Source organism: Oncorhynchus gorbuscha, linkage group LG05 (genome assembly GCF_021184085.1).
Source record: "Oncorhynchus gorbuscha isolate QuinsamMale2020 ecotype Even-year linkage group LG05, OgorEven_v1.0, whole genome shotgun sequence".
Classification (NCBI taxonomy): domain Eukaryota; kingdom Metazoa; phylum Chordata; class Actinopteri; order Salmoniformes; family Salmonidae; genus Oncorhynchus; species Oncorhynchus gorbuscha.
In genome coordinates this window covers 56,466,733-56,538,821 of record NC_060177.1, presented here as the reverse complement: position 1 = coordinate 56,538,821, position 72,089 = coordinate 56,466,733, and the positions used below count along the sequence as shown (strand labels likewise).

General features: G+C 41.8%; 4 protein-coding genes and 1 pseudogene across 4 annotated transcripts in view; 4 read left to right on the top strand and 1 right to left on the bottom strand.

Moving 5' to 3' along the window:
- Positions 1–5,615, top strand: part of LOC124034903 (uncharacterized protein C9orf85 homolog) — a 5,829-nt gene extending 214 nt beyond the window's left edge. The window contains exons 2-5 of the mRNA XM_046348303.1: positions 1–48; positions 202–308; positions 2,102–2,215; positions 5,202–5,615. The exon at positions 1–48 is cut by the window's left edge and continues 59 nt beyond it. Of these exons, the coding sequence (XP_046204259.1) occupies positions 1–48; positions 202–308; positions 2,102–2,215; positions 5,202–5,421 (489 nt within the window). The 3' untranslated portion in view covers positions 5,422–5,615. The remainder of the gene's footprint in view (positions 49–201; positions 309–2,101; positions 2,216–5,201) is intronic.
- Positions 5,616–21,594: 15,979 nt separating this feature from the next.
- On the top strand, positions 21,595–38,522 carry LOC124036105 (annotated as a pseudogene).
- Positions 38,523–38,662: 140 nt separating this feature from the next.
- si:ch211-214j8.12 (uncharacterized protein LOC100000539 homolog) lies at positions 38,663–46,030 on the top strand. The gene is given in 7 exon segments (XM_046350249.1): positions 38,663–41,851; positions 42,080–42,196; positions 42,709–43,039; positions 43,184–43,350; positions 44,101–45,166; positions 45,169–45,253; positions 45,495–46,030. Coding segments are annotated over 5 exon segments (1,935 nt in total). The 5' UTR covers positions 38,663–41,851; positions 42,080–42,196; positions 42,709–42,804; the 3' UTR covers positions 45,877–46,030.
- A 3,848-nt stretch (positions 46,031–49,878) lies between these two features.
- LOC124036102 (AN1-type zinc finger protein 5-like) lies at positions 49,879–53,339 on the bottom strand. The gene is made up of 5 exons (XM_046350248.1): positions 53,142–53,339; positions 52,600–52,702; positions 52,409–52,494; positions 52,017–52,136; positions 49,879–51,603 (listed from the first exon to the last, which is right to left on the bottom strand). The coding sequence occupies exons 1-5, from the start codon at positions 53,302–53,304 to the stop codon at positions 51,455–51,457; spliced, it is 621 nt and encodes a 206-aa protein (XP_046206204.1). The 5' UTR covers positions 53,305–53,339; the 3' UTR covers positions 49,879–51,454.
- Positions 53,340–67,070: 13,731 nt separating this feature from the next.
- LOC124036101 (guanine deaminase-like) overlaps positions 67,071–72,089 on the top strand; it is a 10,795-nt gene continuing 5,776 nt past the window's right edge. Inside the window, exons 1-4 of the mRNA XM_046350247.1 lie at positions 67,071–67,346; positions 67,433–67,604; positions 68,282–68,369; positions 70,699–70,804. Coding sequence (XP_046206203.1) covers positions 67,443–67,604; positions 68,282–68,369; positions 70,699–70,804 — 356 coding nt within the window. The 5' untranslated portion in view covers positions 67,071–67,346; positions 67,433–67,442. The remainder of the gene's footprint in view (positions 67,347–67,432; positions 67,605–68,281; positions 68,370–70,698; positions 70,805–72,089) is intronic.

Below are 72,089 nucleotides of genomic sequence, written 5' to 3'. Positions count from 1 at the left end.
ACGACTGCTTACAAGAACGACAAATATGGAGCAAGTGTTCAAGTAAAGGTAGGGTCTTATGACTGGCTGGCTAACGTACATTTGGAGCCACTCTGACAAGTCAGCTACAGTATGTTCACCATTTGTATGGATACTGCTGGGCTAATTGTAGCTCTACTGTTTTAATTTTCTCTGTGTGTATATCGGATGTTGTTATTGCAGATAGCAAACTCGAAGGTCCACGACGGGTTATGTCAACGCTGCAAGGAAGTTATTGAGTGGAAAGTCAAATACAACAAATACAAATCCCTTTCCCAACCTCGAACATGGTGAGTACAAGCACGAGTACACTCGTGGACACCTAACATTTCTTTCCATTCAAAATCCTATTTTCCTTCAACCTATTCCAACTTTAACCTGTATGGGGGGAAAGTATATGGTTTTTTTCAAACATCTTATGTTATTGTGGATGTATACTTGCCTTCCCATCAGTACTTACCCGTTTGTGATGATGTTAAATTGTGTTTCTTTCTTTTGGTTTTGAGAAGAAACACACCAGTACGTACACCAGACATACATCCCAGCTCAAAGTTATACAAGTACCAAAAAAATGGCAAACAAATTAGACAGCAAGGATCTTGATCCAGGATTGGATTCTCTGCTATTACCAAACGTAACTTGGTTTTGCATTTAGCACAACTTCAACAGTATAAGCTATCTAGCTGACAAACATTTAGTTGTGAATTCCATATTGTAACTAGATCCCCTGGCTGCACAAGTCTCGTCGTTGTGTGCTTGTAAACAAACACCACGTGACTGAGGACTACCGGTAAGCATCATAATTTAAACATTCTCAAAGTTGAAATGAAGAACGATCTTTATCTCCTAACATCTTGCACAAGTTGACTTTAGATATTTACTTTAAAAAGTAGCTACAAATATACAGGTCTATAAAACATTACAAGAAATAGTTTAAACGGTATTGAAAAACCATCCCGTGGCTATTTCCAAATACACCGGTATATGGTAGACAGTCCAAGCCTGTTACCGGTCGTCCCCGCCTCGCTAGCACCGCTAAGGCGACACCGTATGCTAGGTAGATTTCTTGTATGTTGGCCCCACCTGCTGTGTAACAGTCATCCTTAAGACTAGCTGGCTAAGCTAACAAACAGCCCTTGCCGTCGTTAACAGAACTGCGGAAAAGCAATGCCGATATTCTGGGGTGTAGGACACCGCCTACCGGTGTACGGTTCTTCTTTTGGGTTTATGGCGGCTGGCATCCAACGTTATTGTGCATTGTTGTCACCTACTGTACTGGTGGAGTGTCCCCGCCTCCTGTCTGTCCTAATTTAAGAATCGACCAATATAGGTATAAAGGGGTTCCTGCAATGATGGCCGCAATTGCACCCTTCACGATATCTCGGGGTCTGACTGTTTTTGTTCTCAGCTGTTAGCAGGCAACATTTAAAAAACTTTTAAACTAGCGATTCAAAACGGATGATTAACTTATTTTTGTTCGAGTCATTACTGAATTAATGTAACAAATAAAACTTGAGACCTAGTAAACAATTAATTTCGACCCAGCGTTTATTTAAAACTCATTTTTTTCCTGAAATGTGTTCCGTAGACTTGGCAATTTAATTTAAGTTTTACAGTGTATATAATTTTGGTACTTACAAATTTAAATGGCTTTTCCACATCCATTGAATTGGCACTGGCTTCATCCATATGCACACATCGTGCCATTGTTGATAAGTTGACTTACTTAATGTTGGGATATTGATTTTTGTCAATGCACTCCCATTACTCAAAACCCTGAAAGGAGGAGTGCTAAGATGTTGTTGGCACATTGGCTTTAAATGCTCTTACTGGCCAGAGACGTCAACTATCCGGTGTATATACATCATTGCGGTTGAAACCTTGCAAGGAGACTTTTGAAAATGCACAACCAACATGTAAAAACTAATATATATGTATATAAAAAATTGCAACATACGTATTAATAATTGACACAAGTAGGAGCGCTACATCATTCGTGAGGGACATGTTTTTCTCTATACTTGTTTTAAATGTGGAAGACCGAGGAAGCTTGTTGGATATTCCGTGTTTTTGTGTGTTTTAGTGTGAAATGTTCTCAGAAGACGGTGAAGGATGCATATCACGTCATTTGTAAAACCTGTGCCCTGAAGCTGGAGCTTTGTGCCAAGTGTGGGAAGAAAGAGGACATCGTAATTCCGTGAGTGTTCCTACTTCCTACGCTATGCTGTGTGTGAGTCTAAAGCCCACACACAATGGGCTAAGCTGGCAGAGATGTTGCTTGGGAACTGTGTTGTCTGTTTCGGGGTGGTGTTCAGAATGCAGCTTGTCAATCAAAGTCCAGAAAACATTCCTATAAGATAATCACAGCGTTTCAAAGACTGCTATCTACTGGAGGGAAACAAATATTGAGTGGCTGCGGATCCAACTTTTCTGGACCTTCCCGAGCACTTAAGGTCCCGACGCTTCAGTGCATTTGCGGGATTCTATACTTTACGCACAGTCTCTGCTCTTAGCTACTCTTATAAAACAAGTTACTCTGGCATATGGTGCTCATTTAATAAAGTTAGATCAAAGTGCAAGATAACAACATAATGATAGTATTCTAAATAGCAGAACTGAATATAATAGTATTCTACTGTAAGACGAAAACACCACCTAGTTTTGGGGATTTAAGGAATATTGTGCAAATGGTTGCATTTTTGTCTCATGTGGCCAAACCTCAACGGTGCGCTACTAGGCAAAATTCACTCACTGTACATCATTCAAAATAAGACTGTATAAATTCCTCAAGAAAATCTAAATTCACATCCCAGTGAAACTTACTGAGATCAAATGGTTTGTATGCAGATGCTGTATAGACGTTTCACCGGTAAAACTTGAGAGAATTGTCATTCATGATTGACAGTGAGAAATATGAAGTGAGGGAGACAACACTTTTTTTTTTACATAACGTAGAGGTAAATAACTGCATGCGCAGAATGTGATCCGCACATGTGCAGAAGCTTCGGGACCTTTCGCGCTCCGGAAGAATGGTACAGAAAAGTCATATCCGCAGCCAAAAACAAATCATCCAAATGTACCTTGTTCATTGTAGACTGGGGTTGGGCAACGTCACCCTGTGTCTTATTGTGATTATTTACCCATAAAGCATTGTGATTTACAGTGCTTTCGGAAAGTATTCAGACCCCTTCCCTTTTTACACATTTTGTTACATTACAGCCTTATTCTAAAATGTAATAAATAAAAAATCCCTCAATTTACACCCAATACCCCATAATGACAGCAAATTTATAAAATATAAAACATGAATACCTTATTTACATAAGTATTCAGATCTTTTGCTTTGAGACTCAATTGAGCTCAGGTGCATCCTGTTTTCATTGATCATCATTGATATTTCTACAACTTGGAGTCCACCTGTGGTAAATTCAATTGATAGGACATGATTTGGAAAGGCAAAGTGAGCAATCGGGGGGGGGAATGTCCTTGGTCAGGGAGGTGACCAAGAACCTGACAGTCACACTGACCGAGCTCCAGTGTTCCTCTGTGGAGATCGAGAACCTAACACGACGACAACCAGCTCTGCAGCACTAACAATCAGGACATTATGGTAGGGTGGCCAGACGGAAGCCACTCTTCAGTAAAAGGCACATGACAGCCCGCTTGGAGTTTGGCAAAAGGCAACTAAAGACTCTGACCATGAGAAACAAGATTTCTGGTCTGATAAAACCAAGATTGAAATCTTTGGTCTGAATGCCAAGCGCCACGTCTGAAGAAGACCTGGCACCATCGCTACGGTAAAGCATGGTGGTGGCAGCATCATGCTGTGATCTTTTTCAGCAGCAGAGATTGGGAGACTAGTCAGGATCGAGGGAAAGATGAACAGAGCAAAGTACAGAGAGATCCTTGATGAAAACCTGCTCCAAAGCGCTCAGGGCCTGAGACTGGGCGAACGTTCACCTTCCAACAGGACATCGACCCTAAGCACACAGCCAAGACAACACAGCAGTGGTTTCCGGACAAGTCTCTGAATGTCCTTGAGTTGCCCAGCCATAGCCAGGACTTGAACCCGATCAAAAATCTCTTTAGAAACCTTAAAATATCTGTGCAGCGATGCTGCCCGTCCAACCTGACAGTGCTTGAGAGGATCTGCAGAGAAAAATTCGAAAAACTCCCCAAATACAGGTGTGCCAAGCTTGTAGTGTCATACTCAAGAAGACTCGAGGCTGTAATCGCTGCCAAAGGTGCTTCAACAATGTATTGAGTAAAGGGTCTGAATACTTATGTAAATGTGAGATTTCTGGGGTTAAAAATAAATACAAATTTGCCATTTCAAAACCTGTCATTATGGGTTATTGTGTCCATTTTATTATCCTTTAAACTACTACTAGTTTGATGGTTGTAGCCATCAATTGTCCCATTAACAATCACCCATATTAGCAAACTTATTTCATTTCAAATTTCTCTAGTTTAGGCTACTTATCGTATTGAACGATATCCGAAAAATGACTGTGATAAGTGGTCGGTATCGATCATTTCCGGTTTATCGTCCCAGCGCTACCACACACCTCTCCAAAGTGTGCACAGTGAACGTCTTGTCGCACGAGGTGCTCAAGTTCAGAATAGCCGTCCGTCAAAACCCATACAGACCTGTGAAGTGCCGAGCCAGAGCTCTGACTTCATGTATAGCATGTTACTGTACAGGCACGGCGTTCAAATTTAGGCACTTATTGTCAAAATCTGCCATTTTCAACCTCAATACAGGTATGTAATGGATTTTAAACAATGTTCTTTATATTACACCCCAAATACTGTTAATTGACCCCGGGGTCAGTTGTAACATTACTCTCCATGTGTTTGATACAAAATCATGCATTCTCTGATTGCTTTAAAATACATTTTGTAGCAGATACTTGTAAATACCGGTGTATTTACAAGTTTGTATCTCATTTTGAACTCTCGCTATTAAAAAGCTTGGAGTAACTATCAAAAAGGTAAAAAGTGTTACAACTATCCAGTCCTCCCTACTTCGATTTCAATCGGCTTAAGTCTCTGAAGAACCTACAAAAACCTAGGTCGACATTCCAGAAGTGTGTTGTTGGGCACTAGTAGTTTCAGGCTGTAAAAATCAAAGGGTTCCATTTGTCATTTTCTTTGGTTTTTAATTCAAATTCCTCCCAAAGGGTTAACACACAGAAGCAGGGAGAGGAAGAGGAGGAATACACCAATCAAAAGATGACCGGACGTACTCGGAGGAAGGAGGACTTCAATAAGCTTGATGATGACTTTGGTGACTTGGGCAGTGATGATGATGATGACTTTGCCAGTGACTCGGGTCCTGAGAAGGCAGGAAGCGGCAAGGCCCTTGTCCCTAATGTGGCACATGTTACTTTCAAAGACTAAAGACTGCTAAACCAGGATGATCCTAAATGTACCTCCTGTCCATTTTATTAATATACTTATCCTCTGATTATACATACTTTTGCTAAGAAGACTCATCACTAGATTTATTCACTCTAAAATACAATAGCCTACTTGTGTTGGTACGTTAAATGGACAAACCCCACTTTCAATAAACTGTTTTGTAGTAAATCCTATGAGAGCGCAATTTTTGTCATGCTTTGATGGGTTTAAAGAAGCATTATCTTGTTTTGTTTGTGAAGGAATAATCACAAGCACTACTGGATTGAAGTCATTATTGTGCCCCAGCAGCTGTTTTTGAACTTTTCCAGATACAGAAATACACACGTATGTACACATACGCCAAAAGATACATTTTGAGAAAATAGTGATTACTTTGATTTATTCTGACAATGTATTTTGACTAATATGCATTATTTCAGCTGAATGCTTTCCTCTGTAGGCCATAGTGGAACATCTTCTCTGTTTTCTCCTTTTTAGAGCTACAAGTGGACCATAGTCTTTATGGTGAGTCGCACTAACTCGTTACCACACTATTAACATAATTAATTGATGATCTCAGTGGGTTTTATTTAGTGCCTTTGGTAATGACCACATGCCAGTTTTGTTCTGCTTATTCAAACACATGATCTAAAGTCCAATGACCTTAGTGCTCCTCCTGACTTAAAGGAATAGTTTACCCAAATAACAAAACAAAATGTGTTTCCTTACTTTGAAGGCGTAGTCTGTCCTCATGCATAGATTGCTTAAAGATACTACAATGATGAGTCTGTAGATGCTGCCTCAAATGTCCAGAGTGCACACTTTGCTACTTTCGAAAAATGTCTTAATTATTTAGATGCAGATATCAAAAGTATGCCAAACATATAGGGCTCCCGAGTGGAGCAGCGGTCTAAGGCTCTGAATCTCAGTGCTAGAGGCATCACTACAGACCCTGGTTCGATTCCAGGCTGTGTCAAACCCGGCCGTGATTGGGAGTCCCATAAGGTGGCGCACAATTGGCCCAGCATCGTCTGGGTTAGGCCGTCATTGTAAATAAGAATTTGCTCTTAACTGACTTGCCAAGTTAAATTGAATAAAAAATCTACCTTTTTTCTATTAATTGAATTTCAAGAAGATCCTAAACATAATAAACTTTGGGCCAAACTCGCATGGAATGCCCCGAGATTAAGACGAGTGTATCAATCATATTTCCTTTCTGCGTGAGGTGATCTCGTCTTTCTATCAACTGGAACGTCTGTAGTTTGGGGCTGAAGCTGCGCCTGTTTGAAATTGTCTGGATTACGACATAGAAGTTGCTTAATACAATTGTCTTCTGGTTTATTTCATTTGAAGATGTTAGCTAATTTACTTAGCCTATTGGGACATTATATAAAGCACTATTAATCATTCGTATCCTAACAATCTCTTGATAGTTTTAACCATATTTTGAAGCAATACATTAGGCCTATTTTAAAAATATATTTTTTTTACAAACGAGTAAAACAACGTTAGAGTTTAGGTTATGATATGGTTAGTCATATGAACTTGTGATATCCTTCTGAAACTAAGTGTCTACCATTGTGGTGTTTTTGAAATTGAGGAGTAGGCCTTTAATAAAAATGTTTTACCATTTTCAACGGGGTATTCAGTATTTTTTTGACCCAAACCATTTGGTTCCCTTACTTATAAGCCATTGGAAAAGCTCCTTGGTGTTTGGTATATTAACTCCTAGTATTGCACAACAGCTGGAATCCATCATGCAAGTTATTTGTTAAGCAAACTACACTGAACAAAAATGTAAACGCAACATGGTCCCATGTTTCATAAATTGAAATAAAAGATCCCAGAGAAGTTTAATACGCACAAAGTTTTTTCTCAAATTTTTTGCACAAATCTAGTTCTATTCCTATTGGTGATCATTTTCTCCTTTGCTGAGAAAATCTATCCACCTGACAGATGTGGTATATCAAGAAGCTGATTTAAACAGCACGATCGTTACACAGGTGCACCTTGTGCTGGGGACAATAAACGGTCACTCTTTAATATGCAGTTTTGTCATGCTACACAATGCCACAGATGTCTCAAGTTTTGAGGAGCATGCAATTGGCATGCTGACTGGAGGAATGTCCACCAGAGAGCTGTTGCCAGAGAATGTTAATTTCTCTACCATAAGCCGCCTCCAATGTCATTTTAGAGAATTTGGCAGTACTTCCAACCGGCCTCACAAATGCAGACCACGTGTAACCACACCAGGCCAGGACCTCCCGTCCGGCTTCATCCCCTGCAGGATCGTCTGAGACCAGACACCCAGATAGTTGATGAAACTTTGTTTGCACAACCAAAGAATGTCTGTACAAACTGTCAGAAACCATCTCAGGGAAGCTCATCTGGTCTCGATCTGACTGCATTTCGGCATCGTAACCAACTTCAGGGGCAAATGCTCAACTTCGAAGACCACTGGCACGCTGGAGAAGTGTGTTCTTCACAGGTGAATCCCGGATTCAACTGTACCGGGCAGATGGCAGACCGCATGTATGGTGTCATGTGGGCGAGCAATTTACTAATGTCAACATTGTGAACAGAGTGCCCCATGATGGGGTTATGGTATGGGCAGTCATACAAATGCAATTGCATTTTATCAATGGCAATTTGAAAGCACAGAGCTACCGTGATGAGATCCTGAGGCCCAGTGTTGTGCCATTCATCTGCCTTCATCACCTCATATTTCAGCATGATAATGCACAGCCCCATGTCACAAGGATCTGTACACAATTCCTGGAAGCTGAATGTCCCAGTTCTTCCATGGCCTGCATACTCACCAGACATTTCATATGTTTGGGATGCTCTTGAACATGTTTGGTGGGATGCTCTTGATCAACATGTACCACAGTGTGTTCCAGTTCCCGCCAATATCCAGCAACTCCACACAGCCATTGAAGAGTGGGGCAACATTCCACAGGCCACAATCAAGAACTCTATGTGAAGGAGATGTTGCACAGCATGAGGCAAATGGTGGTCATACCAGATACTGAATGGTTTTCTGATCCACACCCCTACCTTTTTTCTAAGGTATCTGTGACCGACCGATGCATATCTGTATTCCCAGTCATGTGAAATCCATAAATGAGGGCATAATTTATTTATTTCAATTTACTGATTTTAGTATCATGTCATGTTATTCAAATCTGTTCATTGACACCCCCCAGGAAGAATATGGCTCTTTTTAAACATTTAATGACAAGCGACCACTTAGATATGGTCATTTTCACGTTTTCATAAATTCTTAGAACGTTTGGGAGTTGTGAAAATTGTATAGCAGTATAGAGTGGGAAAGCGGCCGTGCGTTTGGACAATTAATAGACATTGCAGTAAATAAAACCGAATGAATACATCTGTCTAGGACCGGAGTCTACACAGACCGGTGCGCTATAGCCAGTCAGAGCTACAGTAGGCCTTCGCCACACGGACCTGCCATCATTCACTTTGAACTGAACTGTGTGTTTACAAGCAGTTGCAACAATGTGACTTCAGATCATTTGAACGCTTTTGCCAAAAGCCACAAAATACACCTGAATGGATTTCTGCATGATTTCTATATAAACACCACAGGGGTCCTCTTACATTTGTGGACTTTACAGTCCTATTGATCAAACAACCACGGGAAGCTAGTCTCTCTCCCTCAGTTATGCACATCAACAACAACAAGATCAACAACTAATGCTAGCCAGAGCAAGATGAGCTCAAAACGAAGGAACATTTAGATAAACCCTCTAACTTTTTTAACTAGTTGGCTGTCAAAATTGCACTAATAAATGATGGGGAATTGTAGCCTTCTCATCCTTCTACAGCTTCCCTGCCAATGCATGCTTGTCCCAACCAAGCACCCAAGCTAACTGACTAAAGTTGGCTAGCTACTTCCAGACACAAATGAGAGAACACCTCACTCTGACCATTTTACTCGCCCGTAGCAGAGCTGGATAGGCTGTTTACATGTTATCTAATGAGTTCTTGACTGACTCTTTTTTGCCTACTTTACTGACACTGGTCATATTCAGCGACTGTTGCGCGTTTGTAAATTCATCAGTTCTGCTCTCTGGCACACTCAGACGAGTGCGCTGAAATCGGAGTTGATAGCCAAATTGAATTTACAAATGCAAGAGATATGCTAACTGGATAACAGTCGCTCAAGTTCTTGCTAGCTAACCAAATGACACCTGCATCTAGCTGTGTATAGCCACCGAAAAACTACACGAAGGGAAAAGTCAATCACTTACCCACTCCTCAGTCACTCACCCAATGGCATGACAAGACATCCTCCTAGCAGCTAAGTTAGCTAGCTATCTAGCTAACGTTGGGCTCTGTGTTTTTAGCTTGCTACAGTGGGGCAAAAAAGTATTTAGTCAGCCACCAATTGTGCAAGTTCTCCAACTTACAAAGATGAGAGAGGCCTGTAATTTTCATCATAGGTACACTTTAACTATGACACAAAATTAGAAAAAAAAGTCCAGAAAGTCACATCCTAGGATTTTGGGGGTTGTGCTTACAGCCCAACACTGTGCAGGACGTTTGGCAATTGCCAGAGAACACCAAGATTGGCAAATTCGCCACTGGCGCCATGTGCTCTTCACAGGTGAAAGCAGGTTCACGCCGTGGAGAATGTTCTGCTGCCTGCAACATCCTCCAGCATGACCGGTTTGGCGGTGGGTCAGTCATGGTGTGGGGTGACATTTCTTTGGGGGGCCGCACAGCCCTCCATGTGCTCGCCAGAGGTAGCCTGACTGCCATTAGGTACCGAGATGAGATCCTCAGACCCCCTCCCTCAGACCCCTTGTGAGACCATATGGTGGTGCGGTTGGCCCTGGGTTCCTCCTAATGCAAGACAATGCTTGACCTCATGTCGCTGGAGTGTGTCAGCAGTTCTTGCAAGAGGAAGGCATCGATGCTATGGACTGGCCTGCCCGTTCCCCAGACCTGAATCCAATTGAGCACATCTGGGACATCATGTCTCGCTCCACAGACTGTCCAGGAGTTTGAGGATGCTTTAGTCCAGGTCTGGGAGGAGATCCCTCAGGAGACCATCCGCCACCACATCAGGAGCATGCCCAGGCGTTGTAGGGAGGTCATACAGGCACATGGAGGCCACACACACTACTGAGCCTCATTTTGACTTGTTTTAAGGACATTACATCAAAGTTGGATCAGCCTGTAGTGTGGTTTTCCACTTTAGTTTTGAGTGTGACTCCAAATCCAGACCTCCATGGGTTGATAAATTTGATTTCCATTGATCATTTTTGTGTGATTTTGTTGTCAGCACATTCATCTATGTAAAGAAAAAAGTATTTAATAAGAATATTTCATTCATTCAGGTCTAGGATGTGTTATTTTAGTGTTCCCTTTATCTTTTTGAGCAGTGTATTAATCATGCATTGAACTGCATCCATCTATTCTGTCAACAATGCCTTAGTGTACGTCGTGGAACGTTGAGTCAAAAAGCGACTTTACAAAATATGTTTTGTAGCAAACTGGGAATTTGATAATTATATTATCAGTAAAAAATGTGTCATATCTGCAAAGTAGTTAAAACACTAATTTCCACTTTAAACTAGGTCACTGGTTACTTTTACTTAGTTCGATTGTGAAATGCTTTAATGGTTGTGTTTTTGTGTTCTTGTGAATATGTCTCTGTTTATGGGCTGCTTATCCTTTAACATCAGGCTGTGTGTGACTGCTGTCTTTCCGTCAGCCCTATGCAGTGGTGTTGTGGTGCCTGCAGGAGGTGTTATTGTCTAATTTTCCAAACCCCTCCTGTGAAGGAAAGGCACTGTGTGAAAAGTCCTGTTTACCTGTAGAATTTTCACTCTCATTCACCCTTTTTTTATTGAAAAAATACAAATGTGTTTAAGTCCACAACAATGCTTAAACCACATCAATCTGATTGGGTGGGCCTGGCTCCCCAGTGGATGGGACTGTGTTCACCCAGGCCTGTGTGTGTATAAGCCCCTAATGCAAACAGCACATGATGACAATTGTGCATCACAAATAGCCAGTGCTGTTTGTAGACATTTGTTTTGTATGGTTTACCTCTCCTGGCATGAAAAAGAAATGCCGCTTTTTGCAATGTCAAAATTATAATAAAAACAAAGTTAATTAGAGTTGCCTCTTAGTTCATTCTCCTTCCCTCACAAAAAAAAACTGGAAAAAGTAGATTCTCAGCCCGGCTCCTCTATTCTAAGAGTTGATTCTGGTTGGGCAGGCCCGGTTTATGGTTTGCGCAACATTGTAACTTATCTTTGAGACCATTTCCTGGCCGTGGCTGTGTGAGAAGCGTGCAAGTATCTCTCTCATAACTACAATGAGATTAACTTTCTATGATCTCTCTATCCTGATAAACATGAGTCTGCAACTCTCATCTCTCCAGCTGTGCACTTCATCATTTATTTCCTTATGGAATATTTCAAATACAGTCTGGAAAGGAAATGGGTCCTGCTGAAAACAAAAGACCAACATATTTGATCAACTTCCAAATGATGTTTTACAAAAGATTGAGAGAGGCTTTTGGCACTAGTGCATTGGCCATCACCAGCAAGCTGCTCATCATTGGGTGAGTCAGTGAAATTTGAAAGCATTTTTATTACTATAATTTCCTCCACATATTGTAGCCTACAATACTTTGTCTCCACAGCGCCTAGGCCATTGATGGATACAAGACAAGGCCGTCATGGTAAATAAGAGTTTGTTCTTAACTGACTTGCCTATTTAAATCAACGTTTTTAAAATTATTGATCTTTTGTGAGGTATATTTAACGATTCTGCCAAAGTCTCCAGTCATGTGAAATGATTTAGAATTGCAATGAAATGCTTTTTCAAAAGGGCAATTTTTTCCTGGACCCTAGGCTACACACTTAAAAAAAAAAAACTGTACTGCTCTATGCCACTACGCAAATGCGATTAAATGCATGCAATACTTTTATTTTTTAATCTGTTCAGAACTCCCCTGGTTTGGTTTGCCTACAGTTTGTTAATTTGATTTAGCATAGCATGGTAGATATCATACGGTGAAATGTATTTCCTAACCTACCGGTTACCAATGTGATTCTTCTGTGAGCTGCTCCACGCCAAAACCAGTTGAGCGCTGCACACTCTTGCTGCCTGCAGATGGTATTCTGTTGAAACTAGGCTGTGTGGCGTGCATGTGAATATATTTCACGAATTTTGCGATCGTGTAGGCTGTTGTGCATGATTTCTCTATTGTATTACACAATTAATAAGTCGTATACCTCCACTACACTAGCGTGATACGCACCAGTAGGGATTAATAAGTGACTATATGTAATACCCACTGAAAAACAAACGAGGGTATACATAGTATACCTGCCTACTCTACATGAGTGCGCTGGTATTACGGTTGCTGTCCTTTCAGAATCACGAACCTGTCCCACACGGAAGGAATGCCGAAAGGTTCACCATTGCGCAAACATGTATATAATAGATATAAAGACTTAGGATATTGTTTCAAGAAAGCAGTGTATATATTTGGCCTGGCGAAGCGGTTTTGTGCGCTGACTGGATGGAAACTGATCATTTAGTATTTTGTTTTACCTGGCTGGTCTCGGGAAGACGGTATGAATTCTCACTGTCCGAGGCTAAATCAAGACGGAGTACAAATGTATCCAAGACCGAGAGACACCGTGGTCTCGAGTACTACAACACTGTTAGTGCACATAAAGATGTAGGCTTATTCAATTAATATCTCTTGAACAAATAAAAAAACGTGAAATTCTGGTGTCCTATTTTGACTGCGAAATATAGCAACTATAGTCTAATTGTCAACCAGAAATTCATGACAATCACTGGATTAGGTAATCATGCATTCCTGCTTGGACGTGTTAAATGAGACAACGTATTTATTGGATAACTCCATAGTCTATTATACGTCTTAGTAAAGCACTATGAATTACTTTAAGATTATTTGTGATTTGGGTCCAACCAAATCATGGGGCTGGTACCAACTGTAAAAGTTAGTGGCACCAGTGACTCCCCCGGAAAATGTTAGTCTGGAGCCCTGGAATAGCAATGAACACTTATGGTAGGTATTGATTCAGCATAATGCATTTGATGGGCACTAATTTGCAATATAACTTCTAAATCCTTAGTTTGGGTTTTCTAAAGTATAAAGCAGGAACAAACAGAGAACAAGAAGTTCACAGTATTGGCAGTGAAGATGATACAGCTATTGCTGCTTCTACACAGGCAGCCAATTCAAATTGGTCAAAAGGCCAATTGGTGGGAAAAAAGCAATAAGAGTAGCTCTGAAAAAGAGATGTGAAAAGATCTGATGTGATTGGTCAAAAATCCAATTAGTGGGGGGAAAAGATCAGAATTAGGCTGCCTGTGTAAACGCAGCACAACAGGGAGGCAAACAAAATAGCTAGAACAGAGACTCGGTCATAGTGGTGAGTTGTATCGCCAGTTGTTTTTCCGCATATTGTATTTGTTTTAAACATGAGCTTGTTAAAAAAAAAAGGACCGTGTCTCACCAGTCACTGCTTGGTACAGAAACTATCGAGATGCTGTACTGTACTTGCAATGTTGTCAGCACTACCGCCTGTGTCCAGAGGCGGAGCCAGAGGGCTGTCCGAGGTGGCACTGGACACCCCTGACATCTGATTGGTCACCCAAAAATGTAATTCGCTATTGGCCATTTGATGCTGATTGACATCTCATTTCACCTCTTGTTGAAAGAAGCATTTATTTTGACATTTGGCGGCACATAATTCAAATCGAGGATGAGTAAAATAGAAAATTAACGTTGGTTGCGATATACAAAAGAAGAAGATAATATTTCCACAGCTCCACGAGCTCTTTTCGAAAGCATCATATTTAAAGTAAGTTTTAAGGTTTAGCATCGGGTTTAGGTTTCCTGAACAACTTTTATAAAAGTGACTCAACGTTAGACCGTTGGCTCTGTTAACAGACAGCTAATCCGATTAGAGATATCGGTTCCCAGTGTATCCTAACGTTATGTTTACACCTGTACTAGTAATACACACATATACAGTGCAGTGTCGTAAATTACAGTATGCTAATGTGGGGGTAACTAGTAGGCTACAGTTGTCAGTGTTCAGCAAGTTAACATTCAGCAAATTTGAAATCCATTAACTGTTAGATTTTCGTACTTGAACTCAAAACGAACAATTATTATTATCAATCTGTTAACGTTACTCAAAAGATGACCACAATTTGCATATAGCCTGTTTGCTATCGTAAAGGTGTAAGAAATTATAGCTTGCTAAATTCCTTAATGCAGAGTAGGGCTAGCCATGTAGTTGAGTTTAAGATACAGTTATGATAATGGAGATTTGTAATTAAGATTGAGGTTGGACTACAATGTGGGTAATAGGATGCTTAAATGTAACCATAGAAGGTCTTATTTTTGCATAGGACCAATTAAACATGAAAAGAAAGGGAGAGATATCAGACTTCGTTTTTACAGAAGCACAAACAGGCAGATCAGGTGCAAACAGGCCCCAGCCCTTGCATCACCCCAGAGCAGCCCCCTCCCTACCTGAGGCTAATCAGAGTCCGTGTGGTCAGACTTCACAAGGACCCAATCAACCGCCAGCAGGTCAGAGCATCTACCAGGCAGTCAGTCACAGGCCCAGTTCAAAATTTAAGTGTAGCTTCAGCTTGTGTGTAATAGGTGATTTTTGTCAGATTTAAGCCTCACTTTAAAATGTTGGTTGTTGATTCATGTGTGTTCTTGTTTTGGTGGCTGTGGCATTTTTATTGTGATTATACACTAATGGTTCTTGTTATTTTAATGTAATAGATGTATCAAGGGATGACACAGAGACCTCTGGCTCTGAGCAAGACAGTGAGCCAGAGCTGCCAGGAGATGTCATCGAGCCCCTCCCATCAAGCACCAGATATGCTGTTCTAAAAGGACCCAATGGTAGGCCAGGCCTATACCTTAAACTACACATTTTGGTTAGCAGCTGTTAGTATCTAATCTTGTGGATCCCTTAATTATACATTTCCATAGAGATATGACACATTATTTAATGTGTTTTTCAGACATTTCAAGATCCAGAGAAGAGGGTCCTGTACAGCCGTGTTTGAAATAATTTCCCAGAACTCGGCATGGTACTAGGAAAAGAGCTTTCAACAGCTCCTGGTATAAAGGACAATTCATGGCTTGAATATTCTGTAAGTCAAGATTCAACTTATTGTTTCACCTGTATGCATTTTTCTCTGCCCAATGCACCTGAATCTGCTTTCACATCACATTCAGGTTTTTGTAACAGGACAAAGGCGCTGTTTAAAGATTCTGGGTTTAAGCTCCATTCACAGGCAGAGCATCATATCAATGCTATGTATGCTTGGAATCAGCATAAAATGGCTATTGACAGCAACTCATCAATGTTAGATGTCATAAATGAGGACCGGAAAAAGAAAGTGGAGGAAAACTGTACTTACATTGAAACAATTTCAGATGTGCTTCTATTAACTGTCACTCAGTATACCGCAGAGAGGTCATCGAGAGTCTGCTGACTCTCACAACAAGGGCCATTTTTTTGACAATCTTAGAAGAAATAGCAAAGCATGACCCTCTCATAGAGAAAAGGATGAATGCATGTGGCAATGCTAAATACACAAGCCACCAAATCCAGAACAAAGTTATTGAGGGCTTAGCTGAGGTGGTACAAAGTGAAATAATAAGAGAAGTAAAAGAGAAGTTTGTAGTGTAATTGCAGATTTTAACAAAACAATAACAAATGTCTTTATTTGTAAGGTACTATTACTACGGGGCCATCCACAAAAGCTTTTAACACTTTCAGTCAGCTGAAAGCTTAGATGCAGCAGGTCTCACAAAAATGATAATTGATTGCCTTGAAAACATGGTCTGGACTACAGAAATAATCTTATGAGCGGAAAGCATTCTGTTGTGTGTGTGCACGGATTAAAAACAGTGTCAGATTTGCATTTTATGTGCACTCTAATGCACATTGTTTGAATTTGGTTCTTGTTGATGCTGTAAAATCAGTACCTGAGGCATTTAACTTTTTTGCTCAGAAGCTTTAGAACTTTGTATCTGGCTCGTACATTCATCTCAAGTGGCTTGCAGTTCAGAAAGAGCTGTATCCACAGCAGCAGTCCAGAGCACTACAGAGACTTACGGATGGACGGTGGGCATGCAGATACATGGCATGTCGTAATCTGAGGGACAGGCTTCTAGCAGTTCTAAGAGTGCTACAGGATATCATACTTTAAAATAGTTATGATAGAAGGCCCCTTGCCTCCATTGATCTTTCTCAGATTTACATTTTATACGGCTTTTGGCTACCTTATGCAAAGTGCTAGTTGATGCTAAATTATTTCTGACAAGATCTCTTGACCTTGCAAGGGCTGTGGATCTAGTAGGTGCCCTTACAGACACATTACAGGACTACAGAAGTGAGGGTTACTTTGGAGAACTATGGAAAGAGATTGCAGAGTGCTGCAAAATAAGTGTACAGTTTTTAAAAGACAGCCTTAAACAAGCTTAAGATTTCATGACTCATTGATGATGAGCACTGCAGGACAGAGAAATAGTGACCAAAGTGATGGTGAGAGCTTCCAAATAGCTATCCTTTATCAGGTGTATGACAGTCTCACAGCTGAGCTGCAGAGGTGTTTTTCAAAAAGAATTGTGAGATAATGCAAGGGGTCCAGTCTCTCAACCCAAAGACTACAACATCCTTGAATGAGGAGCTTCTGTTTGCCTTTGCTCAGACCTTTTGAGTCCGATTTAGAGGACCTCAGACATGAGGTTCATCAAACCAAGCGGATTCTTGATAGGAGAGAGAAAAGTGGAAGGAACAGACCATCTACTCTCCTTGACTTTGTTGTGTTTCTAGAACCTTATAAAGAGGTCTCCATGAGCTATTTCTACTTTGTAAGATTTCTGTTACACCAGTCAGCAGTGCTTGCGAGAGAAGCTTCTCAGCTTTAAAACTGATTAAAACCCACCTTAGGACAACAACGGTTGATGGCAGGTTAAGTCACCTCTGAATTATCAGTGTTGAGTCAAGGAGGGCACGCTCCCTCAACATGGATGAGTTTGTGAAACATTTTGCCAGTTCTCACCAGAACTGCATGATTATGCGGTTTTAAATTTACCTAGGATAATTTGTCACTTAGGCGGTCCCTCTGGTCATGATTAACACCTGCACTGTGTACTAGCTAGTACACTGACATTCTAAAATGATACATCCAAAGGGTATCATGACACACAGATTTAATTTGGTCTTGATTAGGCCAATTCCCAAACTTTTCTGTGCTGTTAGTTAACATTATATATATATATAAGCATAAATATATATATAAGCATAAATATGATACTGTAAGTTTGTAATTATTTTTTATTGTTCAAGTCCATTTCCACTTGATACCTGGTATGTCAAATCTTACCTCCTTGGTGCTTGAGCTTTATTTTTGAAAATAATATTTAGGATATTATTAAACACTTATAGACCCAGATTATATATTCATGAAAACAATGACCCAAGTGTGTGTGTGTGTGTGTGTGTGTGTGTGTGTGTGTGTGTGTGTGTGTGTGTGTGTGTGTGTGTGTGTGTGTGTGTGTGTGTGTGTGTGTGTGTGTGTGTGTGTGTGTGTGTGTGTGTGTGTGTGTGTGTGTGTGTGTGAAGGAAAGAAATTGAGCTGCAGTTCTGAGGTAGAGACACTGACTATTCATCGTATGTTGAAGTATTCTAGTGAAGTAACCCTTTTTGTGTGGTCACACTATCTGCCACATTGAAGAACTCCGGGTTAAGTGAATCAGCACTTCTACATCTAATCAGCAATCATATGATTCATTCATGCTGCTTAGATGCCAGGTTAGGGTTACATTCATTTTCTGTCATGGTCTCTGGACCCCTGAAGTAGTCTTTGCCACCCCATGTATAAAACTAGTTCTGCCTGTGTCTAAGTAGTGAAAACTATCATACGGTATGAAAGTGAACAATGCTTCATTGCTGAGCAATGCTTCAAAACCTATTTTTACAACACTAGGCTAATAAAATTCCTGCTATGGCTGTCCCATGCGGGCGCACGCTTCGCTTGTGGCTAGTCGCACTGTCGGCAGGTGGAGTCTCTTCTTGGTGCGCACTGATTAACCGCCCACTATCCTTGCCGAGGATAAAAATGTGACAAGATTCATTTTCAGCATCAAACCGTGCTGTTGTAACATTCTAGATATGACTAGCTCCAACAAATCCACTGTGGACATTGCGCACGTCTACAGGGGGACGTTTGTGCACTCCACCGATCACACAGCCGTGGAAATTCTGGAGGATAGGCTTCTGGGAGTGGACACAGAGGGGAAGGTCTGTCAGAATTAAACCGTGAAAGTGTATTTCAATATCTATGAACAGCATACATTATGTTAATTAATTTAGAAATAATCCTAGCAAAATGTATGTAAAGACTTTAATTTATGGTTAGGCTATTTTACATTGCCAAAGTGTCATATGCGTAGGCCTAAGTGGAACTCGCATTGTTTTATAGGCCTATGTTTTCCATCTCTTTTATATATTTTTAAAATGGTTGTATTTTATTTATTTGCTGCCCCAATTTCTATACATTTTACAAACCTGCATAGGCTAGGTAAATCTTTTCAAAACACTATAATAGCTAACTTTGGCACACAAAAATGCCCCAAGCCAGAATTGGATTCAGCATTTTTGTATGGATACCATTGACCTACACACCTACACACCTAATTCTTCAAAAGAAGATAAACCTGTTTCCTGCAATCATTATAATTGTACAGTGTGTAACTCCAGTAGAGGCTACAAAGGGCCTGTGACAGCTGTCACAAAAGTTGTGAAATGTGGTCTGGACTTTGTAATAATAGTTTCATGGAAATCGTTTCTTGCGATTTTACATTGCTTTGTCATGCATGTGATGTTTTTATCACATGTATTTTATTACAAAGGTTTCCCAAACGGACTCATGCCATCCAGATCCTAATTATGAGATTTCATTTGGTAATTGGTTGTGTGTTGTGTGTGTGTGTGTGTGTGTGTGTGTGTGTGTGTGTGTGTGTGTGTGTGTGTGTGTGTGTGTGTGTGTGTGTGTGTGTGTGTGTGTGTGTGTGTGTGTGTGTGTGTGTGTGTGTGTGTGTGTGTGTGTGTGTGTGTGTGTGTGTGTGAAGGAAAGAAATTGAGCTGCAGTTCTGAGGTAGAGACACTGACTATTCATCGTATGTTGAAGTATTCTAGTGAAGTAACCCTTTTTGTGTGGTCACACTATCTGCCACATTGAAGAACTCCGGGTTAAGTGAATCAGCACTTCTACATCTAATCAGCAATCATATGATTCATTCATGCTGCTTAGATGCCAGGTTAGGGTTACATTCATTTTCTGTCATGGTCTCTGGACCCCTGAAGTAGTCTTTGCCACCCCATGTATAAAACTAGTTCTGCCTGTGTCTAAGTAGTGAAAACTATCATACGGTATGAAAGTGAACAATGCTTCATTGCTGAGCAATGCTTCAAAACCTATTTTTACAACACTAGGCTAATAAAATTCCTGCTATGGCTGTCCCATGCGGGCGCACGCTTCGCTTGTGGCTAGTCGCACTGTCGGCAGGTGGAGTCTCTTCTTGGTGCGCACTGATTAACCGCCCACTATCCTTGCCGAGGATAAAAATGTGACAAGATTCATTTTCAGCATCAAACCGTGCTGTTGTAACATTCTAGATATGACTAGCTCCAACAAATCCACTGTGGACATTGCGCACGTCTACAGGGGGACGTTTGTGCACTCCACCGATCACACAGCCGTGGAAATTCTGGAGGATAGGCTTCTGGGAGTGGACACAGAGGGGAAGGTCTGTCAGAATTAAACCGTGAAAGTGTATTTCAATATCTATGAACAGCATACATTATGTTAATTAATTTAGAAATAATCCTAGCAAAATGTATGTAAAGACTTTAATTTATGGTTAGGCTATTTTACATTGCCAAAGTGTCATATGCGTAGGCCTAAGTGGAACTCGCATTGTTTTATAGGCCTATGTTTTCCATCTCTTTTATATATTTTTAAAATGGTTGTATTTTATTTATTTGCTGCCCCAATTTCTATACATTTTACAAACCTGCATAGGCTAGGTAAATCTTTTCAAAACACTATAATAGCTAACTTTGGCACACAAAAATGCCCCAAGCCAGAATTGGATTCAGCATTTTTGTATGGATACCATTGACCTACACACCTACACACCTAATTCTTCAAAAGAAGATAAACCTGTTTCCTGCAATCATTATAATTGTACAGTGTGTAACTCCAGTAGAGGCTACAAAGGGCCTGTGACAGCTGTCACAAAAGTTGTGAAATGTGGTCTGGACTTTGTAATAATAGTTTCATGGAAATCGTTTCTTGCGATTTTACATTGCTTTTGTCATGCATGTGATGTTTTTATCACATGTATTTTATTACAAAGGTTTCCCAAACGGACTCATGCCATCCAGATCCTAATTATGAGATTTCATTTGGTAATTGGTTGTGTGTGTGTGTGTGTGTGTGTGTGTGTGTGTGTGTGTGTGTGTGTGTGTGTGTGTGTGTGTGTGTGTGTGTGTGTGTGTGTGTGTGTGTGTGTGTGTGTGTGTGTGTGTGTGTGTGTGTGTGTGTGTGTGTGTGTGTGTGTGTGTGTGTGTGAAGGAAAGAAATTGAGCTGCAGTTCTGAGGTAGAGACACTGACTATTCATCGTATGTTGAAGTATTCTAGTGAAGTAACCCTTTTTGTGTGGTCACACTATCTGCCACATTGAAGAACTCCGGGTTAAGTGAATCAGCACTTCTACATCTAATCAGCAATCATATGATTCATTCATGCTGCTTAGATGCCAGGTTAGGGTTACATTCATTTTCTGTCATGGTCTCTGGACCCCCTGAAGTAGTCTTTGCCACCCCATGTATAAAACTAGTTCTGCCTGTGTCTAAGTAGTGAAAACTATCATACGGTATGAAAGTGAACAATGCTTCATTGCTGAGCAATGCTTCAAAACCTATTTTTACAACACTAGGCTAATAAAATTCCTGCTATGGCTGTCCCATGCGGGCGCACGCTTCGCTTGTGGCTAGTCGCACTGTCGGCAGGTGGAGTCTCTTCTTGGTGCGCACTGATTAACCGCCCACTATCCTTGCCGAGGATAAAAATGTGACAAGATTCATTTTCAGCATCAAACCGTGCTGTTGTAACATTCTAGATATGACTAGCTCCAACAAATCCACTGTGGACATTGCGCACGTCTACAGGGGGACGTTTGTGCACTCCACCGATCACACAGCCGTGGAAATTCTGGAGGATAGGCTTCTGGGAGTGGACACAGAGGGGAAGGTCTGTCAGAATTAAACCGTGAAAGTGTATTTCAATATCTATGAACAGCATACATTATGTTAATTAATTTAGAAATAATCCTAGCAAAATGTATGTAAAGACTTTAATTTATGGTTAGGCTATTTTACATTGCCAAAGTGTCATATGCGTAGGCCTAAGTGGAACTCGCATTGTTTTATAGGCCTATGTTTTCCATCTCTTTTATATATTTTTAAAATGGTTGTATTTTATTTATTTGCTGCCCCAATTTCTATACATTTTACAAACCTGCATAGGCTAGGTAAATCTTTTCAAAACACTATAATAGTTAGCTAACTTTGGCACACAAAAATGCCCCAAGCCAGAATTGGATTCAGCATTTTTGTATGGATACCATTGACCTACACACCTACACACCTAATTCTTCAAAAGAAGATAAACCTGTTTCCTGCAATCATTATAATTGTACAGTGTGTAACTCCAGTAGAGGCTACAAAGGGCCTGTGACAGCTGTCACAAAAGTTGTGAAATGTGGTCTGGACTTTGTAATAATAGTTTCATGGAAATCGTTTCTTGCGATTTTACATTGCTTTGTCATGCATGTGATGTTTTTATCACATGTATTTTATTACAAAGGTTTCCCAAACGGACTCATGCCATCCAGATCCTAATTATGAGATTTCATTTGGTAATTGGTTGTGTTGTGTGTGTGTGTGTGTGTGTGTGTGTGTGTGTGTGTGTGTGTGTGTGTGTGTGTGTGTGTGTGTGTGTGTGTGTGTGTGTGTGTGTGTGTGTGTGTGTGTGTGTGTGTGTGTGTGTGTGTGTGTGTGTGTGTGTGTGTGTGTGTGTGTGTGTGTGTGTACAGTGCATTAGGAAAGTATTCAGACCCCTTGACTTTTTCCACATTTTGTTACATTACAGCCTTATTCTAAAAGTTAATTCAATAGCTTTTTCTCCGTGATCAATTTATACACAATACCCCATAATGACAAAGCAAAAACAGGTTTTTATACATTTTTGCAAATGTATAAAATAAAACACCTGAAATATCACGTTTACATAAGTATTCAGACCCTTTACTCAACTTTGGCAGCAACTTTGGCAGCAATTACAGCCTTCGGTCATCTTGGGTATGACACTACAGGCTTGGCACAAGTTTCTCCCATTCTTCTCTGCAGAGCCTCTCAAGCTCTGTTAGGTTGGATGGGGAGCGTCTCTGCACAGCTATTTTAAGGTCTCTCCAGAGATGTTCGATCGGGTTCAAGTCCGGGATCTGGCTGGGCCACTCAAGGACATTCAGAGACTTGTCCCAAAGTCACTCCTGTGTTGTTTTGGCTGTGTGCTTAGGGTTGTTGTCCTCTTGGGAAGTGACCCTTCACGCCAGTCTGAGGTCTTGAGTGCTCTGGAACAGGTTTTCATCAAGGATCTTGCTGTATTTTGCTCTGTTCATCTTTCCCTTGATCTTGACTAGTCTCCCAGTCCCTGCTGCTGAAAAACATCCCCACAGCATGTTGTTGCCACCACCATGCTTTACCGTAGGGATGGTGCCAAGTTTCCTCCAGATGTGATGCTTGGCATTCTTGCCAAAAAGTTAAATCTTGCTTTCATCAGACCAGAGAATCTTGTTTCTCATGGTCAGAGTCCTTTAGGTGCCTTTTGGCAAACTCAAAGCGGGCTGTCATGTGCCTTTTTCCTGAGGGGTGGCTTTTGTCTGGCCACCCTACCATAAAGGCCTGATTTGGTGGAAGGCTGCAGAGATGGTTGTACTTCTGGAAGGTTCTCTTATCTTCACAGAGGAGCTCTGGAGCTCTGTCAGTGTGACCATCGGGTTCTTAGTCACCTCCCTGACCAAGGCCCTTCTTTTCCGACTGCTCAATTTGTCTGGGCAGCCAGCTCTAGGAAGAGTCGTGGTGGTTCCAAACTTCCATTAAGAATAATTGAGGCCACTGTTCTTGGGGACCTTCAATGCTGCAAACGTTTCTTAGTACCCTTTTCTAGATCTTTGCCTCGATACAATCCTGTCTTGGAGCTTTACGGAAAATTCCTTCGACCTCATGGTTTCTTTTTTCAATTTCGAGTCGCAGTTCCCTTCCCTGGAAGTGGATGGCGCCAAATGTTTATGTTTAAACTCGGACAAAACAGAGATGCTAGTTCTAGGTCCCATGAAATACACAGATCTTCTATTGGATCTAATAATTAGTCTTGGTGGTTGTACAGTCTTCGCAAATAAAACTGCGAAGGACCTAGACCTTACTCTGGACCCTGATCTCTCTTTTGATGGACATATCAAGACTGTTTCAAGGACAGCTTTTTTCCATCTACATGACACATACCAAAATAAAGTATTAAATAACTTCAGTTTGTGCTGTGTACGGCTGCTAGAATCTTGACTAGAACCAAAAAACTTTTAAAAAATGGATCATATTACTCCAGGGCTAGCCTCTCTAAACTGGCTTCCTGTTAAGGCGAGGGCTGATTTCAAGGTTTTACTGCTAACCTACAAAGCATTACATGGGCTTGCTCCTACCTATCGTTCCAATTTGGTCCTGCCGTACGTACCTACACGTACGCTACGGTCACAAGACTCCATTTGTATGGAATGGTCTGCCTATCCATGTGAGGAACACAGACTCGGTCTCGACCTTTTAAGTCTTTACTGAAAGACTTATCTCTTCAGTTGGTCCTATGTTTGAGTGTAGTCTGGCCCAGGAGTGTGAAGGTGAACGGAAAGGCACTGGAGCGACAAACCGCCCTTCCTGTCTGCCTGGCGGTTCCCCTCTCTCCACTGGGATTCTCTGTCTCAAATCTTATTATGGGGGATGAGTCACTGGCTTACTGGTGCTCTTCCATGCCGTCTCTAGGAGGGGTGCGTCACTTGAGTGGGTTGAGTCACTGACATGATCTTCCTGGCGGGGTTCATGCCGTGGGGGAGATCTTCGTGGGCTATACACGGCCCTGTCTCAGAGCAGTAAGTTGGTGGTTTGAAGATAACCCTCTAGTGGTGTGGAGACTGTGCTTTGGCAAAATGGGTGGGGTTATATCCTGCCTGGTTGGCCATGTCTGGTGGTATCGTCAGACGGGGCCACAGTGTGTCCCGACTCCTCCTGTCTTAGCCTCCAGTAATTATGCTGCAATAGTTTATGGCTAGGGTCAGTATGTTATATCTGGAGTATTTCTCCTGCCTTGTCCTGTGTGAATTTCTCTCGGAGGACCTGAGCCCTAGGACCATGCCTCAGGACTACCTGGCCTGATGACTAGTTGCTGTCCCCAGTACACCTGGTCATGCTGCTGCTCCCATTTCATCTGTTCTGCCTACGGCTAAGGAAACCTGACCTGTTCCCCAGACATGCTACCTTATCCCGGACCTGCTGTTTTCGACTCTCTTTCTCTACCGCACCTGCTGTCTCTGAATGATAGACCTGCACACCTGTTGCACCCTCTCAAACACTGTGATTATTATATTTTGACCCTGCTGGTCATCTATGAACGTTTGAACATCTTGGCCATGTACTGTTATAATCTCAACCCGGCACAGCTAGAAGAGGACTGGCCACCCCTCAGAGCCTGGTTCCTCTCTAGGTTTCTTCCTAGGTTCTGTCCTTTCTATGGAGGTTTTCCACACCACTGTGGTTTTGCATTGCTTGCTGTTTGGGGTTTCAGGCTGGGTTTCTGTATAGCACTTTGTGACATCGACTGATGTGAAAAGGGCTTTATAAATACATTTGATCATAGCAAAGAGTCTGAATACTTCTTTCTGTACAATAAGTTGTTTCATTTTTTTTTCTCACAAACCTGTTTTAGCTTTGTCATTGTGTGTAGATTGATGAGGAAATGTTTTTATTTAATCCATTTTAGAATAAGGCTGTAACGTAACAATGTGGATAGGTCTGAATACTTTCCAAATGTACTGTTTGTTGAGGGTGTCTGTGTCATCTGACTATGCCTTAATGTTTTACAGTAGATCAATTATCAATGCATGGATAAATTATATTTAAATGAATTAACACCTTGTTGAGTCAGGCTCTGATTGTCTCTCTCTTGCGCTAATCAGCACCTTGTTTTTGGTTGCTTCTCATGTTGACAGATTGCCTTCATTGGGAGTGGGCAGGAAGTCGACAGTCTGTCACAGAAGTGGGGGTTTGAGGCCTTGGCTGTTACACAGCTTGGACAGTAGTGAGTGAAGAGTTCATCTTATGAGAGTAACACTGATTCCTAATTCCTAATCTATTTGTGACTGAAGTCCATTTTGTTGTCTGTAGTGAGTTCTTCATGCCAGGGATGGTGGACACCCACATCCACGCGTCTCAGTACAGCTATGCAGGCACAGCCCTGGACCTGCCCCTGCTACAGTGGCTCAACACGTACACCTTCCCAGTGGAGGCCTGCTACAAAGACTTGGAGTTCGCCCGCAACGTCTACACCCATGTCGTGGTGAGCGGTCTGAGCCAAACTAACAAACCTCAGCCTATAGAAGTAATCAGGGTCGTGTTCATCAGGCACCAAATGGAAGAAACAGACCTGGACTTGTCTAATAAGAAACACACAATGTTTTAAAATATATGCCGTTGCGCACCTGAATCAATCCGTCCCACTTGCATAGAGGATTATAGACCATTCTTATCCTTATTTTCTATTCTAAATCGTCTGTTATACTTATTTAAAGCCTTGTGTTGCAGAGGTTAATATTGCAATGATAATGGACACTCGGGAGCAGCAACTTTGGTTGCCGTCTTTAATTTCCCTTTGTGTCTATTTTCACTGCTTTTTCGGAATTCACTGCAGGGCAGGGATAGGGATGCCAAAGGAGGGCCAATAGCAGGCTGCTATGGCCATTTTAATAAAGGTTAAAGAGAGCGTTTACGTATGTGAAGCTTTAGCTTATTTTAAATGACCTGCAGTGTAGCAAAAACAATACAAATGTGAAGTATTTAAGTTGCTTCCTTGGCTACTGTAAGGAAAGCTCACAGTGACAGTAGCATAGAAAATCTGATGAAATCTGGATACATTGTAACACATAGCAGGCTAGGGCAGGTGATATTTGCACTGATGGAGTGGTGTTTATGAACAATCGGGCCTGAATACTAAAACCATCTCTTGTCTATTTCAGAAAAGAACCCTGAGAAACGGTACCACTACGGCTTGTTACTTTGCCACCATACACACCGACGCTTCTCTCCTGCTGGGCCAAATCGCAAGTGAGAAAACAGACACAAACCTGCACACACTCTACCGCTCACTTGCACGATGGCTTAACATTGAAACATTGTACTTTGACCTGTTCCCAGTGTTCTTCTCGCCTGTTTAACTCTTGTTTATTACATAAGTACTAATGACAGAGGAAGGGAAGAACATGCTCTGTGATAAAAGAGCACGGACATTATTTGACTGGCTGTAAACATTAACCTCAGTCACAATGTACAACTACCTGGAATACACACACACACACGCCTCCACTGCGTAAGTTGTTATGCAACAACTTATCAATCAGTCTCTTTTTTTTTAAGGGGGATTGGGACTCCACTCTTTCAAATGTGTTATATTTATTTAGACAGGAAAGTAGGGAGACTGACACCAGGGGATAGACTGTATTAAATGTGGTAGTGTGGGGATTATAACCTCGCTGCCGGGGGACACAATACAAGTGGTCTGGAGACAGCTGTGTTGACTGCTAGGCCAGCCTCCGGCACCCAGTCTCTCGCTATGTAGTTGGGTTATGTTGACCATGTTACATTTGTTATTTCACAGTGCAAACGTCATTGTGGGGGGAGTCTAGTGTGTAAATGTTTTGTTAACGCTTTGAGTCCCAGGCTGTAATCGGAAATATTTTTGTGCTTCTATACCAATGACGGTATAGGAATGGACAAAGCCGTCGATCACGTGACACCATTCATTTCTATGTGAAGACTCAATAGCACATTGAAGCCAAATGAAGTCGGTTAAGATAGCATCTCATGGATACATAACATGCGCAGTTTGAGCTAATTCAGGAAGTGGTGTTGCAGGCTAGCTCCAGTGCTGCCTCCTCAATGAGTAACTCAAATTGAAGGCTGGCCGGGGTACTGCAGGCTGCCATTAGCAACTAAATTGTCCTTCTAACTTCTATGATTTTTACAACATTATCGTTTGAAGGACTTGCATATGGTGTAGCAGTTATTGGTACCATGATTGTCTTCGAATTTGTATTTTATTTACATGAAGATTGACCACAAAAATGGCCATTTTCCCATTCACTATAATGGGGATCTTGTTTTCTGCAAGCAACGCCTGCAGTATCGCAGTTGGCCTTGAACTCCTGTGGCTTCATGGGTCTGTTGATCTGTTCCGAATTCTCTTAAACATTTTTTTTTTTTTTGCGTTGGGTTCCTCTGTCTTCTGCATCTGCCCGACGATTAACCTGTGTGTTGATGGGGGCTGAACTAGAACGGTGTTTGTGAGACCAAGGCTGATCGGGGCGGATCCCGAAAGCTGTTCTTCTCACAAAACCCGTCTGTGACGTCCAAGCGGTTTGAGCTACAAAAAGCATTATGACCCCACTATGAAAAGCTGAGACTGTTTTGCTCTGACACTCACTCCGCACAAGAGTCGTTGGAAGGTAAGGGTTCTTCTACATAGAAAATCATACACAATTATTGCATTGGGATCGTCCCTGATGTTTTCCTAAGCTTTGCTATATCTCTCAGATCCACTTCAGAATTATCCTGTGGATGTTCAAGTTTATTTTGCCAAGTTCAATTTCTGCCCCGGGGGTTTGTGTCTATAATACTGTAATAAGATCGCATAGTTGCTGTCACAAAGTCCAAACTCCACGCAGTTGTCACTGACTAGTTGTATAATAATTTCCCACCCAGGAAACAATTTCTGCAATAAAAACACGAGGTTATTGCTTGCCATACCTTTTTACTTATTGACATTTGTCAATAAAACTTATGAATGTAAGTGTTTTATTTTTGTGTTCTACTTGTTGTCCTGAAAATAAAATGATAAAACACTTCAGTGTGAGGTTAAATGAGGGCAGGGATAGCAGGTAATGAAAGTATTGAGTTTCAGGTACAGGGATTGGCTGTACATGAACATCTTAATTTGCTCCATTCCATCCTTATGGTTTCCCACTGTAATGAAAATTATTTTCACAAACACCAGCTCAGAACAAGACATGAACATAGGGTTTTGTATGTAGAGGAATCTGTCACTTTCACATCTACTTACTGCATGCATGGAATGTTTGTCCTTTGGTGGTTGCATTACTCCTCCTAAACCGTCCAGAGTTTGTAGGACACCAGAATTGTTTCACCACAACCAACAGCTCCCCCTTTTGGTTTATGAGATTTAATGTTAGCTTTAGTTTATTAAGGTTATTCCAGGATGCTGATGAGCAACGTTACAAATGTCCTTTTGACTCCAGTCTGATACGGTCTCGACAGAGTGCTACTCTAATCACACCAAATGCAGCTCCCCTGATGGGTGATTTCACCAGTTTGGTGACCTTTTCCAATCTTTCTTGTCATTCCAGATGATTTTGGACAGCGTGCCCTTGTGGGCAAGGTGTGTATGGATATAAACAACTTTGTCCCACATTACAGAGAGACGCTAGACAAGTCCCATGACGAAACCAACAGGTAGGTAATAGACAGAAGAGGGGTCAAGGCTGTATACATAATAAAGATTTAAATGATTAGAGCATATCCCATATCTTTTTGTCCCGCCCCATTTTGATATCTGGACCCCAACCATGTGGAAAAAATTATGCCATTAACTAACGGTGACTGTTTCATTTTTATTTGGGGCTATGGCAGTCAATTGAAAGACATTCTAACAGTATTTCTGATTGTCTTCTCAGCTCCACATCGCATGCTTTTAATGTGGGGCTTTGACAGTCAATTGCAAATGAGTCTGACATAATGTATCTTGTCACATCACCACTAGTTGGATGGGTGGGCTTGATGCATGTCACGTCGGAGCTTCTCAAAGTCAGGGTTTTAATGCAGATGAGCGCACTGAATCCAGCTTCACACAGACATGAGCTGGCGAAGGGTCCCATGAGTTTTATGGTGCTTTCAAGACCGGGAACTCTGAAAATACTAGGTCAGTAAGTCGTAGCTTTAGAAAGAGGCCCGAGTTCCCGAGTTGGAATTTCGAGTTGGGTGACCGTTCAAAACAATTTTTCGCAGTCGGTGATCATTTTTCAGGGTGCCCAGTTGTCTTAAATGCAAAATATGTCCTCGTGAATAGAATCCCCCAACATGTATAGCGAACATGGGCATCTCGGCCCTCACAGCTAACGTCCACTTGGAGAGCATAAGTTGGGGCGTTTTTGAGTAATTTAGTCAGTTTCCTCTTGATTACTAGAAATAGTTTACATTCTTAGTTTAAAAGTGTTATCTGACAAGGGTATTGATGTGAGTTTCTGTGTCTCTGCCTCCCCACACATATTTTTCACCATATCAATTGCGGCCGATAATATCAAAGTATCTGCATTGGTGTGTGGTTTCATAGCGGGCCTAGCCTTTCACCATGGGAATGATTTCAAATGCAACGGTCAAGTGCAGCCTTTTCCCATGATCTACGGGTGCTTTGTGTTTGAATTTGATCATTTAGATTGGAATCATTTTTATTTTTAAGGTTAACCACATTATGATGATTTTGAGACACAAAGGCATATATTTTTTTCCCCCCTCGGGATTTTGGATATTCTCGCGCCACCCTATTTTCATATCCAGTCCCAAGTTTTAGAACTTCTGCTCTAGCCTCACAATATCTCTCACAACATTTGTCATATTTCAACATACAGAACAAGTATGGCCCTCAGAAAACAAAACTCATCAAATGCATCCTCAGCAAATCTGAAAGGAGAAATTAGTGAGGAAATCATTGTCTCTGAGCCAGTTGCTGCAGTCTGAAAAACAGGATTCAGTCCTTCCTTACAGTCACATCTTGCCCAACACACATCTGAGGAGTATTGATTAGGAACCAAACAGAAGGAAATGGAATGAATCGGAGAGGGACCTACCTGATAGAAATTTGTTTTCAAAATTATTTTGAAGGAAAAAATACAAATGTGATTATTGTCTTGTGTTGCTCTAGGTTCATTAGTGAGATGTTGAAGAAGAAGGTAAGACTCCTCAGCCCTGCTAGCACAGGGGGGGTTCTAAGGGTACATGTACAAGTCAGTGGCAATGTAGGGATTGTACCCCCCCTCAAAAAAACATTTGTGATCAGAATCTGTGAAAGGAGCTTTTAGGATATTGCTCACTAGGTGTCTTTCTGTCTTGTTTGGGGCAGTACCCTCTTGTAATGCCAGTGGTGACCCCGCTTCGCCCTGTCTTGCTCTGCTGCCCTGCTGGGTCACCTGGGAGAGATCGCCAAGAATAACCACCTGCACATCCAGGTGAGCTTTGCCAGCCTGTAGCCACAGTAACCAAGTCAAGGGGATCCTATGGGAATGTCCTTTGAGGATAATCATTTATTTATCTGTATTTATCTCCCTTCCATTCTCTCTCTCTCTCTTGAATTTATACACATTGATAATCACCTGAAGATTTAAAAATACATTGACTGTCTCTGTGATCCCCAGAGTCACATCAGTGAGACGAAGGAGGAGGTGAAGCTGGTGAAGGAACTGTTCCCAGACTATGACTCCTACACAGACGTCTACCACAAACACAACCTTCTCACTGACAAGGTTAGCCCAACACACACAGTACAAGGACATTCTATGGATAATGAAAATCATATTGCTGATTTATGATGATAGTGGTAGTAATGGTAGTAAGTATGCTGATGATTATCATGATAGCGGTGGTAATGGTAGTAAGTATGATGATGATTATAATGATTGCGGTGGTAATGGTAGTAAGTATGATGATGATTATAATGATAGCGGTGGTAATGGTAGTAAGTATGATGATGATGATTATAATGATAGCGGTGGTAATGGTAGTAAGTATGATGATGATTATCATGATAGCGGTGGTAATGGTAGTAAGTATGATGATGATTATCATGATAGCGGTTGTAATGGTAGTAAGTATGATGATTATAATGATAGCGGTGGTAATGGTAGTAAGTATGATGATGGTGATGATTATAATGATAGCGGTGGTAATGGTAGTAAGTATGATGATGATTATAATGATAGCGGTGGTAATGGTAGTAAGTATGATGATGATGATTATAATGATAGCGGTGGTAATGGTAGTAAGTATGATGATGATGATTATCATGATAGCGGTGGTAATGGTAGTAAGTATGATGATGATTATCATGATAGCAGTGGTAATGGTAGTAAGTATGATGATGATTATCATGATAGCAGTGGTAATGGTAGTAAGTATGATGATGATGATTATCATGATAGCGGTGGTAATGGTAGTAAGTATGATGATGATGATTATAATGATAGCGGTGGTAATGGTAGTAAGTATGATGATGATTATCATGATAGCGGTGGTAATGGTAGTAAGTATGATGATGATTATCATGATAGCAGTGGTAATGGTAGTAAGTATGATGATGATTAATCATGATAGCGGTGGTAATGGTAGTAAGTATGATGATTATTATCATGATAGTGGTTGTAATGGTAGTAAGTATGATGATGATTGTCATGATAGTGGTTGTAATGGTAGTAAGTATGCTGATGATTATTATAATGATAGTGGTGGTAATGATAGTAAGTATGATGATGATTATAATGATAGCGGTGGTAATGGTAGTAAGTATGATTATAATGATAGTGGTGGTAATGGTAGTAAGTATGATGATGATTAATCATGATAGCGGTGGTAATGGTAGTAAGTATGATGATTATTATCATGATAGTGGTTGTAATGGTAGTAAGTATGATGATGATTGTCATGATAGTGGTTGTAATGGTAGTAAGTATGCTGATGATTATTATAATGATAGTGGTGGTAATGATAGTAAGTATGATGATGATTAAAATGATAGCGGTGGTAATGGTAGTAAGTATGATTATAATGATAGTGGTGGTAATGGTAGTAAGTATGATGATGGTGATGGTTCACAGACTGTGATGGCTCACGGTTGTCACCTAACCGATGAAGAGCTGAAGCTGTTCAGAGAGAAAGGGGCGTCCGTCGCTCACTGTCCCAATTCCAACATCTCGTAAGTGTTTCTCATTACCCTACAGTTCACGTCCTTGACTACGCCTGTGTTTTCCCAAGGGTCATTGATGGAAGATGTGAAAGGAAAGACCATGTCTTAGGATTTAGAAATAAATCCCGATTCTTATTTTTATATCATACCCTATTCTTTTAAAACACAGCAGTGATACTAGATATCATATCAGCACTCAAGATAGAACCTGCCCATGTTCTCTCTCTCCTCTCTCTATTTCTCTCTCTCTCCTCCATATTTCTCTCTCTCTCTCATTTCCCTCTCTCTCATTTTCCCCTCTCTCTCACTCATTTCCCTCTTCAGGTTGTGCAGTGGTATGCTAGATGCCCGCAGGGTTCTGAACCACAAAGTAAAGCTGGGGCTGGGCACAGGTGAGTCCATGACAACACACTACAAAGCAGATCATCTTCCTTTTACCAGAGCGCACTGTGTTCTGTATCGTTTTTAGCCCATGAAAAAAACAAATGTACTATCCCTGAGTTGTCCATATTTTAAATGTATAACTAAATCGTGGTTGAGTTATATAATAATCTATATATTTTTGATCAAATTAAAGTTGAATGAAGTTATTTCAAATGGCACTGACAATATTATTTCTTAGAATATTTATTTTACATTCATTACGATTTGGGATGATCCTGTTTTTTCATTGAGGCTGGCAATAGAGGCAACTTTCTTCTAGGTTCCCTGTCCGGTATCAAACTGGCTTGACACCATAACAACATGAGATAAGCTGATCTGCTGGTTTATTTTATCACACAGGTGCATGTTATTTCCCGTTAGTATAGTTTTTAGAAAACCAGTGCTTTTTTGTTGTTGCAATTGGCTCTGTGTTTAACGCATTAACACATTTGTTTGTGTCTGCACTTGTGCGTGTGTCTGTGTTTCCGGCCTTGCAGATGTGGCAGGAGGCTACTCTCCCTCTATGCTGGATGCGGTGCGGAGAACGATGGATACCTCTAAAGCCTTGACCATCCAGGACCCCCAGTACCAAACGCTCACCTTCGAGGAGGTCTTCAGACTGGCCACACTGGGAGGCAGCCAAGGTGGGAGACCTGGCCGGAGGGGTGGGAGGGTCATCGTCACCACTATTATTACATCAATACATCAATCAGTATGAATGATTTGATACATGATGATTTTATGAATTGATACATGATGATTTATGAATTGATACATGATGATTTATGAATTGATACATGATGATTTTATGAATTGATACATGATGATTTATGAATTGATACAGATTCATGCGCTCAGATGTTACTTTTCAAAACGCCTGTGCTGCAGCATCGATACATTGCTCACAGCACAAACGTTCTCACAGGGTGATGCCAAGCCAATAAGTTTATATGCAATCACCTAAACGGCAATGAAATACATAGGTGACATTTCTGAAATATAATCCACTGACTGTACAGGTATATCCATTTTGCAGCACATGTATTTGACCTGCACTACAGTCAAAAGCCGTTTAATGAACCCAACTGTACATCTGTGTATTTGTTTATTGAGTCCTTGATTGATGAATAATTGATTGATATTCTGAGCTCTGGGTTGATTGTTTGGTTTGTAGCCCTGTCCCTGGATGAGCATACAGGAAACTTTCAGGTAGGGAAAGACTTTGATGCTCTGCGGGTGAACACGGCCATAGCAGGAGGACCCATTGATCTCATCAACCACGGAGAGGGGCCTAAGGTAGGAACCAGTCTCCCAATACATAAAGCAGGGATCATCAACTAGATTCAACTATGGGCCAATTCTTTCTTGAGCGGATGGTCAGGGGGCTGGAACATAATAACAAATCATTTGTAGATTGCAAATTGATCACAAGAAGCCCAAACGGATATAATAATTTCACACCTTGCTTTCATTTGTATATGATCACATACCTGTATATCTCTCTGTTATGCGTGGGAATACATTGGAACAGATTTCCAAAATTAAAATCGCTTTGAGCTGATTTGCCTGTGTTCCTACTGTCTTGTGTCCCAAAGAAATATATATATATATATTTTTTTTTAAATTTAAAAATAATATTACTTTTTGCAAACAAAATGGGGGGAATAAAATGGGAAACCCCTGTTACCTGTTGAGTCATTCTGTCTCCCAATACATAACATTAATCTTGGTTCCATTTGATTTCAGGTGCTCCTGGAGAAGTTCTTGAATTTGGGTAAGAGTTTCGTTTCTGTCTCTCTCACACAACATGTTTTCAGACTTTGGTGGATGGGCCCTTTACGTGCCATGAAAGTATTGTGGCGAATTCACTGATAGCCACGACGGGGACTCAAACCTGGGTCCTTGCAGCTGTCAGCCAAGAGGTCCAAAACTCTTGAGGTCATCACTAGGTGTTGTAAAATCTCTCAAGTATGTTCAGGTTCTTTTTTTTCTCCTTCTTTGTTCCCCCTTTCCCTTCCTCCTTTCAGGGGATGATCGGAACATTGCGGAGGTGTACGTGGCAGGGAAGAGAGTGGTCCCATTCGTGGTAACAACATAGATTTGGGTTTGGTTGCTGGATTGTTGTCAATCTTGTTACCATCTGTCTGAACCCTCTACCAGTTTACCTGACTGCTGTTGTAACAGGACAGGAGGTGATGAGGAAAATGTATTCAACGAGAGGGATTATTACTCTATATACATTGTGTGTGTGTTTTCAATCATCTAGTGTAATTACATACAGTTAAATTCAATGGATGATATTGCTGCTCATCGTGAAGTTCAGAGTGAATCCTATGTTGTCATACTTGTGTCGTAACCCAAAGAACATCATTGTCTGTTGTTTTTGTTATTTCAAAGTCGAGGGAAATGTGTGTGTTTATGAATGTAGGTTTATTCAATTCAAGTAACTTTTATTTCCTGAGAGGGAACTTCATCTATGGTGACGGCTTGATATTAACAAGATATATAACAACACAGCAACATAAAACACGTGCAGTATAATAGATTAGATGCAATCATAGGCTATATACAAACACAAATAAAAATGTCAAGGGTTGAAGAGTTTGATGGATGATGGCACAAAACTAGAAGCTGCTCTCTTAGACTTTGTCTGCCAGAGATCTATGTATCTCTGCGCCAGGAGGGAAAGGGAGTTGTACTGGTCCAAGACTTATCTCCGTGTGTAAGGTCCAAAGCTATTTGTTCCCCTATTGTATCTGTAGCTTTGCATTTGTCCGGATTTTACAGCATCCTTGACTTCGTCTCGGGCCTAACAACACAAGTGCCAATATATCCTCCAAACACCAGTTTCTCTGGCATTAGCACTTAACGGTCATTATTATGCAACTGCTGTTCCATGCTACAGTGCTGAGTTTAGCAGAAAAGGCTACAGAGTATCTGCATGATTTTAAGTGAAAATGTGTCTCTTTTTGTTTGTAAATTTTTTCGAGTTTTCACACCTGGAGGCAAAGATTTTAACACATTATTGATAGTGGTTCCAGGATAAAGTGTAGGGTTATATGAAAATATAGAGGCTGAACACTGCAAACAGCATAGCTTTAAAATGATTTTGTTAAAGCAAACATTCCTCCAAGCCAGATATTTTCCCCGTCTCACTATAACGCACAGATCTACTGCACTTTAGACCCATCTGTGTGTGACAGGTGACAAGCTAGAAGTGACCATGTCCATTTGACAGCCTACCATAGCACAATGTGGGTCCACTATAAAGACTTACAGAGATTCGAGTTTCTGGTCCACAGCAAACACATCCCATTATTTATCATAATTGTCAAGCTGTGTTTAATTTGAGCTGGATACTGCTGGAACAGGAGTGTTACCTTCCTTCTTCAAGAGGTCACCAATGAACCTAGAGCAACACACAAAACCGTTTTGGGACTGTTTCGTTCTGGAACCTATTTGGCTGGATGGCAATGATTAAAATACAAAATGTCAAAGTAGCCTGTCATTACGATCATTTATGCGGTATTAAAACAGATTCTGCCAAAGTCTCCAGTTGTGTAAAATGACTGAGGTAAAGTTTCAAGTTGGATATTCGACAGATATTTGCGCTTTCAAACCTCAATAGCTTTCAAACCACTTGAGCCACAGATTCCAAATAAGTGTCATGATGTTGGAAAAATTGCACACATTGCGCAGGTCTTATTTTCACGATTTGGACATTTTAATTCGTTTTCCAAAGCTTTAAAAAAAATGTGGAAATGTGAGCAGGATTTTGTATTCCTAGTTGAATTAGTTAGGGAGTGTAAACAGTTTACATTTTAATTTCAAAAGCTCCTTGGTCATGTGACCTACTTGACTCAAACAAGGTTCAGATTGTCCACTGACTACCCTTCTATATTGCACACCCTTTGGTTGGTTAATTTATCTCACACGTGGACATTCTGAAGTTCGTTTGAGTCCAGTAGGTCACATGACCAAGGAGCTATTGAAGTTTTAAATTCTGAAAAATTAATGTAAAATCGAGTGAGATGAAAATGGACAAACTAAAGGGTGTGTAGGCCCACTGAGTGTACACTCTGAACCTTGTTTGAAGTCAGTAGGTCACATGATCAAGGAGCTATTGAAATGTTAAAATTCACGATGAGCAGCATTGTACACCCTTTAGTTTGTCCATTTTCATCTCACTTGATTTTACATGAATTTTTCAGAATTTATATAGAATATCTATTTAACAGCGGTACACATTAAGAGAGAGACAGATAATATCTCCTTTCATCGTTAATATCAACCATAAAGGAAAATGGCAAAGTACGAGAGTCATTGTCCAAAGCAGGAATGGAGAGTGAGCTATTGAGGTAGGCTGCAGTGGGTTTGCTGGGCAATACATATATATACTGAACATGTAACCACAGTAATGGTGGCCAGAAAATCAATGAATAAAAATGTTATATTGACAAATTAAACAAAATGTAGATCTTTAATCTTCTCCAACATGTCAAGAGACACTACTTCACACCATAAGTACAAAACATTTCAGTGTTAACTCTATCCCTGGTTGATTGTACATGTCAGAGCCTCTTCAGTGTGTATGGGGTATAGCATACATTTTCAACAACAAAGACTGCACTTCCAGTTTGTGTTCTTTACTCTGTTGAACTCTTGTCTTCATTCCTAGTTACAGCACGTGGAACCACCGTTGGCATGCAAAACATTCAATCTAAAACAAAACAAAGCGTAACACGTTATAAATAATATCAACGCAGTACGACGAATTAGCCATCCATTGTGTTATATCATAAATTGTCTTACATGCCATCACTGTTGTCAGAAACATGTTAAATAACGTTACTAACCCAGTCAGTCTGAGCCACATCCACGTTTTTTTTAATGAATTTTTTATTTAACCTTTATTTAACCAGGCAGGCCAGTTGAGAACAAGTTCTCACTTAAAACTGATCTGGCCAAGATAAAGCAAAGCAGTGTGACAAAAACAACAATGCAGTTAGACATGGGATAAACAAATGTACATTCAATAACACAATAGAAAAAGTCTATATACAGTGAAGGTTCTTTATCAGTGGCACACATGAAGCAGTTGTTGGCTTTGTTGAACTCTGAAATCATAGACATGAACTGAACATATGGCTGTCCCACACAACTACATAAAAATAAATAATGTACTTTAAATTAAATGTCATTACATACCAGACATTTCTTTTTGCACTTGCTCCATGTGATTTTGTGAAGGTACTATATCAAGTTGGGAGGGGATGTTGGGGAAGTTCTGTGCATCTTCCTTGGCCATCTACACCAAAAAATAAAATATAGTTTTTGACCTAATTGTCACATAACAGCTAATCATTCATTATTGAAAATCTAACTATCAAACCTGCAATACAAAGACCACACAGCTGAAGGTGTCCTGCATAGTGAGTTATTTCCCCTCCTTTCCACTTTATGTCTGCCCAGTCTTCTTTTCCATGGCAGGATCTTCTCATATTGAAGTGTTATATTTTTATGTAAACATAATGGAATTCTGATTAGTTATAGGCAAATGAATACACAGGCCTAAACTGTATGCTGATTTCCTTATCACTATAATCTAGTAGAGGTCATTTATTTTATGCCCCATTCTACACACAGCCTAAATTATAGGCACTGAACCATTTACAGGACAATAATGAAAGTAGCATATAGGATACAACCCTATGACAGAGTGAATACATGTAGAGCGTTTGTAGACTTTAAGAAAAAAAAATTAAGTGACAGTTTCATCAGTACGTGCTTAAAGAAAGTCATATCGCAAAGATCACAGATGACAGTGCCCATCAAGTCTATGACGATAGAGAATGAATTGTAAGCACCAAAGTGTGTTCGTCAAAATAATATCTGAGAATTTCAGTTGTTGAACATAATACTTGTATTTGCAATAGCAATTTATGATATATGCAGTTGAAGATTATTTCATGTACCAACACTACATGTAGGACGGACATAATACATTTCCACAGAGGCATTTTTCAGCTCTGATTTTCCCACTCAGAATCCAGAAAGGATATGACAATGGGGCCAGCACACGACGTAATACACCCTTACAACCATCTCATTTTTGATCTTCTTGACTTGGTATCTGGTAAACTGCTGTTAGGGGTTAGTGTACTCCAGTAAAAAAGGGTTGGTTTAGATTAAAAACGATTTCCCTGTGTCCTTGTTCATAGGGGCGTGAGAGACTAGTCAGTGGTAGAATTGAGTTGGCTCAAACACCCACAGACCCACAAGGTTGAGGTTACTCATGGACAGTAATTAGTAAAACATAAATGTTTTTTTTTTTGCATTGTGTCTTCCATCTGTCCAAGAATAGGATCCTACGTGTTAGGAAATATTTGTTCCCATACATACAAAGGAGGATGTCTCTCCTCATACCTCTGGCACTTAGTCAGACTGTGTAAAAACTTTAGATGGGGCCGGCAAAGGAGTTCCATTGACTAAGCACCACGGAGACCAATCAGGAGAGAATACATACAGGTCAAGGGTGCCAATTGAAAGTCAAGGGGTGTGTCTGTGCCTTTTGGATTACTCTCTTGCAAACAGAGAACCCCTGTGGTTCAAGTCAAGAGCTACCCTTCCCCTTTCAGTCTGCTCTGCACATGTCTGAAAGTGACCGAGCCAGCAGCCAAGAGAGTTTTTCATAGTATTTCATAAAAAAATATACATGTATGAATGGATGTAAAATGTTTATGTATTAGATCCAGTACAATGGCATAACTATAGTCCATTGACTATACAAGAGTAGTCAGTGGACATTCTGAACTTTGTTTGAAGTCAGTAGGTCACATGACCAAGGAGCTATTGAAATTAGAATGTTTGTTTGAAAAATTCATGTAAAAACGTGTGAGATGAAAATGGACAAACTAAAGGTTTTGCAATGTGTAGGCCCACTGAGTGTACATTCTGAACCTTGTTGAAGTCAGTAGGTCATATGACCAAAGAGCTATTGAAATTCAAAAATGTAAATAAATCATTTTAAATAGTGCGAGACATTAAAAAAGTGTGTGCAAAATGTGTCTATGCCATCGGGTTATCAAGAACCAGTTTTGAAAGTTTTAGGAGTAATGGTTAAAGAGCTATTGAAATGAGAAAAATTAGATTTGTCACTATGTTGACGGTACCTAACTGCTGTTGTTAAACGTAAGTAAAACTACAGGCGAATATCCTACCTGAAACTGGTTTTTACCTCGGTTGTAAAATGATATATAATTGCATGAAATGCGTTTATAAAAGGCCAAATTTTTCCCGGACCCCTAGGCTACTAAAAAATGTTACCCATGTACGCAAGTTTTGTAAGTGCCTCTACTGCTCTATGCCACTAGGGTAATGCGATGTTAAAAAATATATATAATCATGTATGCCTTGACTACGAGTACTTCAGCTCCCCAGGTCACACCCATTTCGTGCTCACTTTTTGTTCCGTAGCCTCCCGATTTGCACATTTAAGCACTGATTGTCAGTGTATGTACCTTACCTGTAGGTAGGCTTTATGTGACTGATAACATGTGCAGAATATGTTCCAAAATAAAACGTTTAACGGAGTTAAGAACATATCGTAAACTCACTCCACAACGAGCTTGAAATGTCACGGATTGAGCAGTCCAATTGGTACTGTTTGGGTGGCTCAACCCGTTGGAAAGTTGTCAAAGAGGGCTGTCACGATATGTTCATAAGTCCGTTACACATGGCATTTCTATTTAATGTTTGTACATGTTGGCACATATGATGTACATGTTATCAGTGCGAAGCAGAGGTTCACTGGTTGAGACCAGTATGGGGCAGTCGTACAGTGGAGGTTAACTTGAAGAAGAATGGTGACGAAGGAGATGACAGCCGGTTTACGATCCCGTAACCAATTGTGCTATTGTGTTTTTGTAAACATTTCACTGTAAATTCGGTATTCGGCGCATGTGACAAATAAAATGAGATTTGAACTTAACCCCCTTTACACACGATACCGCTCCGTTCTGCTGATCGAGGGACTGAGCTCATTGATCCAGAGAGGAAATCAAGCACATAACATTTTGATTACAACTGCTGGGACTAGTTTGATTATTTCAATGTAAATATAATCTCCTATAGGCCTACATACAGTATTTTGAAATACACTTTGAGTTTTTAACATCCTAATACCTATCAACATTGGATGTTATACCATTTATATTTAAATTATTTTGTACCAATTCCTCAAGATAGAGGTATGAAGCGTACTTAGAACTAGGATAAATGTAGCCTCTATACCTATTTGTGTGTACAATAACAAATAAACATAGGACGTCACTATAAATAAATGTTCTTCTTATGCAACATACAAATGTATGTATATGTGTGATAGATTATAGACTGAGCTAGACGCATCTACATCCGTTTTAAACACTAACGGTTGGGGTTCTTGAACGTTCTCCATAATTCCTCACCCGATGTCAACGCCCCGGACCCGAACACCTACAGTCGGATTCTAACACCAGGAAATAAACGGTAAATTGGAAAGAATATTGTAAAATATTGTATTGCCTGTTTTCAGCTAAAAAAAATAGTGCGAGTTAAGCTGTTGTCTAAGTAAACAATAAAGTTGATCTGACAGTGTTGCATCCAATTTCGTACCCACAAATAAACTGTTAATGGCGATAGTACGTTTGGTCTATGTTGTGTTCATGTGCAGTTTGTTGGCAACGATACCCCTAAATCAAAGGTTGTTATTTTAAGGTACAGCTGATAAACCTTTTAAGGTAAATTCAACAGTAGGTCCGACCTACTTGGTACTTTCAACAATACGGATGTCCCCCTTCGCCTCCCCCAGGCTCAAGGGTTGCTGAGAAAAATGTATGTCAGCCGAACTCCTAAGTTTTATTATATTTCAAATATGTGAAAAATTTAATTTTTGTAATTAACCTTTATTTTTACTGTAGACTGTAGCTTTATTACAATGATATTGCTCTCCTTATTACAATGTTATAACTCTCTTTATTACAATGTTATTACTCTCTTTATTACAATGTTATAACTCTCTTTATTACAATGTTATTACTCTCTTTATTACAATGTTATTACTCTCTTTATTACAATGTTATAACTCTCTTTATTACAATGTTATAACTCTCTTTATTACAATGTTATTACTCTCTTTATTACAATGTTATTACTCTCTTTATTACAATGTTATAACTCTCTTTATTACAATGTTATTACTCTTTATTACAATGTTATTACTCTTTATTACAATGTTATTACTCTCTTTATTACAATGTTATTACTCTCTTTATTACAATATTATTACTCTTTATTACAATGTTATTACTCTCTTTATTACAATGTTATTATTCTCTGCCCTTCAGCTGCATATATTTTCCATATCTGCAAGGACACAATGGTGCCAGTACTGTAGACTACATTGATCTTTGAACCAGCGAAACGCCAGCTGAGAGTTGGAGATGCCTCTATTCCGTGCCATGATGGAGCTCAGGGCTGCGAAACGGGTAGTGAGAAAGAGGAAGATTAGAGGACGGGGAAGATGGGAGGAGGATGATGATCATCCTCCCCGACTGACCAAGCTTTGTCTGTGGAACTTGGCGGAGAACATGAAGGAAGTGTGGGTCAAAGACTACGCTGACAACTACATGGATCAGTACTTCTTCAGATATGTCATGGGCCCCTTCACCCTGCTGCGTGAGTCTGTCATAGGAGCTGGAAGGGATTGTGTATGTATATGATGCCATTGGTGGTCATTTGTAAATGTGCACATGTCCACTAGTTACTGGTAAAAGTGTGTGTGTGTGTCTGTGTCCCCTCTCTGTCTGTCTCTTTCTCTAGCGGCTGAGCTGGTAGAGGAGCTCCTGTCTGTCCTGTCTTCCAGGTGTGAGTTGTCCCGTGCGGCACTACACCTCCTGTTGATCCCTCAGCTCAGAACCCTATCTCTTGGGGGCCACTCTGCTCTGGTCACCCCCAGCCTCTGCACCCTCATCGGGATTCGCTGCCAGGTTAGGACAGGCTTTGGTCCCCCTTATAGTATGTGTTACAGTGAGCTCCTAAAGTATTGTGACAGTGACACATTTTTTGTTTTGTTTTGGCTCTGTACTCCAGCACTTTGGATTTGAAATGATATAATGACGGAGGTTAAAGTACAGACTGTTAACTTTAATTTGGGGGTATTTTCATCAATATCGGGTAAACCATTTAGAAACGACAGCACTTTGTATATAGTCCCCCAATTTTATGGGACCAAAAGTATTGGGACAAAAATGTAGTATTTGGTCCCATATTCCTAGCACGCAATGATTACGTCAAGCTTGTGACTCTACAACCTTGTTGGATGCATTTGCTGTTTGTTTTGGTTGTGCTTCAGATTATTTTGTGCCCAATAGAAATTAATTGTAAATAATCTATTGTTTCATTTTGAAGTCACTTATATTGTAAGTAAGAATAGAATATTTAGCAACACTTCTACATTAATTTGGATGCTACCACGATTACGGATAATCCTGAATGAATCGTAAATAATGATGAGTGAGAAAGTTAGACGCACAAATATCATAACCCTAAGACATGCTGCTAACCTCTCACCATGACAATAACAGGGGAGGTTAGCGTTTCTGGGAGAGTATGAAATGTATCCCTCTAACTTTCTCACTCATCGTCACTCAGTGCTGGAGTACAGAACCAAAACAACAATAAATGTGTCACTGTCCCAATACTTTTGGAGCTCACTGTATGTATGGGTTCTCCTTCAGAGCCTGCATTCCATGGACCTCTCTGGAGCCCAGCAGGTGTCTGCCCATGTCCAGTGTGACCTACTGGGTTGTCTGCCTTCCCTGCGCTCCCTCTCTCTGGCTGGCACCCCTTGTGACAGACAGGTTGTGGAGATGGTTGCCCGCCATTGCCCCGCGCTGCGCCACCTCGACGTGTCCCGCTGCCACTTCCTGCCCCCCGCAGGCCTGCTCTGCCTGAGAGGTTCCTCCTGCGCCTCCCCACCCCACCTCAGCAGCCTGCTGGCTCTGGATGTGGGCTTTGGGGAGGGGGATGGAGACGGGGTGGCTGCCATGGCCTTCCTCCTGCTCTCCCTGCCGTGGCTGGAGAGAGTGGCAATGGAAGGCCTGGGGGAGGCCTGTGGCCTCATACACAGCAGGGAGTTCGGAGGGACTGAGGAGCTCACAACCAATGAGGGGATGCCCAGTCTCTGGGAGGTGTGGAGGGAGAGGAGGCAGAGTGGGAGGGTCACAGACACAGGCGAGATATCAGGAGCGGATGTGGAGGAAATTGAAGAGGAGGTAAATGACAACTGTTTCTCGTGGGCGAGTGAGGGTGAGAGTGAGGATGAGGGTACAGGTGAGGAGACAAGGGGAGTTGGAGGTGGAAGAGGTGACGCCCAGATGAGAACAAGGAAGGAAATAGAAGAAGACAGTGTTGAGAAAGGAAGAGAAGAGGGAGTGGGGGGGGCAGGGGGTGAGGGCTTTACCTTACGTCTAAGGGAGGCGCAGGGCATGTCTGGTGGGACTCTGGAGGCTGTAAGTCAGCTTTGCCCCGAGCTGCGCTCTATATCACTGGACTGTGAGGAGGATGGGCCTAGCCAGGGGTCTTGTCTGGCTGCAGGCCTGGCCAGGTGGGCAGGCCAGCTGAGGGGACTCTCTGTGCGCTTCACAGGGCCCCTGGATGAGCTGCTACCTGCCCTGCGTGCTATGAAGGGCTCCCTGGTTTCTCTCACCCTGGAAGGGGTAAGAACCAGCTCTCAGACAGACATGCTGGAGCTCCTCCACGCCTGTCCCAGGCTGAGGAGCCTCGTCATCCACGCTGAGCCTCCTTTAGCCCCCAGGAGGAAGAGGAGGATGAGGAGGACGAGGACAGGGATCTACCCTGTCTACCACAACTGTGCTCTCTCTCCCTAAAGTAGGTCAACTGCTGTACAAATACAGTTAACTCGCTATGCTCTCTCTGTAGGGCGTCATAGGTACGACTCAATGGGCCACATGACAGCTGGATATCTGTATTTAGTGTTGACTTCCCCAGGATGTAAGCACCCCCCCCCCCGCTCCCGCTATGGTGTTGCACCATTGTTTAAGCTTCTGTATATCTCTTCCCATTGAAGTTGTGATATCCTGTTCAGTGCTCATCTGTCTCTCTCCTCCAGCTTCTCCTATGACCAGCGCCAGATGAAGACCGTCATGTCCTGGAGGTCTCTGGGGGGGGTGCTGTGGAGCGTACTATCCGGCTCTCCCCTCCTGGAGAGGGTCTCTCTGGTGGCAGTGCCTTGTCCGCTGGAGCCTGTGTTCCAGAAGCTTCTGAAGCGCCCTGCGGCCCGACCCAACAGCCCTCCACTACAACAACTATGCCACCTCAGCCTTGTCCGCAGTGACGTTTCCATGGAGACGGCGTCGGGCCTGATGACCATCAACAAGCATCTGAGCAGCCTGGACCTGAGAGGCTGCTGGGCAGTGAGCCTGGACAACATGAGGCAGCTACAGAGGACAGCCACCAGGAGGCAACGTTGTATCACTATCACCTGGACATGATGTGCTTTACATCTGCCAGGCAGGGGCACCCTCATTTACACATACTGTGTGTTTGGGGCAAATCCAACACATCACTGAGTACCACTCTTGATATTTTCAAACATGGTGGTGGCTGCATCATGTTATATGTATGCTTGTCATCGGCAAAAACTAGGACGTTTTTTTTTATTTTTATAAACAGAATAGAGCTAAGCACAGTCAAAATCCTAGAGGATAACCTGGTTCAGTCTGCTTTCCAACAGACACTGGGAGACGACATCACCTTTAAGCAGGACAATAACCTAAAGCATAAGGCCAAATATACACTGGAGTGGCCTAGTTAGAGTTTTGATTTAAGTCAGCTTGACAATGGCTGTCTAGCAATGATCAACAACCAACTTGACAGAGCTTGAAGATTTTTTTTCAAGAAGAATGTGCAAATATTGTGCAAAGTTTCTAGAGACCTACCCAGAAAGACTCACCGCTGTAATCGCTGCCAAAGATGATTCTAACATGAATTGACTCAGGGGTGTGAAGACTTATGTAAATGAGAGTTCTGTATTTAATACATTTGCAAACATTTCTAAAAACATTTACTTTTTCATTATAGGGTATTGTGTGTAGAAGGGTGAGATAAAAATATTTTAAAAACATTTTGAATTCAGACTGTAACAACAAAATGTGGAATAATTCAAGGAGTATGAATATTTTCTGAAGGCACTGCATGTGATCGTGTGAAATTATTTATTTTCAAATACAATCTTTTTGGGCTTAGTTGTGTCCCTGTACAGGGACCAAATCAAGCGGAAATTTCAGAGCGCCAACTAATAGTACTCGATACAACTCAAACTTTCATTAAAACACACATGCAAGGTACTCAATTAAAGCTACACCCATTGTGAATCTAGCCAACATGTCAGATTTGTCAAATGCTTTCGGACGAAAGCATAAGAAGCTATTATCTGATAGCATGCAACCCCCGAAATAACCAAAGGGGACGTAAACAGAAATAATTAGCGTAGCCGGCGCTACACAAAACGCAGAAATAAAATATAAAACATTCATTACCTTTGACAAGCTTCTTTGTTGGCACTCCTATGTCCCATAAACATCACAATTGGGTCTTTTTTAGATTAAATCGGTCCATGTATACCCAAAAATGTCCATTTATGAAGCCCGTCTGATCCAGGAAAAAGCACCTTTTCAAAACGCAACGTCATTTTTTTTTACATTAAAAAAGTTGCCTATAAACTTTGACAAAACACTTCAAACTACTTTTGTAAACCACCTTTAGGTATTAATAAACATTAATAATCGATTAAATTGATCACGGGCTGATCTGTATTCGATAGCAGCAAGTCTTGAAATCATCGACCATTTTCTCCCTTTCATAACTTCCTTCGGTGTACCCCAAGACAGGAAGTGCCTATTCGTCATCCCACCAAGGATAAACCAGAACTGAATTGCCAGTACTGGTGACATCGTGTGGAAGCTGTAGGCATTGTAAACGGGACTCTATCTATTTTCCCTGGCCATAGACAATTCAGAGACTGGCGGATGGATATTTTTTTTGTTAACAGATTTCCTTGGGGTTTTGACTCCTAAACACGTTCTGTTATAGCCACAGACATGATTTAACCAGTTTTAGAGACTTCAGAGTGTTTTCTATCCACACATACTAATCATAAGCATTTACTATATTCCTTGCATGAGTAGCAGGATGTTGAAATTTTGCACGATTTTTAACAAAAAGCTGCAAAAAAAAAAAAATTGCAGCCTCCTAACAGGTTATGTAAATGAGAGTTCTGTATTTAATACATTTGCAAACATTTCTAAAAACATTTACTTTTTCATTATAGGGTATTGTGTGTAGAAGGGTGAGATAAAAATATTTTGAATTCAGACTGTAACAACAAAATGTGGAATAAGTCAAGGAGTATGAATATTTTCTGAAGGCACTGCATGTGATCGTGTGAAATTATTTATTTTTGGGCTTAGTTGTGGTCAATTTGCAGTGTACAAATTATTATCATTATGTTCCGGCCTCCTGACCATCCATTTCGACAAGGATCGGCCTGCGGCTGAATCTAGGTGCCTGCCCCTGTTGCAGAATTAAGCAATAAGGCCTGAGGGGGTGTGGTATACGGCCAAATACCATGGCTAAGGGCTGTTCTTATGCACGATGCAACGCAGTGCCTGGACACAGGCCTTAGCCGTGGTATATTGACCATATATCACAAATCCCCGAGGTGCCTTATTGCTATTATAAACTGGTTACCAACATAATTAGAGCAGTAAAAATAAATGCTTTGTCATACCCATGGTATAGTCTGATATACCATGGCTTTCAGTCAATCAGCATTCAGGGCTCAAACCACCCACTTCAATATATATTATCACTATAGACAAAAAAAGATTATTTTAACAATGATAATTTGTCAAAAGCTTTTTAATTACTTTTGTATTGTATACAATTACATAAAATTATATTGCACTCAATAGATCTACCTACAAAGTTGCTGAATTTGTAGTTTACCTGACTCTGGCTGCTGCGTTGCCTCCAAGAATTTCTGGAATGCCTAAAGTGTCCCCGGGCAGATCCTTTGTCACAATATCCTCTAATGCTTGTCCCCAGCAGGTGGTTTGCAGTTTCAAACAGTAATGTAAAACTAGGTCAAGACAAATAGCATGTTTGCTTTGTCCCAATCACTCAAAAGTTGTGACCTCTTGACCTATCGAAAGGCCTTAGTCATGTTAATGAAACACTTGACTTTCACAATAAGTTACTTTTTCCCCCATCACTCACTAACCAACTAACCCTTTTCTCCCACTACCCCTCCCCGGTTCCCTTTCAATGACTCAAATCTCAGTGATTCAAAGGAGCTTCCTTGATGGCTACTGACACTTAATGTTAAACCTAGAACAAGGGCAAGCCTGCGAACCTCTCTTTTTCTCTTTATCCATTTAGTCTGGGCAAAAGAGAGGAACACATGTCAGAAGGATTGTTAATGATGGAGAAGCAGAGAACAGGTCAAAAGGAATGGAAAAGGTGTCTGTGTTTAGAGTGTTCTGTATGGTAAGGGAGTGCGTCTGATCGTTGGGACCGGGCTGACTGGTCTAATCTGGTTACGCTCCGAGAGCTTAGTGACGCTACCTCAGGTCACCCCTTCATAATCTCAAGCCTGTCCATTTCCCATGTTCACCATGAACTCGCCCAATTCTCTCAAAACACTCCACTTTCCCCTATGGCCCTACTTGTGAGCGTGCTCTCGTTCCCTGAATCCAAAACCAACCCCAAGCCCCTCCTGTATGGCTGGGGGGGAAATGTTGTCAATCTAAAGGAAAGAAGCTATTACCGTAACACTTATCCAATCCTCTCAGATCTACATTAGTGGCTCGGGTGTTGGGGCTAGAGGCCAATTTGGAATTCAGAAACAATCTCCTTTCTTACCTTAGTTCCCCTAGCTCAGTGTTCCTTCCCAACTCCCCACAGTAGACAGAGGTGCATTCATGTCATATCCACATCTGTCACTGTGATGTCAAACACTGAACCAGCTTTCCAGAAATACACAAATGGCAAGTGAAATACAGACACCCATAAGAAATTAAGGGTCTGTCCGCTAGGGGGGGTAGGAATGTGTGTCTGTCCCAACCCCTAGAGGGAGGCTACAGGACCTCCCCAGCTGTTCATGGGTCAGGTTGAACAGAACACGTTGGTTCTATGATCCCCTGGCACATGTCCCACATCAGCAGTCCTCTTTTTTTCCTTCATTCACAGAGGCAGGGAGGAATGGCACCGGGGGTGTAGAGCAGAGTAGTCATCTTTGCAGTCTCCCTCTCGTGCTCTCTCCCGGGCCTGCACTGTCTGAGCAGCTGCCAGCATGACTCCTTCTGCCGACGCACTCCCCCACCCCAAGCCTGTGACAGGTGTGCAAGAAAACACCGGGGTTGAAAACTGTGCTTCCAAACAGTCTGACTGGCCCACATATTTACTCATATAATGTAAACAACCAGGCCTTGCAATGTCTCTGTACACAGTCTTTATTTACATGATACAATTATGCTGTAATGCTGGGTAGCAAGATTATGTCATTCATAAATATCCGTTTTTTTTGTACAAATTTGCATAACTAAAAGGAAAAAACTGAAATGGATACCTTTGTTTTTAAGGGTAAAAACCTCATCCCTATGGGAGAAGAAAAATCTACACAGGACACACTTGTATCAATGTTTCACACAGCCAAGGATAGTCTCACACACACACGCGCTGCTCTAGATCAGTCACACAGACCAATAAGGGAAAGAAAGCTGAAAAGATCCGTTGGAATCCAACTCTGGAATCTAGTTATCAAAATCTCAGTTCTGCCATGCTCCTGTAGCCTTGGAAACATGTGCAGAGCTACGGGATATTTTGCTTCACACAATCTGACACCCATGTGTTCACTCAAACTCACTGAACACGCACACCAAAATCAACACAAAGCAAGGCTGTCTCATATACCCTAACTTCACAACTGCACTGAATACATGTGCTAATATCAGTACTATGTTAATGTATATAAAAAACAGGGATTAAACATGTCTCTCAGCAGATACAATAATGACCAAACAATTCATTCAGATATTTTACATGATTTAAGATATTACTGCATGGGGTTGCTCTCCCATTCACCTCCCCCATATAGCCAATAAAAACAGATGGGTAGTGCCTAAGTCTCACCCAGAGAACTGCACCAGGGTCAATGCACGCAAGCCTCTGCCGAGACCACAGTTGGGAGATTCTGACCTTAGATTAGTCTAGGATCTCCTTGACTAAAAGTCCTGTCCCACATGATAGTTGGTAAAAATGTGTTTTTGTACTCCTTCTCACACCTCTTACAATGACCATAAAGACGGGCCACGGCGTTCGGGTGATCAAACAGAAATAGTGCCTAAGGACTGCTTTAAAAATGTCAGAGGTAACCCATTCCTCTGGAAATAATGAAGTGATTGTAAGGGGAGACGATAAGGAAAAAGCTTCACGTGGACATTGTGATGAGGAGAAACATGACCTGCTGCTGTGGTAGGCAGGTCACAGTCTGGGGGATAAAAGCCCACCTGCATTTTGGGAGAGCATTTTGGGAGATAGTCATACCTATCTGACAACTGACCCGACTGACACTAATGGGAACGGAACGTAGAAATGGAGATTCAACTGAACCCGTCGGGATACTGCATGTGCACACAACTTTAGAAAAGAATAGCTGTTGGCTATTTGACAACAAAGTGGCCAAACAGCTCACGGGCCATATTTGGGATAGAACGTCCAGATAGATATAGGTTCTGCAGAACAGATACGTCTCTCCTGGGAAAGTTACCCTGGGCTGCTCTTTTAAAATCTTTTTTTTTTATATATATATACAGAATATCAGCAAAGAGGGAAAAAAATTATAATAAACGTAACAAAAAAGTGACCGTTCATGCATCTCCCCAACGGGCAGGATCTCTGTCCTTTCTCAAGGTTGTGACTTTAAAAATGACATCCTTTTGCCACTCGTGCCAGTGTTCATGTCAAGGGTTCGACATCATACTCTAGTCTCTGTGTGGATGGTTCTTAAGCCTATATTCTCTGGATCTTGTCAGCGACCACAACAGGGTTCTCCTTGCGGATCTTGGCAGCTGCCTCAGCCTTGTAGTCGTAAGGACAGTTGTGCTTGTCGGAGTACCGATGGACACCACAGAACAGGTTCCCACAGCGACAGTCGAACCCTGGAGTAGAGTAGAGATTAGAGGGGAACCACAGTATGAACCAAACACCAACTCAATAAGAATTAACCTCTGATAAGACCAAACACACAGGAAGACTAGGGTTACATTCCAAACCACCTACGATGCAGTCGCATTGCGCAGATGACCAGATAAATAATAGATATTGATGGGGTTCCTGCGTGTTACACACCATTTATGCATAGTAGAGATCTGAGGCCAATCACAAATGCGGAAGTAGTGTTTTACATTGCAGAAATGCCATCAGTATGACTTGACTATTTGTGTAACTGCAGTGTAGGTGGCCTGGAACATGGCCAACCTCTTTCGCAAGAAGGCATGACGTCGTATGCATTGCTCAACCCTGTCATCCCACTTCATTTGAGAAGCACCACGTCCTGCTGTGGCACGCTCACCTGTGAGGCCCACCCTCTTGCGGCACATGAAGCACTTATTCTTCTTGGGCTTGGGGGTGTCCTCCTTGGCCTCGTCGCCGCTGGCCTTGACGGGGCTAGACGCAGTAGGCTGACTCACAACTGAAGTAGAAAACAGAGGAGAAAAGCACTTAAATATATACTTCTTTCAGTCTTCGGATTCAAATAGAACTGTTCCTGTGTTATTTTCTGAGGCAGTCTCAGCACTCACATACAAGGTATTTTTAATCTGGTTTATTTTAGGCAGCCTCCGTGTTTGAGGCTGTATGTAAAACCACAGTTGATTGCAAAGTATACAAGTCAGGGTGCATCGAAATAGCCAATGCTAAAGTGGGTCGAACAGAGCAATGTTTCCCTCTAGAAGTGTGTTTTACCAGGCTCTAGGGAATCTGGGTTATCCTCTCTTGAGATGCTCATCTCGGTCATTTGTTGAGTCACTGGAAGAGAGCCTTGAATAGTTCTGCAGAGTGGGCGAATGACAGAAAATGATAAGTTACAGATATGAGAGCGCATAAAGCAATAAGAGATCCATTGTAGCACATGCGGACAAACAAGCACACCTTACCTAGCCATGTCTGTAGCAGAGCCGGATGAAGGGTCTACTTTGGCAAGACTGGCCTCTAGCCTCTGGATGGCTGAGGCCTCAGAGGTAGGACTACCGACTGCTCCTGTGACACAGCAAAAGCAAAACATCAACCTCAGATGGGAGACGAAACTCAATTTTGGTTCAACGGTTTCCACTCAAGAGTGCAGCTGGTCCATAACGTGTATGCAAATTAGCGTTATCGCGATACCAGAATCGCAATACTCCGAGGTATCTTGGCAATGAAACAAAACATGAAGTGGGCTAAATTTCCTGAGAAAAACAGTCCTATTGTTGGAAACAAGCAGCCTCACCCAGAATCACATGTTTCCTTTCCAAGCAATAGCACATAATGTGTCATACAGTAGGTTTTTTTAAAGGACCAAATAGTATCTTAGTATCGCAATACTGGTATCGTGACAATCCTAATGCAAATAGTGATTTTTAGGGGTGGAGGGAGGGGGACGCACTGTTTGAAATAGATTTGTGTGGTCAGTAAGAGAGAGGGTGGAGGGGGAACTTACCCATTGGGCTAAGTTGGCTTAAGCTGCAGTCACTACTCTGCTGTCGGTTCAGATGCTCCTTGTAGCAGACCGAGCACATGCCGTTGTTTCTGGGGTTGCCATAGAAACCACAGCCAGTGGCACAAAGCACAGGCGTCAGGCTCGGGTTCGTCTCTTGGGCCATCGCTGTCAACAAATGGGAGCAAGGTGCCTTGTTAGTGTGGGAGTATGTGTGTGTGTCTGCATGCGTAACAGTGTGTCTTAGGTGACCAAATGTAGGTGGTGGTTAGGCACATACATTTGAAAATAACATACTAGGAAGGAACATTAAAACTAATGAAGAAACAGGGGGGGGGGGGGGGGGGTAAATAAAAAAATACATCCATTGAAGCAAGAATTCTACTACCAAAGTTAGAGGGTTGAAATTCCCCGTTGTGCACAAGAAAACAGAACGAACAGCGAGTCGAATTAGGCCTAAGACTTTCAGCTCCACTCCTTGGCAGGAGCTGCTCACATCAACAGGAGTCAGGACGAGGATGTGTCATTACCATAAATGACTAGGCCTATAATAGTGTCAGCTGTTCCTCCTCCAGCTTGTCACGATTAAGCACATGTTGATTGATATTTATTTACAATGTTCACCACCTGTGTGTGACAAGGACAGAATAGTGCCAATAGGGGGAGAATAGACCGAGGAGTCACATTTGCTGATCAGTTTTCGTCAAACAACGTTCCGCGTTGGATTGTCATTAACCCTCGAAGGTGCTGTAGCAAGACAGAGATTCTCTGGAACTTTTGTATACTTTTTAGCCAGTAGTTGTCAAAGCAGTGCTCATAAGCCAAAAGTGATCACTGTTTACTATGTCACATACAGTGCATTTGGAAAGTATTCGAACCCTTGGCTTTTTCCTCATTTTGATACGTAACAGCCTTATTCTATAAATGATTGAATTAAATTTTCCTCATCAATCTACACACAATACCCCATAATGACAAAGCTATAAAACAGATTTTTATAAATGTTAGCAAATTTATTAAAATAAATAAAAACTGAAATATCACATTTACATAAGTATACAGACCCTTACTCAGTACTTTGTTGAAGCACCATGGCAGCGATTACAACCTTGAGTATGACGCTACAAGCTTGGCACACCTGTATTTGGGAAGTTTCTCCCATTCTTCTCTGCAGATCCTCTCAAACTCTGTCAGGTTGGATGGGGAGCGTCGCTGCACAGCTATTTTCAGGTTTCTCCAGAAATGTTCAATTGGGTTCAAGTCCAGGCTCTGGTCAGGCCACTCAACGACATTGAGACTTGTCCCAAAGCCATTATTGTGTTGTCTTGGCTGTCTGCTTAAGGTTGTTGTCCTGTTGGAAGGTGAACCTTCACCCCAGTCAGAGGTCCTGAGCGCTCTGGAGCAGGATTTCATCAAGGATCTCTCCGTATTTTGCTCTGTTCATCTTTGCCCCGATACGGACTAGTCTCCAAGTCCCTGCTGCTGAAAAACATCCCCACAGCATGATGCTGCCACCATCATGCTTCAGCATAGGGATGGGGACAGGTTTCCTCCAGATGTGATGCTTGGCATTCAGGCCAAAGAGTTGAATCTTGGTTTCATCATACCAGAGAATCTTGTTTCTCATGGTCAGAGTCCTTTAGGTGCCTTTTTGGCAAACTCCAAGCGGGCTGTCATGTGCTTTTTATGAGGAGTGGCTTATGTCTGGCCACTCTACCATTACGGTCTGATTGGTGGAGTGCTGCAGAGATGGTTGTCCTTCTGGAAGGTTCTCCCATCTCCACAGAGGAACTCTGGAGCTCTGTCAGAGTGACCATCGGGTTCTTGGTCAGTTTGGCCGGGGGGCCAGCTCTAGGAAGAGTCTTCGTGGTTCCAAACTTCTCATTTTAAGAATAATGGAGGCCAATGTGTTATTGGTGACCTTCAATGCTGCATAAATGTTTTGGTACCCTTCCTCATATCTGTGCCTCGACCCAATCCTCTCTGAGCTCTGAGCTACGGGCAATTCCTTCGACCTTATGACTTGGTTTTTTGCTCTGACATGCGCTGTCAACTGTGGAACCTTATATGGACAAGTGTTTCCAAATCATGTCCAATCAATTTAATTTACCACAGGTGAACTCTAATCAAGTTGTAGAAACATCTCAAGGATGATCAATGGAAACAGGATGCACCGGCGCTCAAGTTCAAGTCTCATAGCAAAGGGTCAGAATACTTATGTAAACAAGGCATTGTTTATTTTATTATAAATTAGTTCAAATTTCTTCATTTGTCATTACAGGTTATTGTGTGTAGATTGTTGAGAGAACAAAAAATTTTCTTTTTAGAATAAGTAGAGTAACAAAATGTGGGAAAAGTCTAGGGGTCTGAATACTTTGCGAAGGTACTGCATGTGCAGATTTGGGCACCACCTCATTGCCATCTCTCTCGCTCTGCAATGTGTGCCTCTTGCTTGGGGTCACTCAAATGCTGAGGGGCTGAAACTCATTGGTTGAACTTGAATTGCTCGGGAGCTGGCCCATGTTTTCAAATTTGGGATTACATAGCTAATTAAGGTAAAACAGTAATTCTGCATGTACGAACTACACAGACACATCCAGCCCAAAGTTGGAGGTAAAAGAAATACTTAGGGGCCAAAGTTCAGGAGCATGTCTTAAAGTTCCAGGTACTGAACGGGTAATTTTGCAAGAGAAATAAACAGATTTACATTATAGATGACGATAACATTTTAAAAAAAATGCTCTGCCAGGAAGGGGCCACAGCAGCCTGCTCAGAACATTCAGAGAGGTCAGTGTCATGGCCCTGCAAAGATGCGAAGGACAAACATAAAATTCTGACAGCCCTTTGCACTCTCCAACCCCATAGTGTAGGCCCCAACCTCCACCAAGGTGGCCTGTCACGTAAGGATTTCCTTAGAAAAGCCTCTTCGACTGTATCACGTGTCTGCCTGCTGACTGCAAAGCCCCCTGCAAGCACCACAATTGTTGACGTTGCCTAGTTTACACTAGTTACCACAGCCACAAGGCCATATTTATTTATTTTTTCCTCCAAAAGCGAAATTGTATAAACAGGTGGTGTTTTTATGACTTTGTGGTGAAGAACATGTTGCCTGGGCCAAAATGTTCGATTGTCACGGGCGGTACTGCACGACAACCTGTTTGCCACCTGGATATGCATGGAACACAAATGCTCTCATTCATCGCTTTCTCAAAGAGAAATAAATAGCATTTGCAAGCAATCATACATTTTCCTGGAAACACAAAATAGCGAGTATTTTTGCTTCACTGTCATTGACATCTGTCGGGGAGCAGCAGGGTCTATGAGGCGACGTCAATCAATGTGCTCCACATGCGTCCACCACTCCAGAGCCTGTAGTGACTATTAGCTAGGCTAATTTGTTTAAACTAATTAATGCAATCAACACGAAACAAAACACGCATTAATGTGTCTGACTGTAGCCTAAGCACACCCTTGGGGGTGGCTTATTAATTGGCACAATGTGGTTATTCACGACAGATTTACCTAGATATACCACACATTTAAAGAAATTACTCTAAAACTAGCCTACAGATGGACTAAATGGCCAACATTACGTGGACACCTGCTCGTCGAACATCACATTCTAAAATCATTAGCGTTAATATAGAGTTGCCCACTCTTCTGGAAAGGCTTTCCACTAACGTTAGATGTTGGAACATTGCTGCGGGGTGTCCTAGCTACTATACATGGTCTTGGTCAGACAACGAACAACATGAAATATATTGATTTGGCCCAAAACCACCGAGTCACGCTACAGTTAAAAAGTGCTAGGTACGAGACAAGAGTTAGCCAGCTAACTAACGTAGGTTCGCATGACAAGCAACATATTCGAGAGCAAAGGCAATAATAGTGCTTTGTCGGACACTCGTCTAGAACAAATTAACACCACAACAATTGAACTAACAATGTTCTGTAAACTAGATTAGTGAATTAGATCCAGGCCATGTTTTGACCCTTGTTCTTTTGTGCTTTCTTTGTCTGCTAACCATCTCTTCCTGTTGTTTGGCCGTGTTTTGATAACGTTAGCGCCTCCATTACTCAAATGAATCTTTGCACCTAGGCTGGCACCCTAATTCTTTTTGTGCATGTCCGAATTCAATGTTAACATTTCCTTAGGCGTTCAAATGAAACTCATTGAAATCAACCAGCATCAACTAACATGCTATCAATTCTCAAAAACTGGTTAGCAATTGCAACTAGCTGTCAACTAGTATCGTTTTAGATGATTTTTTTTTCTCAAATAAAGTACAACCACAGAGAATTAGCTTATATGTCGCTATTTTACCCGTTGTCTCGAAAACCGATACTATAGCATACATGGCTAGCTAGCGACCCTCCCTCCCTGACTTGCTTTTTCCCCCAGGCCCAGCCAGACTGGTCACGTTCGAAGGCTTGTGATATGTTCAGCGAGGCGGTGGTGACAGCTTTTGCTCGCTATACCTTGTTTACCAGAGGCTAACGACCAAGTTGGGCATCTCCGGCGCGGCCCACGCTTGCATTGCGTCCTACCTGACAGGTCGCTCCTACCAGGTGGCGTGGCGAGAATCTGTCTCCTCACCACGCGCTCTCACCACTGGTGTCCCCCAGGGCTCTGTTCTAGGCCCTCTCCTATTCTCGCTATACACCAAGTCACTTGGCTCTGTCATAACCTCACATGGTCTCTCCTATCATTGCTATGCAGACGACACACAATTAATCTTCTCCTTTCCCCCTTCTGATGACCAGGTGGCGAATCGCATCTCTGCATGTCTGGCAGACATATCAGGGTGGATGACGGATCACCACCTCAAGCTGAACTTCGGCAAGACGGAGCTGCTCTTCCTCCCGGGGAAGGACTGCCCGTTCCATGATCTCGCCATCACGGTTGACAACTCCATTGTGTCCTCCTCCCAAAGTGCTAAGAACCTTGGCGTGATCCTGGACAACACCCTGTCGTTCTCAACCAACATCAAGGCGGTGGCCCGTTCCTGTAGGTTCATGCTCTACAACATCCGCAGAGTACGACCCTGCCTCACACAGGAAGCGGCGCAGGTCCTAATCTAATAGAATTTATCCTGTGAAACATGTTTTGGAAAGTTAAGCTGAATAACTGATTTCTGTGGAATGGAGATGGGGCGGCAGGGTAGCCTATTGGTTAGAGCGTTGGACTAGTAGCCGGAGCTGACAAATCTGTCGTTCTGCCCCTGAACAGGCAGTTAACCCACTGTTCCTAGGCAGTCATTGAAAATAAGAATTTGTTCTTAACCGACTTGCCTGGTTAAATAAAGGTATAAAAGACACTTTTGCACGTGTTTTTCCTGTATTTGTAGTATAATTTTGTTACAAAAAAAAATATGACCAGGTTTATGGTTTATGTCAGAAATTCAGATAAAGATGTAGTATATTTAAATCAACTGCTAATACTAGGTAAATTTCATATTAAACAAATGGTCCAATTCAAAACTTGTTTAAACTCATTTATAAAGTTATGGCACTACTTTAACTAAAATTTTAAAAAAGGCAATCAACTTGTATTATTAATGAATATGATTTTTTTGTTTAGGATTCCTGGCAATGTAAATAGTTTGCATGTGACTATTCCTCTTTTATTTGTTAACAAAAATATATATATATTTAAATACTATATATACCCACATTAGCTTTTCTTGACAACATTAAAAACACCTAGGACTACCTTAGCCTACCTTCAGAAAACCTATAAGATAATGAAATTGACAAGGAAATGATGAAGGGGACAGCTATGCTTATTGTATGAAGATAAAATTGACAATGATTCAAATAGAAACAAACACACGTCCATAGAAAAATGGCCATAAGCCCATTCATCAGCGACACCGATTAGAGGGGGAGTGTGTTAGAAAGATTTCTCAAATACTGTGAGGAACTATGATTTGAATGGATGTATAAAACATTTATAAAAGGGATTAATTGACTTAATGTGTGAGAAGGAAAAAAATAATAATAGAAAAATGACTGAAGCCTAGCTAAGTACTTCCCTACATTTGTGAGAAGCAGGCCAGGTACTTCCATGCGTGCATATTCCGTCAACATTAAGAGGACTTGTTGCATATTAACGTCTTCATCCATAACACGTTATTCAATTAAAGTCACAGCCATAACAAAATAAACTATTGAGAACTTGCATGCAGATTTCTGCAAAAATATACACAAAACCCCAAACAATGCAAGCAGAGCAGAATTAGGACCATCTGGAAGTTATCCAAATCCAGAAGAGCTGTTAAATTCTACATCCACCTAAAAGGAAGCAACGCCCACATTCCACCAAAGTCCACACCTACAGCGAGAGAAGGATGAACTTAGAGAGGAAGTCTCCTCAGCCAGCTGGTTCTGAGGCACTTTGTTCAAATACAAATAGACCCCACAGAGCCCAAAGGACAGCAACACAATTAGACACAACCAAATTATGAGAAACCAAAAAGATCATTATTTGACACACTAGAAAAGAACCATCCCACCCTCCAAAAAAAACAGCAAATTGGAATGCTACCTGGACCTAAACAGAGAGTACAGTGGCAGAATACCTGACCACTGTGACTGACCCAGAATTATTGAATATGTACAGACTGTGCAATGCCTTGCTATTGAGAGAGTCACCTGGCTCGAGAGAAGACAGGTTATTGTGCCCGCAAAATGAGGGGGAAACTGATCTGCCCTTCCTAACATCCTGCCAAATGTGTAACCACATTAGAGATACATATTTCCCACAAAGCCACAAAGAATGTGAAAACAAATCGAACATTGATAAAATCCCCATCTCTTAGCCCAAAATTCCACACTGTGCAATCACGTCAACAATATCTGGCCCATTGCCATGTGAAAAGGGCAACCAGTGGAACACAATAATTCTAAATAGTAAATAACACAAATAGCAGAATGTAAGTGAACAGATATTGGTACTAGAACTATTTGAACATTGCTAAAAAACTGTACATAGTGAATATTATAACACTTGTAATGTATTTCTCTTTTTGAAACCAAGTAGTGCAATATTAACTTAAGTTATTTGTTGATGTTGCTTTGAGTGTTCACTTATGTTGATTTCACTTGCTTTGGCAATGCAAACGTGTTTCCCATGCCAATAAAGCCCCTTTGAATAGAATATTGAGAGAGCGAAAACTAGAGAAAGAGAGGAAGTAGGCTAAGCGAGCGAGTGAGCAAATGTAAGGGAAGAAAGAAGGGAAGAACAGAACTGACAGGAGAGCTCAAGGAGGAAGCAGTCAGGCTATAAGCAAATTCGGTCTTGTGTACTTTGTGTTCTGTACTATTTTTCCACTTAAGAGGACCTGATGCTACATACCCGACTGTACATTAGTAATAGCTGCTCCCAGCAGTGGAGGCTGCTGAGAGGATGGATCATAATGTCTTAAATGGTGTCAATGGAATGTTTGCTACCATTCCATTGACTCCATTGCAGCCATTATGAGCCGTCCTCTCCTCAGCAGCCGCCACTGGCTCCCAGTCATGTCAATCGGAACTGAAGATTGACTGGTTACCCTCAGACGGAGGACACTACTGCCATTGTGTGCAGGGCATTGTCGCCCCATACCAAATGACTTTACAAACCACGAGTTAATAAAACCACTTACTGTGTGGGTTGCCCTATGGTGTGTGTGTGTGTGTGTGTGTGTGTGTGTTCAATGCTGGGGAAGAGACCTTCCTTTTGTCTCCAATCAATAATATGATTGATTAGGAAGTTTGTCGTTTTCACTTCCTGGGGCACAGGCTGTTGCCGGGGTAGCATTGGGTCTCAGTAGAGATCCTATAAAATTCTGTCTGAAACCTCACTGGAGATCTGTTGCTAGGCTACCAGTCAATATTAGACTTAGGAGGATTGACTGCTGGAACACCTCCAAGTCCAATTGAAAAGAAAATTATACAGCACTATTCTATAGGAGTGGACAGCCCTCCCAACCACAGCAGGCTCACACTGAGAAAACAAAACCCTTTCAGTTCCAGAATCTCACAAACGGGTGGCAACAATTTCACAAAGTGTATACTACACACTGAACGTGTGTACGCATCCTACTTGCGTACACAACGCAATCACACCAGTCTTATGAAAGCAATTTCGATAAAGTGGTCTTATCTAGGACATGGTTCGTTAAACAGGTTGTCCTCGGTCCATCCCAGTCCGGATCTCAGCCTACTTCCCTCGTCCCTATAGTCTCCCTCTCTCTGGGTGGTGAAGAGAGGAGATGGTGTTACCGACACACCCAGGTGTGGGGCCTCAATGCCTTAACACGGATACTGGCTGTACGCCCTATACCCTAGGACAATATGCAACAATAAAGAGTGTGTGTACACACCGGAAAAGCGGTCTGCTGACGGTGTGGGACACACCTTCTGACTCATGACTGAGTCACCCGACTACTCAGGTAAAAAAAAAAAAAAATTTTTAAAGACGACCTCACCCTACACACACTAGGGCTGTCCCTGACTAAATAAGATCTTAGTCGACCAAGAGTTCTGCTCTTTCGACCAATCGATTGGTCTACATTTAAATAAAACTTGTATTTTTCCATATATTGAGCATGTCTGATGCTTTAAGCACACGGATTAAATAATTAAGAAAAACTACTAGAGGGAGTACAAACAGCAATTGATTTGATTGTGCAGGGCTCAGAATTGCTGCCTGCGCTGTGTTAAAAAAACAAAAAACAGTGAGTGACAAGAACCCATCGTCTCCCTCCTCCCTGCTGCAGCGACCACCATAGAACAGCAAAGTGTTCATCCCACTGTCAGTGTTGCTGAAACGGCAACATAATTACAGTCATTTGACTGAAAAGCTCTGTACCGAAATCATTCATTTGTTGAGGGGAAAAAAAAAACATTCCCTATTCCCTCAACCCTGGCGCGCTTCACGTGACATATATCACATGCACATGACCAAAGGCCGAGTCGCACAGGACTCGTATTACTAGAGAACATTGGTCATGTAATCATTACTCCAGAATGTTTGTTATTCCAGAGGACGATTCAGATGGGATTTGGTTTAGTTTATTATTTTTTTAACTGCCCCCTATAATTCTTATTTCTGGTCAATAAATTAACAGTTCTGACAGAAGCCTGGAGGTTTTTAATTCTAGGGATGAATATACATTATTTTAACATGTTGAGAGGGTTAGGGCAACACTGATAACTTGAGAACCAAGCTCAAGTTTCTAAACCATCTTTGGTTTACTGTCTCTATAATATTTGAATTGAGGAAGTGTGATCATAAATCATCATGATATTTTGGTGATCTTCAGTTCAGATGTGAACTAAATGCAATTGAGATGAGTTTTAACGCTATGGATGAGAAAGTTTGTATTCTGCTTTAATATCTATTAACCGCAAGGGTTGAATTAAATAGGCTTAGGGTTCTTTACTGATGCATTTGACAAGATTAAATTCAGACGCACAAAACAAACAAAAGCATTCAAGGTGAGAGTTCATATACAAATGTCCTACATGAAGCCTAAGTTAATGCGCAGCACTTAGTTCAACTTATCGAATCAGTTATTGTTTTCTTACGCAAACACCTGTCAAACACTTCTTTCAACACAGGAATGTCTATTTGTACAGGACTAGTATTATGAGAGGACCATGGAGTTATCAAATAAATAAATAAATATATATACTGGCTGGAATAGTTACTCTCCTGCCATGTAAAGATTACTGACGGGCCTCTCGAGTGGCACAGTGGTCTAAGGTATTGCAGTGTTAGCTGTGCCACTAGAGATCCTGGTTCGAGTCCAGGCTCTGTCTCAGCCGGACATGACCCGGGAAGATCCACTGGGTGGCGCACAATTGGCCCAGCTTCATCCGGGTTAGGCCGGCAGGGATGGCTTTGTCCCATCGCGCTCTAGGGACTCCTGTGGCTGGCCAGGCGCATGCATGCTGGCACGGTCGCCAGGTGTACAGTGTTTCCTATGACACATTGATGTGGCTGGCTTCTGGATTAAGCGGGCATTTTGTCAAGAATCAGTGTGGCTTGGACACACAGCTCTTGACCTTAGCCTCCCCCGAGTCCGTAAGGGAGTTGCAGCGATGGGACAATTTGATACCATGAAATTGGGGAGAAAAATATACAATTACTGACTGGCAGATTCGGACGGGGCTAAAATTACAGATTTGGCGTTTTGTGCTCATAATTACATTACCCGACCTCCCCCAGTAAAACTAATCCCATCCGAAGAGGGCACAATATGGCCTGGAGAAGGTTGATCAAGGATCTCTGTACTTTGCGCCGTACATATTTCCCTTGACCGTGACTAGTTTCCCAGTCCCTACAGAAAAACATCCCTGCAGCATAATGTTGCCACCACCATGTTTCACGTTCGGCATTCTGGCCAAAGAGTTCAATCTTGGTTTCTTCAGACCAGATTATGTTTTTTCATCATGGTCTGAGAGTCCTTTAGTTGCCTTTTAGCAAACTCCATGCAAGCGGTCATGCGCCTTTTTACTGAAGAGTGGCTTCGGTCTGCAGAGATGGTTGTCCTTCTGGAAGGTTCTCCCATCTCCACAGAGGAACTCTGGAGCTCTGTCAGAGTGACCATCGAGTTCTTGGTCACCTCCCTGACCATCGAGTTCTTGGTCACCTCCCTGACCAAGGCCCTTCTCCCCTGATTGTGCAGTTTGGTGGGGATGCAAGTTCTAGGAAGAGTCTTGGTGGTTCCAAACTTCTTCCATTCTTTAAAATGGTCACTGACAAAGCTCCAGAGTTCCTCTGTGTTCTTGGGGACCTTCAATACTGCAGACATTCTCCTCACTTTTGTTAGACAATAAGGCAAGGGCTGTTTCATCTCATTCTATTGCTGCCTCTGCCGCATTGATCAACACTAATATGAAGTTAACCTTGTTATTATGCACATAGCAACATGGTCTAGGAAAAGGCACCAATTCAACAGCGCAATGATGCGTTTCAGAACCGTGGACAGTGACCACTAACCAACCCGGGACAAAGCACATTTATTTTATAACACAATTATACTTTTTTAGTGTTGCACCATTGTTCTTATGTAACAAAGATATATAATTTCAGTAGCATGTTTTAGACTGATCCCCATGGCCTCCACAATGGATCAGTCCACTCAGACAGGTGTCTTGTATAGAGGTGGGACGATTAATTAGGGCCGATTTCAAGTTCTCATAACAAATAAAAAAAATATATATATATATATATATATATATATTTAAAAAATAAATAAAAATAATCGGTAAATCTGCATTTTTTGGAAGGCGATTGTTTTGCAATCCACGAGGAGACCGAGTGGCAGGCTGACCACCTGTTACGCAAGTGCAGCATCAAAAGGACCTTGTGACTGCAAGGAGCCAAGGTAAGTTGCTAGCTGTCCTGTTGGAAGGTGAACGTTCGCCCAGTCTCAGGCCCTGAGCGCTTTGGAGCAGGTTTTCATCAAGGATCTCTCTGTACTTTGCTCTGTTCATCTTTCCCTCGATCCTGACTAGTCTCCCAATCTCTGCTGCTGAAAAAGATCACAGCATGATGCTGCCACCACCATGCTTTACCGTAGGGATGGTGCCAAGTTTCCTCCAGATGTGATGCTTGGCATTCAGACCAAAGATTTCAATCTTGGTTTTATCAGACCAGAAATCTTGTTTCTCATGGTCAGAGTCTTTAGTTGCCTTTTGCCAAACTCAAAGCGGGCTGTCATGTGCCTTTTACTGAAGAGTGGCTTCCGTCTGGCCACCCTACCATAAAGGCCTGATTTGGTGGAAGGCTGCAGAGATGGTTGTACTTCTGGAAGGTTCTCTTATCTTCACAGAGGAGCGCTGGAGCTCTGTCAGTGTGACCATCGGGTTCTTAGTCACCTCCCTGACCAAGGCCCTTCTTTTCCGACTGCTCAATTTGTCTGGGCAGCCAGCTCTAGGAAGAGTCGTGGTGGTTCCAAACTTCCATTAAGAATAATTGAGGCCACTGTTCTTGGGGACCTTCAATGCTGCAAACGTTTCTTAGTACCCTTTTCTAGATCTTTGCCTCGATACAATCCTGTCTTGGAGCTTTACGGAAAATTCCTTCGACCTCATGGTTTCTTTTTTTCAATTTCGAGTCGCAGTTCCCTTCCCTGGAAGTGGATGGCGCCAAATGTTTATGTTTAAACTCGGACAAAACAGAGATGCTAGTTCTAGGTCCCATGAAATACACAGATCTTCTATTGGATCTAATAATTAGTCTTGGTGGTTGTACAGTCTTCGCAAATAAAACTGCGAAGGACCTAGACCTTACTCTGGACCCTGATCTCTCTTTTGATGGACATATCAAGACTGTTTCAAGGACAGCTTTTTTCCATCTACATGACACATACCAAAATAAAGTATTAAATAACTTCAGTTTGTGCTGTGTACGGCTGCTAGAATCTTGACTAGAACCAAAAAACTTTTTAAAAAATGGATCATATTACTCCAGGGCTAGCCTCTCTAAACTGGCTTCCTGTTAAGGCGAGGGCTGATTTCAAGGTTTTACTGCTAACCTACAAAGCATTACATGGGCTTGCTCCTACCTATCGTTCCAATTTGGTCCTGCCGTACGTACCTACACGTACGCTACGGTCACAAGACTCCATTTGTATGGAATGGTCTGCCTATCCATGTGAGGAACACAGACTCGGTCTCGACCTTTTAAGTCTTTACTGAAAGACTTATCTCTTCAGTTGGTCCTATGTTTGAGTGTAGTCTGGCCCAGGAGTGTGAAGGTGAACGGAAAGGCACTGGAGCGACAAACCGCCCTTCCTGTCTGCCTGGCGGTTCCCCTCTCTCCACTGGGATTCTCTGTCTCAAATCTTATTATGGGGGATGAGTCACTGGCTTACTGGTGCTCTTCCATGCCGTCTCTAGGAGGGGTGCGTCACTTGAGTGGGTTGAGTCACTGACATGATCTTCCTGGCGGGGTTCATGCCGTGGGGGAGATCTTCGTGGGCTATACACGGCCCTGTCTCAGAGCAGTAAGTTGGTGGTTTGAAGATAACCCTCTAGTGGTGTGGAGACTGTGCTTTGGCAAAATGGGTGGGGTTATATCCTGCCTGGTTGGCCATGTCTGGTGGTATCGTCAGACGGGGCCACAGTGTGTCCCGACTCCTCCTGTCTTAGCCTCCAGTAATTATGCTGCAATAGTTTATGGCTAGGGTCAGTATGTTATATCTGGAGTATTTCTCCTGCCTTGTCCTGTGTGAATTTCTCTCGGAGGACCTGAGCCCTAGGACCATGCCTCAGGACTACCTGGCCTGATGACTAGTTGCTGTCCCCAGTACACCTGGTCATGCTGCTGCTCCCATTTCATCTGTTCTGCCTACGGCTAAGGAAACCTGACCTGTTCCCCAGACATGCTACCTTATCCCGGACCTGCTGTTTTCGACTCTCTTTCTCTACCGCACCTGCTGTCTCTGAATGATAGACCTGCACACCTGTTGCACCCTCTCAAACACTGTGATTATTATATTTTGACCCTGCTGGTCATCTATGAACGTTTGAACATCTTGGCCATGTACTGTTATAATCTCAACCCGGCACAGCTAGAAGAGGACTGGCCACCCCTCAGAGCCTGGTTCCTCTCTAGGTTTCTTCCTAGGTTCTGTCCTTTCTATGGAGGTTTTCCACACCACTGTGGTTTTGCATTGCTTGCTGTTTGGGGTTTCAGGCTGGGTTTCTGTATAGCACTTTGTGACATCGACTGATGTGAAAAGGGCTTTATAAATACATTTGATCATAGCAAAGAGTCTGAATACTTCTTTCTGTACAATAAGTTGTTTCATTTTTTTTTCTCTCACAAACCTGTTTTAGCTTTGTCATTGTGTGTAGATTGATGAGGAAATGTTTTTATTTAATCCATTTTAGAATAAGGCTGTAACGTAACAATGTGGATAGGTCTGAATACTTTCCAAATGTACTGTTTGTTGAGGGTGTCTGTGTCATCTGACTATGCCTTAATGTTTTACAGTAGATCAATTATCAATGCATGGATAAATTATATTTAAATGAATTAACACCTTGTTGAGTCAGGCTCTGATTGTCTCTCTCTTGCGCTAATCAGCACCTTGTTTTTGGTTGCTTCTCATGTTGACAGATTGCCTTCATTGGGAGTGGGCAGGAAGTCGACAGTCTGTCACAGAAGTGGGGGTTTGAGGCCTTGGCTGTTACACAGCTTGGACAGTAGTGAGTGAAGAGTTCATCTTATGAGAGTAACACTGATTCCTAATTCCTAATCTATTTGTGACTGAAGTCCATTTTGTTGTCTGTAGTGAGTTCTTCATGCCAGGGATGGTGGACACCCACATCCACGCGTCTCAGTACAGCTATGCAGGCACAGCCCTGGACCTGCCCCTGCTACAGTGGCTCAACACGTACACCTTCCCAGTGGAGGCCTGCTACAAAGACTTGGAGTTCGCCCGCAACGTCTACACCCATGTCGTGGTGAGCGGTCTGAGCCAAACTAACAAACCTCAGCCTATAGAAGTAATCAGGGTCGTGTTCATCAGGCACCAAATGGAAGAAACAGACCTGGACTTGTCTAATAAGAAACACACAATGTTTTAAAATATATGCCGTTGCGCACCTGAATCAATCCGTCCCACTTGCATAGAGGATTATAGACCATTCTTATCCTTATTTTCTATTCTAAATCGTCTGTTATACTTATTTAAAGCCTTGTGTTGCAGAGGTTAATATTGCAATGATAATGGACACTCGGGAGCAGCAACTTTGGTTGCCGTCTTTAATTTCCCTTTGTGTCTATTTTCACTCGTTTTTTCGGAATTCACTGCAGGGCAGGGATAGGGATGCCAAAGGAGGGCCAATAGCAGGCTGCTATGGCCATTTTAATAAAGGTTAAAGAGAGCGTTTACGTATGTGAAGCTTTAGCTTATTTTAAATGACCTGCAGTGTAGCAAAAACAATACAAATGTGAAGTATTTAAGTTGCTTCCTTGGCTACTGTAAGGAAAGCTCACAGTGACAGTAGCATAGAAAATCTGATGAAATCTGGATACATTGTAACACATAGCAGGCTAGGGCAGGTGATATTTGCACTGATGGAGTGGTGTTTATGAACAATCGGGCCTGAATACTAAAACCATCTCTTGTCTATTTCAGAAAAGAACCCTGAGAAACGGTACCACTACGGCTTGTTACTTTGCCACCATACACACCGACGCTTCTCTCCTGCTGGGCCAAATCGCAAGTGAGAAAACAGACACAAACCTGCACACACTCTACCGCTCACTTGCACGATGGCTTAACATTGAAACATTGTACTTTGACCTGTTCCCAGTGTTCTTCTCGCCTGTTTAACTCTTGTTTATTACATAAGTACTAATGACAGAGGAAGGGAAGAACATGCTCTGTGATAAAAGAGCACGGGACATTATTTGACTGGCTGTAAACATTAACCTCAGTCACAATGTACAACTACCTGGAATACACACACACACACGCCTCCACTGCGTAAGTTGTTATGCAACAACTTATCAATCAGTCTCTTTTTTTTTTTAAGGGGGATTGGGACTCCACTCTTTCAAATGTGTTATATTTATTTAGACAGGAAAGTAGGGAGACTGACACCAGGGGATAGACTGTATTAAATGTGGTAGTGTGGGGATTATAACCTCGCTGCCGGGGGACACAATACAAGTGGTCTGGAGACAGCTGTGTTGACTGCTAGGCCAGCCTCCGGCACCCAGTCTCTCGCTATGTAGTTGGGTTATGTTGACCATGTTACATTTGTTATTTCACAGTGCAAACGTCATTGTGGGGGGAGTCTAGTGTGTAAATGTTTTGTTAACGCTTTGAGTCCCAGGCTGTAATCGGAAATATTTTTGTGCTTCTATACCAATGACGGTATAGGAATGGACAAAGCCGTCGATCACGTGACACCATTCATTTCTATGTGAAGACTCAATAGCACATTGAAGCCAAATGAAGTCGGTTAAGATAGCATCTCATGGATACATAACATGCGCAGTTTGAGCTAATTCAGGAAGTGGTGTTGCAGGCTAGCTCCAGTGCTGCCTCCCCTCAATGAGTAACTCAAATTGAAGGCTGGCCGGGGTACTGCAGGCTGCCATTAGCAACTAAATTGTCCTTCTAACTTCTATGATTTTTACAACATTATCGTTTGAAGGACTTGCATATGGTGTAGCAGTTATTGGTACCATGATTGTCTTCGAATTTGTATTTTATTTACATGAAGATTGACCACAAAAATGGCCATTTTCCCATTCACTATAATGGGGATCTTGTTTTCTGCAAGCAACGCCTGCAGTATCGCAGTTGGCCTTGAACTCCTGTGGCTTCATGGGTCTGTTGATCTGTTCCGAATTCTCTTAAACATTTTTTTTTTTTTTTTGCGTTGGGTTCCTCTGTCTTCTGCATCTGCCCGACGATTAACCTGTGTGTTGATGGGGGCTGAACTAGAACGGTGTTTGTGAGACCAAGGCTGATCGGGGCGGATCCCGAAAGCTGTTCTTCTCACAAAACCCGTCTGTGACGTCCAAGCGGTTTGAGCTACAAAAAGCATTATGACCCCACTATGAAAAGCTGAGACTGTTTTGCTCTGACACTCACTCCGCACAAGAGTCGTTAGAAGGTAAGGAAGGGTTCTTCTACATAGAAAATCATACACAATTATTGCATTGGGATCGTCCCTGGTGTTTTCCTAAGCTTTGCTATATCTCTCAGATCCACTTCAGAATTATCCTGTGGATGTTCAAGTTTATTTTGCCAAGTTCAATTTCTGCCCCGGGGTTTGTGTCTATAATACTGTAATAAGATCGCATAGTTGCTGTCACAAAGTCCAAACTCCACGCAGTTGTCACTGACTAGTTGTATAATAATTTCCCACCCAGGAAACAATTTCTGCAATAAAAACACGAGGTTATTGCTTGCCATACCTTTTTACTTATTGACATTTGTCAATAAAACTTATGAATGTAAGTGTTTTATTTTTGTGTTCTACTTGTTGTCCTGAAAATAAAATGATAAAACACTTCAGTGTGAGGTTAAATGAGGGCAGGGATAGCAGGTAATGAAAGTATTGAGTTTCAGGTACAGGGATTGGCTGTACATGAACATCTTAATTTGCTCCATTCCATCCTTATGGTTTCCCACTGTAATGAAAATTATTTTCACAAACACCAGCTCAGAACAAGACATGAACATAGGGTTTTGTATGTAGAGGAATCTGTCACTTTCACATCTACTTACTGCATGCATGGAATGTTTGTCCTTTGGTGGTTGCATTACTCCTCCTAAACCGTCCAGAGTTTGTAGGACACCAGAATTGTTTCACCACAACCAACAGCGCTCCCCCCTTTTGGTTTATGAGATTTAATGTTAGCTTTAGTTTATTAAGGTTATTCCAGGATGCTGATGAGCAACGTTACAAATGTCCCTTTTGACTCCAGTCTGATACGGTCTCGACAGAGTGCTACTCTAATCACACCAAATGCAGCTCCCCTGATGGGTGATTTCACCAGTTTGGTGACCTTTTCCAATCTTTCTTGTCATTCCAGATGATTTTGGACAGCGTGCCCTTGTGGGCAAGGTGTGTATGGATATAAACAACTTTGTCCCACATTACAGAGAGACGCTAGACAAGTCCCATGACGAAACCAACAGGTAGGTAATAGACAGAAGAGGGGTCAAGGCTGTATACATAATAAAGATTTAAATGATTAGAGCATATCCCATATCTTTTTGTCCCGCCCCATTTTGATATCTGGACCCCAACCATGTGGAAAAAATTATGCCATTAACTAACGGTGACTGTTTCATTTTTATTTGGGGCTATGGCAGTCAATTGAAAGACATTCTAACAGTATTTCTGATTGTCTTCTCAGCTCCACATCGCATGCTTTTAATGTGGGGCTTTGACAGTCAATTGCAAATGAGTCTGACATAATGTATCTTGTCACATCACCACTAGTTGGATGGGTGGGCTTGATGCATGTCACGTCGGAGCTTCTCAAAGTCAGGGGTTTTAATGCAGATGAGCGCACTGAATCCAGCTTCACACAGACATGAGCTGGCGAAGGGTCCCATGAGTTTTATGGTGCTTTCAAGACCGGGAACTCTGAAAATACTAGGTCAGTAAGTCGTAGCTTTAGAAAGAGGCCCGAGTTCCCGAGTTGGAATTTCGAGTTGGGTGACCGTTCAAAACAATTTTTCGCAGTCGGTGATCATTTTTTCAGGGTGCCCAGTTGTCTTAAATGCAAAATATGTCCTCGTGAATAGAATCCCCCAACATGTATAGCGAACATGGGCATCTCGGCCCTCACAGCTAACGTCCACTTGGAGAGCATAAGTTGGGGCGTTTTTGAGTAATTTAGTCAGTTTCCTCTTGATTACTAGAAATAGTTTACATTCTTAGTTTAAAAGTGTTATCTGACAAGGGTATTGATGTGAGTTTCTGTGTCTCTGCCTCCCCACACATATTTTTCACCATATCAATTGCGGCCGATAATATCAAAGTATCTGCATTGGTGTGTGGTTTCATAGCGGGCCTAGCCTTTCACCATGGGAATGATTTCAAATGCAACGGTCAAGTGCAGCCTTTTCCCATGATCTACGGGTGCTTTGTGTTTGAATTTGATCATTTAGATTGGAATCATTTTTATTTTTAAGGTTAACCACATTATGATGATTTTGAGACACAAAGGCATATATTTTTTTCCCCCTCGGGATTTTGGATATTCTCGCCACCCTATTTTCATATCCAGTCCCAAGTTTTAGAACTTCTGCTCTAGCCTCACAATATCTCTCACAACATTTGTCATATTTCAACATACAGAACAAGTATGGCCCTCAGAAAACAAAACTCATCAAATGCATCCTCAGCAAATCTGAAAGGAGAAATTAGTGAGGAAATCATTGTCTCTGAGCCAGTTGCTGCAGTCTGAAAAAC

Bases quoted from the DNA above. Each gene is read 5' to 3' on its own strand.
- LOC124036102 (XM_046350248.1), bottom strand. From the start codon at position 53,304: ATGGCCCAAGAGACGAACCCGAGCCTGACGCCTGTGCTTTGTGCCACT. The intron at 52,703-53,141 runs GTAAGTTCCCCC...GCTGTGTCACAG, and splicing joins AAGCCAACTTAGCCCAATGG to GAGCAGTCGGTAGTCCTACC. The intron at 51,604-52,016 runs GTGAGCGTGCCA...ACTCTACTCCAG, and splicing joins CAAGAGGGTGGGCCTCACAG to GGTTCGACTGTCGCTGTGGG.